The 64,080-nt window shown below is 42.3% G+C and overlaps 4 protein-coding genes across 4 annotated transcripts in view; 3 read left to right on the top strand and 1 right to left on the bottom strand.

Moving 5' to 3' along the window:
- Positions 1-6,561, top strand: part of whrna (whirlin a) — a 23,958-nt gene extending 17,397 nt beyond the window's left edge. Inside the window, exons 8-12 of the mRNA XM_063211434.1 lie at positions 1-42; positions 1,476-2,136; positions 3,643-3,809; positions 4,562-4,684; positions 6,349-6,561. The exon at positions 1-42 is cut by the window's left edge and continues 39 nt beyond it. Of these exons, the coding sequence (XP_063067504.1) occupies positions 1-42; positions 1,476-2,136; positions 3,643-3,809; positions 4,562-4,684; positions 6,349-6,531 (1,176 nt within the window). The 3' untranslated portion in view covers positions 6,532-6,561. The remainder of the gene's footprint in view (positions 43-1,475; positions 2,137-3,642; positions 3,810-4,561; positions 4,685-6,348) is intronic.
- A 7,264-nt stretch (positions 6,562-13,825) lies between these two features.
- LOC134457804 (fucosyltransferase 7 (alpha (1,3) fucosyltransferase)) lies at positions 13,826-14,833 on the top strand. Its single transcript, XM_063209773.1, has one exon. It carries the CDS (start codon positions 13,826-13,828, stop codon positions 14,831-14,833), a length of 1,008 nt encoding a protein of 335 aa, XP_063065843.1.
- A 1,789-nt stretch (positions 14,834-16,622) lies between these two features.
- pou5f3 (POU domain, class 5, transcription factor 3) lies at positions 16,623-20,519 on the bottom strand. The gene is made up of 5 exons (XM_063211026.1): positions 19,536-20,519; positions 19,338-19,449; positions 19,092-19,222; positions 18,686-18,850; positions 16,623-17,704 (listed from the first exon to the last, which is right to left on the bottom strand). The coding sequence occupies exons 1-5, from the start codon at positions 20,283-20,285 to the stop codon at positions 17,444-17,446; spliced, it is 1,419 nt and encodes a 472-aa protein (XP_063067096.1). The 5' UTR covers positions 20,286-20,519; the 3' UTR covers positions 16,623-17,443.
- Positions 20,520-38,322: 17,803 nt separating this feature from the next.
- Positions 38,323-63,876, top strand: LOC134459107 (syntaxin-binding protein 1-like). Its single transcript, XM_063211433.1, has 19 exons — positions 38,323-38,449; positions 45,521-45,570; positions 46,085-46,166; positions 46,465-46,541; positions 47,082-47,160; positions 48,753-48,856; positions 50,600-50,748; positions 51,608-51,692; positions 54,156-54,286; positions 54,998-55,105; positions 56,347-56,407; positions 56,737-56,802; positions 57,184-57,264; positions 58,082-58,220; positions 58,710-58,819; positions 59,452-59,553; positions 60,091-60,176; positions 61,033-61,190; positions 63,718-63,876. The coding sequence occupies exons 1-19, from the start codon at positions 38,413-38,415 to the stop codon at positions 63,828-63,830; spliced, it is 1,818 nt and encodes a 605-aa protein (XP_063067503.1). The 5' UTR covers positions 38,323-38,412; the 3' UTR covers positions 63,831-63,876.
- The last annotated feature ends 204 nt before the right edge of the window (positions 63,877-64,080 follow it).

The raw sequence follows: 64,080 nt of genomic DNA, 5'->3' as shown, positions 1-64,080 counted from the left end.
CCCCCGGAGAGCATCAACGCATTGCTGCCTGACATATCTCTGGTGAGCAGAAGACCGGCTTATTGGCTGACTCACAGGAGTCACGACACACAGTGAAAGAGAGAAGAGAGGGGAAGAGAGGCTGACACACAGTGAAAGAGAGAAGAGAGGGGAAGAGAGGCCGACACACAGTGAAAGAGAGAAGAGAGGGGAAGAGAGGCAGTGAGATTGAGATTGGGGAGGTGTGACATCAGCAATGGAGGTTGGAAGAATCCGAGAATTACATGGTTTCCGGAGAATTACTGTCTCAGAGAGTCTATTTCAGTGGAGCCAAAATCAACTTAAGGGTCAGGTGGAAAGAGTTTATCAATGACAGAGATTAGGGTTTCTCAACAGGGGCTCTACGGGGGCGTTAGGGAGTTTTAGGGAGCGTTGAGAAGGATACAGCTGACATGGGGGGCGGTGCTTAGTTGTCGTTTGAGGGCATTAGTCCATTTCATTTTTTTAATGCTAAGGGGTGTGATCACAGGCTTATGATGAGGTCCAGGGGACGTTTATTCAAGAAAGGTTGAGAACCACTGTTGTAGATGAGGCAAAAGGCAGACTGCTCAGGGGGATTAATTCCCCAGTCTTTCTGCGGGATGCATATAAAGATGAAGTGTTAGTAGAAGGGCTCCAAAAAGTACACACACAGACCAAACAGTGCGTTCAAGTTTGTGCTAGCATTTTCCTTTTTTTAACACCGTGATGTTTTTTTCCCCATCTTTTGGTCTTCCAATTAAATTTTCTATTGTCCCTTATTTCTATTAATGCTTGGAACGGGTGGGTGTGGGTATGGGTGTGTGCGTGCGAGTACATGTGTGTGCGTGAATGTATGCAGTGCACACACGCTTGTACAAGTGTGTGCCTGCGTAGCATGTGTGCTTGTGGGCGTGCCTGTGTTGCGTGTGTGTTCAATATTCTATTTTATTCAATTAAATTTGAACTGTTAAGGGTCAGGCCAAGGGGTTTTCAATTCAGCACTGTAGATGAGAAATGAACAATAATGTTAATACCTTCCTACAACAAATTCTATCACTTGAAACATCTGTTTTTGGTAAATGTCTCAGGCCCTAAATATATTGTTAATATGCTTGAGCAATATCATCCTAATAGATGTCTTAGGTCTTCTGAATCTCCTCTACTGGTTGTGCCAAGGGTCAAATCTAGACAGGGTGAAATAGCATCTACATTATGCAGCAAAATGCTTCCTGTCCAAATTAGAACTGCCCTAACAGTATCTTGTTTTGAAAATAATGAAAAACAGCTTTATTCTCATCTGCCTTTGGTGATAGGGTAGTTAATTATCTACTATCTTTAACACAATATAGTTGTTTTCTTATCTTTTCTCTTTCTCTAATCTTTAGCACTTTCAATGACAATTATGTATTATAATGTGCCATATAAGCAATTTTAATTGATTGATTGACTGATTGCCTCTCTCCCTTCACTCCAAGGACGAGGTGCAATCTGGGACAGACTCGCCCCCTCCTTTCAAACCTCCACCTCCGCCAGGCGTCCAGAGGAAACAGAGCCGACGGGAGCCAGCCACCAAAAAGCCTTCCTCCGAGTCCTCCCACTCTGGCTTGTATTTCACCGCGCCCTCCACTACCTCCTCCACCCAGTCCTCCCAACACTCAGTCACAAAAGAGCCCAAGCGGTCGCCCACGGCCAAGGCGTCCTCCTCCTCCACACCTCGCCAACCCAATCAGGGTGGTGCCCCTGCGACACGGCTGTCCATGGTCAACCAGCACAACATCGGCCCGTTCCCACGTGTTCAATCCCCCACGCGCAACAAGGCGGGAACTGCCCCACACCACCACCACCACCAGCAACAAGACCCTCAGCATACACCTCCTCCTCCTCCCCCTCATCCTCCATCGCTGCCGGCCTCTATGCTGTTGCCCTCCCCTGGTGCCTCTCCTTCTTCCATAACGCCACCGTCGCCCCTGTCTCGACACACGCCCCCAACAACACCGCCCTCTGCCTCGCCTGACAAAGCCTCACCCTCCTCCTCCTCCTCCCCGGCAGGCAGTCAGCAATTTGTGACGGTGGAGGTACACCGACCTAATGCAGAACCCGACGTCAACGAGGTCCGACCACTCCCACAGGCACGAGGTGAGGCCTGCTGTGAGGTTTTATGACTGTTAGGAAAAGATCTTTAAAAAAAATATACACTACTGGTCAAAAGCTGTTCTCTGGACAGCATCTCACCCAGGGGGTAAATAAGTGTAGGAACGCAACTGGTGTCCACACTTTGATTAGTCAAAAGTTAAGAATATATTTTGATTTACTTTAACAAGCAGCGTCCACACAGTGTTGCAAGCAGCATAACATTGTCCGTAGCATCAGACTCCTTCTCCTGCTTGGTGAAGAAAACAGCATGGAAAACAGTGTACCAATGGTGATTATTCCAATCTTAGTTTTCTGGTATACGGCTAAAGCAGAGGCCCCACATGTGGACGTTGGGGCCCTCATAGCCTCCACATGAAGTCGTATCCAGACCATTTGAGCAGACACATCAGTGGCCTGCAAAGCTCATTTTGCAGGACTCTGGCAGTGGTCTTCCTGTGCCACCTGCCACAACAATGGAGGTAGCAATCCCTGATAGAAATGCATATGTGACCAAAAAGTCAGCCAGAAAGGATGAAAAAAGAGAAATGGTCTGTAGACACCACCTGCAGAATAGCTATTTTTGTAGCCAGAGTATATTTTGGTTATGACCTCTCATTTCTACCCATTGCTTTTTAAATTTGCACAACTGTATGCAAAAAGGACTCACAATCAGTGTCGCTTCCTTACTGGACATGCTGATATCACAGATGTATGATTGACTTGGACTTGCATTGCGTTGTTTTGGTGTTACATTTATTTTGTGAGCAGTGTGTATTGAAAACATTGGCTTATGCCTGTGTCCTATGTAACAATTGCAATGGGAATTTTGGCAGTAATACTGAGAAACATTAGCCTGGTAAACCACCGCCACCCGCTGGACGCCAAAGTTTTTCAGCTAGCGAGTGGGTCTGTCCTCCAATCTGAGAACATCTTGAACGCTGTGCCCTGAGTCAGGCAAAACTAATCACAATGCAGCGATTTGTTTTGAATCAAAGCGGTCGGGGTTTTGAGGGAGTGACGACGAACCTCGCAACACCGTTGGGAAAGCACATCAACGGCAAAGATCACTGATTGGTCAAAGTGCCGGCACGGTTTGAAAAAACAACAGGTTGTTCTCATCAACAATCTTCGGAGGTATCGTTCATCGGGGCCAGACTAAATAACTCCAGTCTCACATTTAGGCTGGTTTATCAGGCTAGAGAAACATACTAAATATGTTTGATGATATTCTTAGACAGTTAATGGGTCAAAAATTAAAATAAACAGAAAACAAATAATGTGACAATAGCATGTAATTTTGACAAAATCTGTGAACTTGTGATCTGTGAAACTAAACTGATTACTACTAAAAATATTACTGAGTGTACCTTTCATGGGAGCGTGGGACCCCATGTAACCTTGTGTGCTTTATTCCAAATGTCCTTCTGCTGTACTGTGGTTTAGCAAAGAGAATGTTGTAACAGTATGCTGCCAAAAGCATGTGCTGAGTCATTGTTTATATTTCAACAGGTGCTGGTCTCTCCCAACTATCAGACAGTGGTCAAACTTTGAGTGAGGACAGTGGGGTGGACATTGTTGAGTCAGGACACCTCAGCAAAGAGAGTAGTCCCCGTCCTGCCCGGCCGCGAGCCCCCAGGGAGGACCCTGGAGGGCCTGGGGAGCCCTTCCCAAAAACGGTACGAAACCAAGGGGAAAAAATGATCTTAGCAACAAAGTGAAGAATAATTCTGGTGTGTGTGCGTGTGTGTGCGTGCGTGCATGCCTGCTTGCGTTTGTGCGTGTGTGCGTGCATAGCCCTCACCGTTTATTTCATGTTTGCTGCAGTTTCTGTTATTTGACTTATTTGGACTTGATCTCAACCAGCTTTAGAATGGCCGTCTATGGGCACCTGCAACTCTCTTCTTAAAATCACCTTTAACATTTGTTTTCAAGAATATGCAACTCACCAAGTGTTCAGCAGTATCCACTGGTGTTCCTTAACAATTTTTGTAGCGAAATGTGGCATCTGTCGTGTTTTATGTGTGTTTTATGTAGCAATTTGTAAATTAAGTTTCACTTTCACTTTCACTTTCTTTCACAAAATGGCAAATAAAAAATGACAGAAGCCATATTTCACCTTGAAACTTGTTAGGGACTGCGAGTGAACACCCCTAACCACTTTGTGAGCAGTAGACTTTCGAAAACAAATGTTTAAGGTGATTTTAACAACAGAGTTCAGGTGCCCATAGACGGCCATTCTAAAGCTGGTTGAGATAAAATCCAAATCAGCCAAATAACAGAGACTGCAGCAAACATGAAATAAACGGTGAGGGGGACTCAAACATTGCAGACCACTCAGAAAATGGCCTTAATGTTACAAAAAGTGGAGTTCCCCTTTAAGCTCTGAATCTGCCTTTCTCTCATTCTACGAATTTGACCCCCAAAACAGCCGGGTCTCCTGGAGCCTACGTCCACTCTGGTGAGGGTCCTCAAGTCAGCCGGCACCCTGGGCATCGCCATAGAGGGAGGTGCCAACACACGCCAGCCTCTACCACGCATCGTCACCATTCAGGTGAGTTTGTCTGACGAGTGTGATTCAATCCATGTATCAGGGATTTACTGGAAATCTGTTGATCAAAACTATTCCTCTGTTCAGAGGAAAGGTTGTCAGAAAGGACAGGAAATCAGAAAGTAGTCTAGCTTTAAACAATTGAGAGACAAAAAACTTTGATGAAAGTTACACCATCCGGTCTGTGAAATATAGTGATGGATTACTGGTGTTATGGGGATGTATGAGCTACAAATACACCATAGTTTTGGTCCACGTTAATGGAAAGATGAATACATGATCCTCTTAAGAAATACTGGAGGAGACTTTGCACTCATCAGCCTTGACGCTGCACATGGGACATTGCTTGGACAGTCCAACATGACAATAATCAAAAATCATAAGGCCATGTTGACCTGGCATTACCTACAGAAAAATGAAATGTTGTCTCTTGAGTAGCCATCTCACTCTCCTGACCTCCATAAATTGGAGTGTGAAGGTTCAATTAACAGGGTTAGAGCAACATTTTACTTAAAATATTGCAATGCACACAATTATCGCACATTATGGGTGACACATCAGAGTTCAAAAAAGGAGAAATAATGGTGTGCATGTTGCTGGTGCATCTTTGACCAAGACAGTAAGTTTTTGTGATGTATCAAGAGACACGGTATGCAAGGTAATGTCTGCATACCAACAATAACCAACCACAACCAACAGGATTAACTGTGGATGCAAAAGGAAGCTGTCTGAAAGGGATGTTTGGGGGCTAACCCGGACTGTATCCAAAAAACATAAACACAGCTGTCCAAATCACAGTAGTTTAATTCCAGAATTCATGGTGCCCATTCACAAATGTTACAATTTTCATGAATACTTACCACAACCTTCAAATTACAAGTATTGATTATGAGTGGGAAAATGGCACTTTTCATACATGACAAACTTCGAACTGTACTTCGGTCATAATAATAAATAATGTATTACTTTGTAAATATTCATGAAAAGATCAAATCTGGCAATAGGCAGCACAGTTTGATTGAGTAGCATAGTTGCAATACCTACTCTGGCCACAATCTTACACAGTGAGGCTTTAAATATGCACCTCAACTCTCCATTTTCCACCAGCACGCTCCATCGGGAGCTCCACAGGGTCAATATACACGGCCTCCAGAGTGGTCCAATTTATCCATGAAACTTCCCACACTAAAATGACAGGTGTTTCCGTTTCATTGACCAACCCCTGTATGTGACTAGACCATAATGGTCATAATGGTTCGCCTTGTCAAAATAAGTCTCCTCAGCACTGAAGGGAGAGTTAGTGCCATCATGTTTAAGGCTTGTCTTTGTCTGCGCTGTGTTGATTTGATCTGTATTACCTCTCTCTCTCTCTCTCTCTCTCTCTCTCTCTCTCTCTCTCTCTCTCTCTCTCTCTGTCTCTCTCTCTCACACACACACACACACACACACACACACACACACACACACACACACACACACACACACACACATACATACTCTCTCTCTCTCTCTCTCTCTCTCTCTCTCTCTCTCTCTCTCTCTCTCTCTCTCTCTCTCTCTCTCTCTCTCTCTCTCTCACACACACACACACACACACACACACACACACACACACACACACACACACACACACACACACACACACACACACACACACACATGGCCAGAGGGGAGGGTCGGCCCACAACTGCGGTCAGCTGAAGGTGGGGCAGGTCATCCTGGAGGTGAACGGCGTGCCGCTACGAGGCCGGGAGCATCGAGAGGCCGCACAGATCATCGCCGACGCCTTCAAAACCAAAGACAGAGACCACATAGACTTCCTAGTCACAGAGTTCAACGTGACACTTTAGGAGGTAACGAAGCTTGTGGTGCAGCCCTCATCCACACACACACACACACACACACACACACACACACACACACACACACACACACACACACACACACACACACACACACACACACACACACACACACACACACACTACTGTATGAGAGACCCTAAGATAGCAAAAGGTGAGGCTTTATGGGCCTGTCATGCACATTTCTACTTAAAAAGTGGTGTTTAGTTCTTTTCCACATGCAAAATGATGCACTCTAGCTGTTTTCCTTACTGCTTCAGGAACTTGGACGAGGATGCCGACCAATCACACACACACACACACACACACACACACACACACACACACACACACACACACACACACACACACACACACACACACACACACACACACACACACACACACACCTACTGGTATGCATACTAGATGAGTGTGGTGTGTTTGATCCCCATTCATGATGGCACAGCACTATGCATACAAAAAAGATGCTTATCCCCATCACATGGATGGAAGAACTTTGGTCATTCATTTGTTTCCTCCAATCTGTCTGTGTCTTGAACTGAAACAGGAACTCTCATGCTACAGGTCTGACTACTTAACAGCTAGTCCATGACTGACAATGATAATGACATGTTGTGTTATTGATTGTGTTTTCTGCACCATTCGAGAAAACTACAACAAAAAATGTGAGATTATGTAGGAGGCTGTCACATAGAGCAAACTTTTTTTCCTCTTTGTTTTTTGTGAGGCAGATATGCCACCCATTAGCAATGAGTTAGCCGGCTAGTTCGGTCAGTAGCACTAGCAGGAATGGAGGTTTACTAGCTGCCCATGCTGGCGTGAGTTACATAAGTTTAGCTTAGATCTTCTCTTTTATCAAAGACAACTGTTTCAGTCAAGTAGATATGTAAAGTTTGTGAAACCAAATTTGGGTTAATTGGAAAATTTACTTCTTTGAACTTTGATACTTAATATGATATTTATATACTTTATTTTTCATGTAAAGTGTGTTGGTTACACCGCTTAGGGTTTCTAATATACTTATTATACTGCAAGTCACCAAAGTTTAGCGTTACTGAAGTGTCTTAAACATGTACCTGCATTTTCCCACTCAGGACTTCCCAGACAGGATCTGTTGTAATTCCTTTTTATAATAGCATTCCTTCATATTTGTTAATTTTACAGCCAACTGACATGGCCCCTGTTAAGTATCTTCTATCTTCAATCACCCCACAAGTTAGGAGCTGAATTGCCTCTTTTTGAGAACGACAAAGAAATGGCCCACTCCTCAAAGCTTGGTAGCTCCTAGCATGGTTATAGTTCATATCGTATGGCCAGGTGAATTCAGAAGTGCCTTTCATCCAGATAAAAGTTTTTTTCTACCACTTACACTATTTTGGAAACGTTATTTGCTTGTTTCAAGTGTTACTTTAATTAGTGTTACTTTTCCATGCCGCTGTGCCAGGGCCACTGAGAGCTTTGGCAGTGCTCAGGAGAAAAGTAATCTGAAAGGGACCCCCACCCAATACATGCAATGTAATCAGGACCAAAATCTGGGCACAGGACAACTTACACCACCACACCACTACCACTACCCGACCCCTGAACTTTGTGTACAAGGCTTGTTAAGGACAGTGTTCATGTTTTTAAAAAATCTTTTACCCACAATGTATAGGCCCTGGTCAGGTAGAGCAATACTTTCTTTTTTCCTCACCAGCCTTCCCCTCCCCCACCTCCTTGTCCTTGCCTGCTTCTTGTACAGTTTAAGAAGTTTGTAGAGGTTTGTACATTGTACATTGATGTTATTTATACTAAAGTGTGTTTAGTTTTACAATAAAGAATTATGACATAACATTGTGTGTGTTGTTTTCGAGCATACAGTTCTGCTACAAAGATCACATTGGATGTTTGGACTTTTCTTTAGTGCAGCGAATACCTCAAACAATCTTTCACTTGGTGATACAAGCATCAAATTTGGTTCAGAGGTGCTTCAGACCCTACTCTTTTAGAAAAGGTCGCTATCCAGGTGAAAAAACAAAATGGCGGCCATTTTCCAAGATGGCCACCATGCAGATATGAATTAGCAACTGAAACAACTGTTCAAATGGTGATACAAGCACTGGAATTGTCATAGATACTCCTTAGACACACTTCTTTTGAAAAGGCATGCAGGCCACTTGAAATCCAAGATGGCCGTCCATTTTCCTAGATGGCCACAATACATATTATTGGAATCGGTTATGGGACAAAAAGAGCACTACTGTTACGGAGCTGACAAAAGCGTGAAACTTTGCACGATGCTTCCTTAGGACCCCCTCAATGATTTAAGCCGAGGAGCCCTAGTGAAATGCTCAATTTTCATATCAATCAAGTGAATAATACATGTACATATCATGTGTCAGCTTGGATTATCTACCTCTATAAGGTCATTACAAAATAAAATATATATTGATTTGTGTTCAGATATGTATATCTCAAGTCCTAAGTGTACTGTGGAGTGATAGGGGCCTTTATGCTTGGGAAATTATGAATAATCAATGTGCAATACACCATACAGTATTGACAAATACTTTATGTATTGTATGTATTAGCAAAATGGTTTTCTGGTCTACTTTGTGCTTAAACTTAGATGACATGTTGGTTACCTAACCACTTAATTTATTGATTGCTTGTTATTTTTTATTTGTGCGTGTGGTCCTTTGTTTAAAACATATCTGCTTGCCTTCCCTCTCTCACACACTCAAGTCTTTCAAAAACTTTAAACAACAACATGTGGAAATGCCATTGGCTTTGGAGGGATACAGCTGTCAAAGTAGCCTACAAGTCATCAAGACTATACTGTACTGTACTGTGGCGTAGTGTACTCTGCTATACTGTACTGTATTGTACTGTACTATACTGTACTGTACGGTACTGTACTGTACTGTGATGTGATATACCACACTGTACTGTACTGTACTGTACTGTACTGTACTGCACCGTATGCTACTGTACTTTTACTTTACTATACTGCACCGTACTGTTGTATGCTACTGTACTGTACTGTACTGCACCGTACTGTATGCTACTGTACTGTGCTGTACTGTAGTGTACTGTACTGTACTGTACTATACTCTACTGTACTGTAATGTACTTTACTGCTCCGTACTGTATGCTACTGTACTGTACTGCAATGCACTGTACTACACTCTACTGTACTGTATGCTACTGTACTTTACTGTACTGCACCATACTGTCTGTTACTGTGCTGTACTGTACCATACTGTATGCTATTTAACTTTACTGTACTGCACCGTACTGTATGCTACTGTACTGTACCGTACTGTATGCCACTGTACTGTGCTGTAGTGTACTATACTCTACTGTACTGTACTGTACTTTATGGCACCATACTGTATGCTACTGTACTTTACTGTACTGTACTGTACTGTACTGTACTGTACTGTACTGCACAGTACAACTACACAGAACTGAAACATTTAGAGCATTCTGAGGTCATGTACAATATGATGCAAAAAGATTTAGTGGGAATGAGTTATGTTACTGTTGCCACTCAAAATCTTGAAGGTTAAAAAAGTCATATGGCATTTTGTGTATGTATATATATATATATATATATATACCATATGAGAATTGTTTTTTAACATAGATATAGGTGGCAAAGACCTACGGTAGGTAACATGTTGTCCATCAGCTGTCATTTTTGAAGTAGCAATTGAAATACTCAATGATTACTGAGTTTATTGTAATGCAACTTGTGACACAAGTACTAGGTGAGGACTTGTTTGCAAATTCAGGAGGAAAAAAAAACAATTCTCACACCTCTGCCTACTTACTCAACACCTACTTAGAAATCATTCCCATTTGATTTGAACTGAAGATATAGCCTACATGTATATTGAGTGATCTGTAATGCCATTCTTAAAGACTGAAATGCAGTCACTATAGACATAATGCTACTTCTGAAAATTTAGAATTAGGTGATCTTATGGGTTCTTCATACACATGGAGAGATATTGTCATTTACCCTCTCTCATACACATAAACAAATATCTGTTATGGAAATTAGAGGATGGAGAACCTGACCTTGGACATCATCTTGCAATGACACTTCCCAATTCAGATGCAGCTGAGCGAGCATTAGCAACAGTCTATTCTCACCATAGTTTTAGTGTGGGAAATGCTCATTTTAATTCAGACCAAGAATCTTCTCAACATTTTCACAATGTTACATTTGCTGTCAAACATGTAAGCACAGACTCACCCATACTTTCACACTATGAACATTTTTGTAGTCGCAGCAATCTGGTCAAGCAGGCTACCCCTGCCCTTGCTTCATTTCTGCTGAGTTCGGGACTATATTAACATCGTCAGCTAAGTAAAATGTCATGTAATAACAAGGTAATGCATGACATATTGTATATGACATGGTAGAATGTTTTTTCTTTTTCTGAGGGCTCCGAGGCTAGAATTACAGCATATACCCTAAAGAAACACCATGCAAAGTTTGGTGCTTTTGTCACTTCCGTAACGGTATCTGTATTATATCTGTATTGCGGCCATCTTGAAAAATGGCTGCCATCTTGTTTTTCCACCTGGATAGCGACCTTTTCTGGGAAAGTAGCTCCTGAAGCACCTGTGAACCAGATTTGGTGCTTGTATCACCAAGTGAAAGATTCTTATGGAATATTGACTTAACATCCTTCACTAGAGAATATTAGTGGTACTCGTGGTTAGTGGTTGTCTGAAGCCATTCAATTTGTTGTCAATGCCCACAGAGCCTTTACAAGAAAGACTATTTAAATCCAAGGTGAGAATCAAGTACATATGCTACTTGTATTCATTTGAATACATTACAATGTGCAGGTCAACAATGTCACTTATGCCATAGATTCAGCCTATTAGGTCTTGATATAGAATGGTGCTATGGTTTTAAATGTTTCGACAGATTACTTTCAAGCCCCGCAGCCAAGCCATTTCATTGGACACCGCCTAGCAACCAGTCAGAAAGCAGCAGAATATTCCAGAATGCCATAATAGAGCTCGAAAGTGACATCATATCCTCCGCATTCATGGGACCTCGGGAAGTTTTTAGCAGAATCTCTATATAATTTTTCATGCAGACGACCTCTGTACAAAATATTGATATTGTTGCACGAATCATCTAAATTTAGTTCCTAAAACAGTATATGTAACCCAGCGCATATAATGACTGGAATCAGAAGATATGTAGTTGCTACTGTGCTGTTAGATAGTCGGGTAAGATCCCGTGAACGTAGAACTATGTCACGTCCGCTTCCGAGCACCATACACTTCATAGCAAATCCAGTCTGGATCCTTTTCCAACCCTAACCCACATTGAACATTCATTAATTAAGGAGTAGAGGCACATTATTTGTCAAGCATCCCACTCCAACACACAACAACATTTTTTTATTGTCAGAGAAGTGGTCCTACTATTCAAACATTTCACTGTTCTGACATGAACAATATTAATATGACAAGATGGGGGAAATAATACCAGACTTCAAGAAATATCATCCTCTTCTAAAGGGACAGAAGTGATGAGGACCGACAGCCATAAATTGTTTAGATTGCAAATTCCATCAAATTGTAGGTGGACTTTGAAACCTAGTACATTTTCAATTATGTACTCTTTAGGGCTGTAACTATATTTTATCGAACCTAGAAATCGTGATTCGCAGAGTCACTATACTCTATTGGGGTGCAAAAAAAATAGAAAATGTTGATGAAATCCATTGGACATAAGTCATACCATACTACTCAGCATAAGAGGGTCAAAGACATCCAACATGAAATTGTCCTTCAGTGCAATGGATACTTTTGCTTACTGTTACTGCGAAAAAAAAAATTTGGCTTGGCTGTCATGCATTCACTTGAAAAATTGAATTCACTGGGAATTCAATTGAAAATTGAAAATCATGTTTTTTACAGTTATAGTAAGCAAAAGTATCCGTTGAGCCTTTGACACACAGATTGACATTGACATTTGACATGGTTCCAAAATAGTTCCAGGAAGTGACCATCGAACACAAAAAGTGGAGTAAAAGAATTTATGTTATGGTAAATGAATGAAGTTTAATTCATTTTTTACTTCATCATTTCTTGTTATAGTGGTTCTGTTTTAGTCTCTAGCGAGAAGAGAGCCGCTGCATGTCACCAACCGACTTCCTGTACCCCGGTTGTCACAACTCTGAATTCCATGGCTCTGTGCAGTCCTCTCTCTGGCACACCCTTAGCAGCACTCTTATCAAAGGAAGTGGGCCTCTTAACCACAGAGCGGGTGGGGTGGGGTGGGGCACATTCATTTAATTTTAAACAGCTACACACAGCAATTGTGCATTTTTTTATTTTTTTTATTTGACCTTTATTTAACCAGGAAGGTCCCATTGAGGTAGAAACCTCTTCTTCCAGGGAGTCCTGGCCAAGACGGCATTAAGACAGTGGAGGCACATGCATATGCATATGCATATGCATCAGCTGTTACTTGTGATTGAGCTCAATACTTCACTGTTGCTTCGTTTCGGTTCAGTCAGTTGAGTGAGTAAATCATTCTAACTTCTGCTTTTGCTTCTGATCACTAACCATGTTATCATATTTAGGCCTATATTTTTAATATGCCGGTTTTCTGAAGGCAATATGATGACATTCTTTAACTTATGTGGTTATTTCATTGACATATTTTGAATGCTAGTTGTGTAACCTAATAACTGGCTAGCATTGCATCTTTGTGCAGCAAGGGGGCTGTAGGGTTACGGCTGCACTCTGACTGTCACACATATGAGCATGGCACCAATGAGCCTGGCTCTTTAGTGTAGTGGTCAGAGCCCAGTGTGGTGCCTCAGAAGCACTGGGCTTAAGTCCTGCTGGGGTAACTCTACTCCCCTTCGCTACAAATAGCTCTCTTCCTCTTTTTCCCAGATACTGAGAAAGCGGGTGAGGGGGTCTCCCTAATGTTATATTCATTACATGCTCACAAAGTTTCATATATCCGATTGTTTCATTTTCCTGCCAGTTGTTGACAGAAAGTCTGAGATAAATTCAGTTACTGACCAATCTGACTTTTAGTTAATGGGCGATTTTTCCTCCAATGCTGTGGTGGTCTTATTATTGGTTTAATGGTTGGAGAAAGGACATGCTTTACATGTGTTAAATCTATGGACTAAAGAGATGTGGTATAATGTATTCATATATTGCAGAAAAAGTGGCCCATTTTAGCCCACCTCTTAATGTTGTTTATTGCTTCTCTTATAGTGGATAACGGACTGGACATTAAATCATGGACAAGAAGCACTTATTGTTTCGGATATTCACCACTTCTGTCACTCTCTCAATAATTATTTACCTCAAGAGACCATTAGCACAGGATTTTCACAAGACCTTTGTACGACATAGGTCTAACTCTACAATTCTACTTTGGCATTGGCCTTATGGAAAGCCATACCACCTGAATGGAGATCTCTGTCTGAAACACTATGGCATCCACGGATGTCTCTTGACAGACAACCGTGCCTTCTTTCCTCAGGCAGACTTGGTGGTCTTCCATCACCACGAGCTGCAGTCCGGTCAGCAGATGTTGCCGTTACACCTCGCCCGACCACGTTGTCAGAAGTGGGTCTGGCTCTCCTTGGAGAACCCAGACAACAGTGGAATCCAAGGAAGGCCAGGCAGACACCACTTCAACTTTGTCATGACTTACCGTCAAGATGCAGACATTACCATTCCCTATGGAAAATTGGTACCCAGAAAAACAAAGAATTCCAGCACAACTGACAATTTCGTACCAAAAAACAAAACGTCCCTGGCTTGTTGGGTTGTAAGCAATTATCAAAAGCAACACAAGAGGACAGTTGTGTATGAGAAGCTTAAAAATATAATTCACGTGGATGTGCATGGAGCTGCAGCCAATAAACTTTTAGATAGAGACCGTCTGTTACCCGCGATATCTCGCTGTTACTTTTATCTGTCCTTTGAAAACTCCATATCCACAGACTACATCACAGAGAAGTTTTGGTACAATGGTCTCATGGGAGGGTCCGTGCCGGTAGTTTTAGGTCCACCCCGAGACCAGTACGAGAATGTGGCGCCGGGAGATTCCTTCATCCACGTGGACGACTTCAGATCTGTAGAGGAGCTCGGGGAGTTCCTGAAGAAGCTTGCTGACAATAAGGAAGAATATTCAAAATACTTTGCCTGGAAAAAGCAATACAGTGTCAAACTGTACAGGGACTGGCGGGAGAGACTCTGTGCAATTTGCCCCAAGCTCAACTCTTTACACAGTAAATGACACAAATATACTGTGACCAATGTGTAGTGTATACGTTTTTCTTTCATTGAATTCCCTTTGCTCCTGAGACAGTCTGTGTCCTCAGGAGGAGGACAACACAGTATTGCCTTTTAGCACCTTGATAGTCATTTCTTTTTTACCTTTGACCTGTTAGGACACTAGCCCAAATTCACTGGGGGAAAAGGTGGCCTAATGATAAGACTTAATGTCCAAATTTTATGAATGGAATCAATGCTTTCGTGTACAAGTACAAGTCTCTATCTTCGGAACAAGTATCTCTCTTATCTTGAGGCATTTAGTGGTTCATGGCAGGCTTGGAGATGAATAAATGGCATGTCCTCATTTGACATGACATTGCCATGTTTTACTTATACTTCTTTCATGTTTACTTCCAACTGAAATATGGCTGGATAGGCCTCTATAGAAAGTAATCGAAAATCTAGCCTATACGTCATGTTGGCTGTTGGACTAATAGATTTTTATTCTGAGGTTTTTTTCTCCGTATTATATTACAGGGAAACTTTCATTGAATATTTCCCACATTATCATCATATCATAGACCTAATGCTACCTTATGAAAGTGAAAGCCCCATTGGGACACTCCAACTCCCATTGTCATTGTGACACAGCACTCCACAGCACACAAGTGAACCCTGCATCCTACGAAATTGCATTTATGCTCAGGGTACCTCAGTCATGTAGAGGGTGGGGGAGAGCACTGGTTAACTACTTCCCCCACCAACCTGGCGGGTCGGGAGTCGAACCGACAACCTTTGGGCTACAAGTCTGACGCCCTAACCGCTTACCCATGACTGCCCTTATGATTTATCCACTGTCCTCTGCCCACTATTCTCATAAGATAGACTGTCTTCAAACGAGGACATTTTTTGGAAAACAAAACAACAAAAAATACTTAATTTATGAAAACCAATTGGGGTATTTTATTTATTAGGTCCTACTTGGCCCAAATAGCAAAGGGGGGAAATGCATACCAGACAAAACCTTGGGTCTCAGGAAGTTTAAGTCCTAATTTTAAGTTTAAGCCCTGAAAGTATCCTGGAGGTACTTTTTTCTAATTCAAAGCTCAGATGTTTTCAAGTGACTACATTGTGCAACTAAAAGGCAGCATTACAGTTTTTATTTATGTTTGGCATATTTCTCACATCAGAATCAAAATTCTGTTAATTAAGCACTATCTAATCTATAGTAGATTTGTTAGATATTTGTCTGTACAATACATATGACATGAATTGGTAAATTGCACTCCGGTTAATCTTGTCTTTTTCTAATGAAAGTCAGTAAAAGGAAATAATATTTCATAGATGAAACTGTCAATATTCCAAAAGGCACTAGTAATGTGCATTAGTGTCCCTCACAAGTTACTGTATGCCTTAGGTACCCTGGATAATTATGCTCCACACAAAGGTACAATATCCCACTGAAATTTTACAATAGAGTAAGTGGTAGATGGGAAGAAACTTTTGTCTAGAAGGCGTGTTTTGAGAACAGGTCAGGAGTTGGCAGGTTTTTTTTCTATGTTGCAATAATATCTGTCAATAAATGAGTCATACTCTGTCTATCCCAGTGTTTTCTTCTCTCACACATACAGCATTATGATCAAGTAGTAGATAAACGTTGACACTGAATTTCATCTGTTAAATTGCATATGTTGCATTGTCACTGTGTGTCTGATGCGTTCCAGTGTTTTAAAGTTGAAATTGGTCTTTTTGTGTCCATATTCATTGGCATGCTATTTGTCACAATCTGAAAATGAATAATAAAGCAACAGTTATGTGGATTGGAGCACCAGATTCTTTAATAGCCATCCTGACCAAGAAGAATGACTTAACAGTTCTGGCCTTAATCAAAATAAATAATTCAAGCCTTAGTAAAGTACAGGGCATACAATCAAGCATCTTGAAAAGTAACTTGTATAAAATGCAGGTATTAACACGACACAAGCTACTTTTTCCACTGTGTCATTCAGGAATGCTACCTCTGGTCATGAAGTTATCAGCTTTCGGCTGTTACAAATCTGCAAATGTTCCTTCTGAGCCAGATGAAAGTGAAGAGCACTATCTGATGCCCTCAACTCCAACAAAACCTTCCCTCCCTTCAAGGAAAAAAAACATTAAAACCATCTTCAATCACAAATAAATTCATATGGCTTCATAACATTACAAGTCATCAATATCTAAAATGTTAAATGGTTTGGAATTACCTTACGTTGTAAAACAAAAAGGGGGGCACTTTTCCTGGTCAGAATAAAAGTCTTGCTGGTACATAATGATGCAATGAAACATTCAGGTCCTCAACAACATACAGCAATATTAGCAACAAAAAAAGCTCTTTCCCCAAAGTCAGTCAATTACAAGAAGCAAACTCAATGTTTTGACAAAAACCTCAAACGGACAGGCTTGAGACCTGCAAAACAATGTAAAACCATAACGGTTTGTATGCCATGTACACTTTGCATGTGTTGAGCACCACAACAGTTTGTCAAAAGTGGATCAGCATCTGATAACCCCATCAGCCACACCAACTCACGTGGGTTGATGGGGAAAATTATACACACAAAATTGGCCAAGGGCTGCGCCAAGACTCCTCCAGTTAGCTGGGAAGCTGACTGACTAATCCGGGATGTAAGGTCTGTTTGAAGACGTCAGGTCGATGGAGAGGGGCCATGTAGAGGCTCGGAGTAGCGTTGGGGTGAGTGGCCATGGCATACCCCTGTCCTGGAAGGGGGTTATGGCCAAGGTGAGATGGTGGTGGCGGCGGGCTCTGCTCGTAGTACTCGGCACACTCGTCATCAAAAGGCAATGCCAGCCGCTTCCCTTTCTGCCTTCGGTTGCAGAACCACACGCGCACAACCTGCAGAGAAATAAACAAGTGATGGCACAATAAGTTTTAAGTTAAAAAAAAGACGACAGGTGTCTGATATTATCCCAGTGAGGTCATTCAAGTGTAAAAAAAATCCTGCACTGTCCCATTCCCCCAGCAAACTTTACGATACAATATTTCAGTCATCTGACCTTCTTCAGAAGTTTCCTGATGGAATGGACTATGAGCTGGATTTTACTTTTTTCCAATGTAAAGCAAACCTTTTTCTATGTATGCGTTCCAATATGAGACCTTGCATCCTCCACTTGTGCTTGTGACCTTGTACCAGGAAGTAATACCTCATAATGACATCTGTCCACAGCATTATATTTCAGTATCTTGCAAGAGCTCAATTGTAAAGTAATTTTCTCATTTGCAAACTGGATGGTGACTGAACAATAGTCCCCCAAAAATGGAGGATGGGCCAGGAGGTGGAGCGAAGCCACAAGCACAAGTGGAGGACGCAAGGTCGCATATTGGAATGCACACTATGACTTGTCTGTCTGCCATTTTCAATGTACAGAAATACTTTTTTTAACTGTAAAAAAACGTCCAGTACTTTGGGCCTACAACTAAATTAGTCATGATCATTTAGTAAATATTCATAGTAAAGATTGTCAGATTTGGCAATAAGCAGCACAGTTTCAATGAACAATATCATTGCAATACCTACTCTGGCCACCATCCTATACAGTTCCCTTTAATTTAACTTCTGTTTGTATTAGTAATTAGAGATCTGTCAGGTGTGACCCTGCAATTGCCTTAAGGTATAAAATTGTGCATTTCCTAGTCAGTGTTGTCGACTCTGAAGATGTGACCACAGCGAAACGTTAGCCTATCCAACCATTTGTATCAAATAAGCGTTTTTCTCTTTTTAGTTAAGTAAGCTGTAGTGTGCTTTGGCTTGTCATTTCGATTAATACCATTTCACTGTGAGGCACCCTCCAGGTGGATGATGCAGGTTTTACTCACGTCTCTCTCCAAGCCAAGGTCATCGGAGATGTGGGTGATCTCCTGCGTGTTGGGCTTTGGGCATTTTACAAAGTAGGACTCAAGCGCTGTGCGCACTGTACCCTCCAGGCTGGTTCTCCGCTTCCGTTTTCTGGTGTCGACAAACACCCGCTCTATCTTGTACATCTGTCAGGAATGGATATTGAAAAGGGCATTACAGAACTTGTCTAAGAGGTCCTACAGATCACAGGAGCACTGTAGTTCTAGGCCTACAGATGACCAAAATGCTGCGGTAGTCTGTCAGAATAAACCACCTGCATCAGTGTGTGGAATGCACTGCAACTGGATGCGGATAATTATTAGGCAACACAATGTCCACACAACACATCAGGGGTATTTTCAGAGTTGCATTAAAGTGTTTACTCACGTCTTGGGGGTTATCTGACGTCTCCGCGTCATTGAGCCACCTTTGCAAGAGAGGTTTCAACTTGCACATGTTCTTGAAACTGAGCTGAAGGGCTTCAAAGCGGCAAATGGTCGTCTGGCTAAACATTTTACCTGGATGAGTAAAACTTTGATTAATACCCAAGGTGCCGAGAAACTAGTTCACTTATTGAGGTTAGTCATGGAGTTCAGGTTTCCCTGTAGGCCTATCTTAAATTTAGAAACTTACCATAGAGGTTGCCCAAAGCCAGTCCGACATCAGCTTGCGTGAACCCGAGAGTAATCCGTTTGTGTTTCAGTTCTTTAGCGAACTGTTCCAGTTCTTCTGTGGTCAGATTCTCCTGCGAAGAAAGTAGAGAAAACTCAATTAAAATATCATGTACACACATAGGCTTTTAAAATGCAACCAAAATTCTGCAATGATTACCTCCTCCTCCGAGTCACTGCAACCCCCACTGGATGAGCCGCTGCTCCGAGTAGCGCCTGTAGACTGCGCCTGGGTAGTTGGAACAGTTTGCGCCGAACCAGCACTGTAAAATCCCGATCCGTGGAACGCATGTCCCGGTGGCGATGGGGACAGGGAGGGAGATGATGCCGAGGACGAAACTGTTTGAGAGCCAGACGCGTTAACAGGAGCCGTGATGTGCGAGAGACTAGGCCAAAAGGATGGGTTCCAGGGAGCCGAATAATAGACGCCGTGCGCAACAGACGTTGCCTGGGGCGAAACCTGAAGCTTCATCTCGGTTGTGTAATCGTCATTGACTTCCTTCTCGGCCTTGATCTCTGGCATTTTGATTTGCTCCCTGGTCTCGGCCATTGGCGGACTGAGGTTTGCGGGTTGTGTTGCCGTGGTGGTGCCGGCTACCTGGCCAGTGTACTCCGGAGCAGGGAAAGGGTACCAGTGTTTGGGTTGCGAGAAGTCCCCGGTCTGTACATCGGATGTTCGGAAGTCACCGCTGACGGCAGGGAATGTAAAGAAAGCTTGTGGAGCTGGATGTGTGATGCCGTTGAAAGACGATTTGTTGAAAATCAGCCCATGGTCTTGCAGCATGTGGGGAAACTGTAGTGACGGGTTCCCCAATCCGTCCTGGTTCACGGCCTGCGTATACATGACTCTGTTGACATCAAATGGCCTTCCATTGGAGTCTGCGGGTGGACTTGGAGTTCTTTCAGACATCGCGAACTTTCAAATAACCTCGTTTACGCCTGTTGATTCCCTAAGAAATAGCCTAACTGTTTCGCTCTAAGCACATTTCTCCATCGTGAAATAAAAATGGCAGGGCTTACGTAAAAGCAACAAAATAACACCTTGCGTTTTACTTGAGACGACTGTCTACTCTATTAGCTTCCCTGGTTTAGTTCGTTCATGAATCCGCCACCACCAACTCCTCTTCGTGTGTGCAAATGTCCACAGCTGACTTCTACAGGTTTTCTTAATCAGTTACTGAAAGAGGACCCTATTGGCCACCCCAGACAATAGGCTCCAGCTGATGGCGATGTTGTGAATGAACTTGATGCCGCCGTTGTCTGTGGGCGTGGAGAGGACTGGGGCTGTCGTTTTCTCGAGACACATCAGATAGGGCATTGGCATGATTGGGCCATTGCGATTCATTCCACGACGCCATATTATTTAAGGCCATGGTTAACCACACTGTTTAATTAAGGGTAAAGTCTCTCTCAAGATAAAACTGAAAGTTCTTTGAAAGCTAAGGGAATTATTCTCAACGACCTAAACACGAATTGATGATGGCACTCGATCGGAAAGCACAATCTAGGCCTAGAGACTGTGAACTTGTCGGCCTAGTTAACGAATGCAAACCACGAAGGACCCAATGATATAGCCATGATTCGACTTCAACATCACATTGAAATATAGGGCCTATTTGAAACACGATGAACAAGAAGTTCGCCCAGGCTCATTTGGCCTACACTACAATTAGCTTAGGTTTAGGCTATTTGGTTAGGTTGTTTTAAAGTTACACTCATTGATACACGCAACGGTTCCATAGCCATATCCACTATGGTGACCTCGTTATTTTTAACCGGAAGGGATACGAAATTTTATATTTGATTTAAAAATCTGACGGGTCGACCCTTCGGAGTCGCCGGAAGCGTATTCAATTAAGATGATGGCGCGCGCTACTTTGCGCATAACAGCCTATGGGTTGCAGATAACGCGTCACCTTCAGAATGTTAGTAGGCCTATATGTTATGTCAGCACGTTATATTGATGTGTTTAGAATGCAACATTTCATTACACGTGCGAAAGAGAGCACAGCAAGCTGTAGGTCTATTTGCCACCGACCGCAATTGATTCGGTCGATCCAGATTGCGGCAGGAAGACGCACCACAGGAGAGTAGCGGGGGGTATGGCGAAATAAGGCCCGAGGGCACCCCGCAGCTACCAGACCCTCAGTTGCGATGGCCGGCCATTAGCCGCCTTTCAAACGGAACAATAAGTGGCAATCCTTTGATACTACAACCACCCCCTTCTGAAACCAAGACAGGGTTTCTGTCTCAGAGCAAATAGGCTACACTGTTACACTGTTGCCTAATATATATTTTTGTTCTTATTTATTTATTTTATTTAGTAGGCCTATTCTTATTTACTTTCTAAAAATATGTCTGGTTTCATTTTCTTTTCAAGGTAGACTTGCATACTGCAAGTTGTCTGTAGGTCAGGTCAACTGTTCTGCTGTAGGCCTATTCTCTCTCTCTCTCTCTCTCTCTCTCTCTCTCTCTCTCTCTCTCTCTCTCTCTCTCTCTCTCTCTCTCTCTCTCTCTCCCTCTCTCCCCCCCCCTCTCTCTCTCACACACACACACACACACTCTCCAAACCGACCCAACCCCAAATACAAAGCCATGTACAGGACCATAGAAGAGTGCCTGGGTTCGGTCAAAGGCTAGAGGACATCAAACTGCTTGCTGCAGGTATTGTAAAGGCCTGTGGACTTGCTGTGTATTGTTATGCAAAGCAAAGACAGTCAAGGAGAAAGTGGTCAACTTCAGAGAGAGAGAGAGGTAGAGATGGGGGTGGAGAGAGAGAGAAGCAATCCAGTGTGTTCTTTAATTACAAATAAAAAAAGCATCCAGGTTATGATTGTGGAATCATATTGATATTGATTTTCACCGCTTGAGCAGAGGCCATAAAATGAAACCAGTTAAAGGGACACACCGTAGGATTAAAAGGTTAATTCACTCTCTGTCCCGAGTAAACTGATATTGAAATAGTCCGTGAATGATGACTCTCCAAACGCTGTCAGAATTCCCCACAGTTAGGCCTAACTTTTGGCTGATGGAGCCGGACGTATATCATGGGGAAAAAAGTTCTCACAAGAAAAAACGTTCACATTGGCAGTTGGTACTTTGGAATGAAAAACATAGGCCCTCACACGGTGAGGGGACTTGAGCAACAGTTTTTAATGGCAATGTAGATTTTGAGACAGGCATGCCACGGGCACCACACATACTCACAGAGGTCAGCTTTAAGACCTCTTAAAGTGGTTTCCAAGGCTGCATTCAAAATGGGAAAGGTAGCTGTCCTTCCAGTGAGCTGACTGGACATCGAGTCATCAAGTGCGATTCCAAGCAAAACATTTCTTTATTTCCCCCTTTGGCAGTTGATGGAATTTGTAGGCGTAACAGGGATATTTGAGGGCAATAGCCCCATACGACTTTGTTGCTGTCGACCAACATTGACAAAGCACATGAGCTAGAACTTGTTGTCACGATGCGGGTGTTATTAAATACAGCGCATTTAAAGTCGGCCACAAATATGAACGAGACTATGAGCTCGCACCAGTTTGCTCTACTAACACACCACGTGTGAGGAGTGGGGGGACAGGCAGTGAGGAGGAGCTGAAGTGGGGGACCTGCGCAAACTTGTGTAGAGGTGTGAGACCAGACTCATATACACACGTGAGTGAGTTGTGGACCAACCAGTTCATGGGCGTGTGACCTCGGCGGCGGTCTGCAGACGAGCGTTGAAGGGGATAAGCAACTGCAGAGGTTGCAAGATCTGACTACAGTCGCATTCATCCCGCGATAGTTTGACACCATGTGACATGTCACCTCGTAGCCGCAACATCGACGAAATTTTGAAATTTGACAGGAAATCTAACCGTCATGCAGCATTTTCATCCAGGGTGCATTGCTGTCTAAATGTGCATGCATGCGTTCACGACAAGTCGATCGCACCTATTATCAGATGCTGACTTGATGCTGCCTGCTACCCAAAATGCTGTGCGCCACCTCCCTCTCAACAGGAACTGAAAAAAAACATGGCTGCCACCCAAGCTACTGCCTTAAAATGCTCTTTATTCAGATACTTATGTACTCAGATATTAAGAATTGAAAGGATAAATGAACATTGTAGTATCTAAATATGCGGTTGCTAGATCTATTTATAGCCTGTTTTACGATTCCGCCGTCTGGCGGCCTTTCAACGCTCAAATAGCCCATGTAAGCTAAGCGCTGACGTGATGAACGTAACTCCCGCCATAGAATCACCGTAAAATCAAATGTGCAGGGCAGTGCACTCGTTAGTGCCGTTCGTAACGCCCACCTCATCAGATCAGAGACCTGTTTATGTAGGAGGGGAGTTGGAATTGGGCCCTAGACACACTTTAATATATGACTCTGCACTGTAGCCTGATAAACCAGACTAAATGTGGATGTCTAATTTAGTCTGGCCTCGATGCATAATACATCCGAAGATTGTTGATGAGAACAACCTTCCCTCAAAACCCTGCCCGCTTTGATTCAAAACACATATTTGCGTTGTAATTGGTTTGCCAGATTCATGGCATTCTGGCTTCATTGAATCATTATGCGAGGCCAGACCCACCCGTAGACAAAACATTTTGCCATCCAGCGGGTGGCGCTGGTTCACCAGGCTATCTGCACTGTGTAATATTTGCAGTCGCTTATCTCCAGAATTCATTCTGCCCATTCACAAATGTTACCTTTTTCATGAATAATTACCACCACAATCAAATTCTAATTATTCATTATGACTGGGGAATTTGATGGGTCAGAGGTAGGCCCTGAACATTTGTGAAAATGTCAGTTGGGCCCCAAGTTGGAAAGGGTGTGGAACCCCAGTCCTAATTTTGAACAATATTATAAAAGGGACCTATCAACAATACGCATAGAGCAAGTGTAATTCAATATGTATTGAATTTACAACACAAAAGTAAAGTCAATAATATAACATATTACATTAGTAACTAGAAAAGCACTCAGAGGGCAGTCATCCACCAAGGAAACTGTTTTATAGTATATTTGGCTATGTTACACCCAATTTTTTCAAGTCTTGCTTGCCTTTTTGTGTGGAGTTAGAAACTGGAATGTCAAAATCTGCCCTATACCGCAATGGTGAGAAGGATTTTTTTAACCCTGGTTCCGGACCGTGATCCGAATCACAACCAAAATTTTGTCACCAGTTGTCTTTTCCAACACCTCCTCCTTAAATTTCCATCCAAATCAGTTCATAACTTTTTGAATTACCCTGCTGACAGACAAACAAACAGAAGACAAACCAACATGACCAAAAACATAACCTCCTTGGCGGAGGTAACTACATAGTGATGAGCCAGCATATGATGAATGGTTGCCATAAAGTAATCATGAGCTCATGAGTTCTCCGTAGGCGGTGTCCAATTATCTAGGGCTGTTGTTGAACCACGATTTGCAGACACTATCACATGAGCCTCAAATACAAATGGAAATGGGTGTGGACCATGTAGCCACACAAGTGATAAACACAAACCAAAAATGTCACACACACCCAAAAAGCCACACTTCCTGCTTTATGTATTTGTCTTATCCACACAACGTCTGGGCATCAAAGATGTGCCAATCAGACAGCTGCATACTATCAACCAGGAAATATATTTTATGACTTTTTGTTTTATTTTCATTAGTTTGTTTCAGGCGAACAGTCCACATACGTTCTTTTGATGTACTATTTATTTGCTTTTTTTATTTTCATTGTGTTGTATTTGCTTCTATCTTTATTTTCAATGTAAGCTCAGGGGTTGTCAAACTTAACAACGACATGGCCCCCTATATACCAGTAGATTCCAGTCAAGGCCAGTCCTGACATGGGTTGTTTTGTTTCCTGTGCAACCTCTTTCACAACAAGTTGGTGCATCCCAAACCAATCCAAGCACAACAGGAAACATAATAAGTACATTGTAAAGAAGAAAATATAATAAGTACATTGTAAAGAAGAAAATCATATTACAGTCACTTGATCTGGGATTTTTGCTTAGCTTTTTTTCTTTTTTCTTTTGCTTTACCTTAGTTAGTTATTTATTTCATTCAATTTTGTTTTTGCTATATTTTTCCTGCCAACCTGCCACGGCCCCCCTAATAGCTCCCCCTCATGGCCTCCAGGGGTCCCTGGCCCCCACTTTGAAAACCACTGTACTTGCTCACAATGAGCAAAGGCCCAAGAGAATGACAAGAGAGAATGGCTCTGGCTACCAAACAGAATTGCCCTGGAGAACCCACCACTCCAGTCGTGTCCATAGCCTCCACTGCAAAGCAGCCCCAATGGCTGTTTGATGGCTTTTGACACCCCCCGAAGACAATCACTGTCCTTCTGCCAACAACAAAATATCCATTGGGTGACCAATGGTTGCCTTCCTGATGCCATTCAGAACGACAATGGCCTTAGATGGCTCCCCCACGGCCAGCTCAATGGCCCTGCGTCATGTGACCCGCTAGTGCCTGTGCCTGTCTGGACTTGTGGTCACTGGATCTGAAGAGTAGGGCAAGAGGAGAGAGCCTTTTAAAAATATATATATATATTATTTTATTTATTTGAGAACCACTGACCTGTATGTGAGCGAGAACTAAAACAACAACAAAAAATTAAGTTCTACCTATGTCCCAAACATGCTGAGGGACTTGAACCCTAGTTTCTCTGTTATGTTATGTGAACTGTAGAATGTTAGACTAAAACTCTAGAAGTGCTGAGAATAATATGCACTCCCCCAAGTGTTCATAGCATTATGTTCTCGCTGCAACAACCCTTTTCTGTTTTTTCCTCCACATATACTGTTTTCAGGCCAACCAGAACGGTTTGGTGCCTGTTCCCGCACCAATTACATTATAAACTAAAGAACGTACCTGTGAACCACCCGCATTCATAGCGGGCACTGAACTTTTCCTTTGCGGCGTGAACATGCCGCCCAGTTCATGATAAGGTGTGGGAATGGGCTCCGGCACGGTTCTCTGTTGGCCTGAAAATACCTGCAGAGTTGAATCTAGCCAGAGTTAACCCTATCCAGACTGGGGGGGGGGGGGTAAAAGTGCCCGCACCAACTTTGATGTCGTATAATTCCTTAACGACTTAAGCTATGACTACGAAACTTGGTGACTTTTCCTACAATTTTGTTGGCTACAGTTTAGTACCAAAAGATTATGTTTATAATTTTTGCCGTTGCCATTGCAACGGTTTTCTGACAGGTATGTCTGACCGAAAATCACTGATCTTATCACTGATCACTCATTATTGTTTCTTTTTCATATTTTTTTCATTCCATTAGCATCACACAACTTTGTGAGCATTAAAGTGGTATGAACCATATAATCTTTAAAATTTAAGCGCATTACCTAAATTTGATGGAAAATACATTATGGCGAGATTTTGTCCATTATAATCAGATGATGTCATAATGACGTCATAATACCAGATAATGACACAAAAATGATGTCATTCATAGATGTCCATATGTAGATCATCTCCCCAAAGTTTGGTGGTCATACCGTATTCCGTTCATGAGTTATGAGGGGGGGGTCAAAAGAGCCCCCCCCCAGGCCCAGGAATGCCAAAAAAGCCCAGTCTGAATAGGGTTAAATGTTAAGATTACCCCTCCTCATGAGCTTACCATCCTGTCATGACTGTTCAGTGTTCATAATGTACATGGACATGTTAAAAAAAATGAAATGTTAAACCTGAATGCTATTAAAAGTTGTTTTTGAGGTAAAAAAAAAAAAAAAAAAGGAGGGACCACTTCAAATTTGATAAAGTCCTCCAAGGGCCGTACTATGAACACAAACCAGGATATCCCCCTGCAATTTAGGCCTGGACGCCTTCAACACAGACCTTATTGAAGGCAGCCACCTTTACAACAGACCCCACCTTCAATAGGTCTCCTGAAAATATAATGTAATTGTATTTCAAATATAATTTCTAAGATTGCTTTACAAAACATATCATATATAAGCGAAACTGCATAACTTTACAATTGGGGACTGGATGAGATGGTCTCAGGGGCCGTAAATGGCCCTCGGGCCATAGGTTCCCCACCCATGGAGTAGGGTAAACTTGGTCGTCCCACACCCCACCCCAACCCAGTGACATACACCAATGACCAATGAGAATGGCTACATCCACTATAACCGTCACATTTATGACAAGGATTATTTCCTGTTATTTCTTAGTTATTTTCAGTGCACGAGACTAACATTTCCACAGGTGTCTTCATCCAAGACTCCCCATGTACTAAAAATAAATGAGAAATAACTGAAAAAGGCATCCTTATGGAACCACATTTTCCCCCCTTGGACCGAGTTGTCACTTCAGAAGCACAGAGGATGTGTTTGCTTTGTTCTAATGATTATATCCTGCTTGATGGTGATCTGATAAAAGAGAACTATTTGGTTTTTGGAAAATCCCCAAAACACATGCCTAATTGCTACGAGGTAGTACCAACTATGCAGCAATAATGAATAGTGTTTATGTTTATCTGGTTCAGTCAATGAAAAGAAAGCTAAGTGTTATTACAGGAGGCCTATGTGACAGCAAGTGGTGAATGTGTGCTGTGTGTATACTGCCCTACAATATCAGAACGCAGTATCTTGAAAATGGTCGAAAATGGGTTTAGACCGGAAAGTGGCTTTAAAATACCTTCTTTTTTCTTGTGTTAAATTTTTTTGGCCCAACTTGGTCCCGTTTCGGAAAAAAACGCAAAAAACTGATTATACTGCGCTTTTTGGTTTTAGGAGGTTACGCCGTACTAGCCAAGAACGCAGTATAATGCGAATTATACTGCACTTCTCCATTGACACCGTGGTTTTGGTGTAGGCAGTAATACCACAACAGAGCGCAGTATAATGATTTTTCAGCTAAAAAGTAATGAGAATGTTGGTTTTTTTTGCTTTTTTCTTGTGTGCATAAATTTTCACCATAAAAAAGTATTATATGGAAGTGTCATCACCACTTTACCTCCAACACAGTCGCGTGGACGGAAAGGAAACTTTAAAGCCTTTTTTCTCAGTTTGCCATTTTGAATTATGCTGCTTTCTGAAATTGTAGGGCAGTATACATGTCAGTACTATGCTGGGATGTCGTTTCCCAAAAGCAGGCGTAGTTGCTTATTGTGTTGCTACCTTACTTGGTTTAGACTAGGATAGTAATTCCAAAAACCTGTGATAAACCTGGCTACAAGGACCTACAGGAAGCAGTATACCTGCTAATAAACAGCCTGCAGAAGTCATTTGATCAAGAAAATTAGGACGCCAGGCTCTTCTCTTAGATGATTTAGCACTACCTCAAGGTCAATGTCATGTAGTTTACTATTGAACAAGTTCTGGGAATACTATGTAGGTGTGACACAACATACAAAAAGCATACGTTCGTGTGGACCAACATGGTGTCAGCCAACAAGGTGCATACAAACATGGTACAAACATAGTTCCAACATGGTGCGACCAACACAGGTGTTTCCCAAAATGCAAACGTGCTGTAACTAATGTTGGTAAGGAATGGGGTAAACAACAGACTGCACCCCCAAGTGCTTACTTTCATCTAACCAACTTTGTCTGAAGGTGTGAAATGCAATCAACATGGATGGAATGTCTCTATCTTTGAATATCTCAGTTAGGCTATGACGGTGTATCACACAGATTTTTAAATTGATATCAAGAAATACTTTCCAGGGGGGAAGTAACTAATTACATATTGTAAATGACTGTAATTGAGTACACATGACTTTTTAGCTTTTGACTTGGGTACTTTTACTCAAGTACATTTTGACCCAAACATTTTACCTAACTGCATTTGATTGTACAATCAGATTGATAGAGAAAAAATAAAATGCGGGGGGGGGGGGGGGGATTGTCTGAAAATGAAGGGAAACATCGACCAGTTTACATACTGATCATTAATTATCCATCTTGGACCAATGTGTGGGATGATTAGCCAGAGTCCGCCAGGGTCCCATGCCATTAGTCCGACCGTACAACTGACTGAGAATAATGTTCATAAATTCGGAGCGTGCGTTGAATTCTCGTTTGGGAAACATTCAGATTACACACCAAGGACTCTAGCTGAGGGAGCAGGGCAGCCTGACATACATTTAACTGAATGCAGGTTTTAAGGAAATAGACAAAACATAAATTGATCATGACTATTATGATGATGACAATGCTATGTTGCCGTGATTTTCTTTTTTAATTTAATTTATTATCATTTTATTCTTCTTTTTTAAGCTGTTACAACTGCCTCTGTGTTTGAGCTCTTTTATTACTGTCTTTTTTAGACAGTAATATCTCTATTTTTATAAAATTTCTATTTTATATTACCCTTACATATTTTTTCAACTTTTTGATCCTGTGTCTGTATGTATGCCGTCTACTTTTGCACAAGTTGTATGTATGTTACTGCTGCAACATATGAATTTCCCCACTGTGGGATAATAAAGGGCATGCTTACTTACCTACTTAGGCCCTACATATTATTGACAAGACTTATTCATGAATTGAAGCTTATAACTGGCAGTCATACAAAACAAACCTATTAGACTACACTATTTCCTTTGCTAGACTACCTAGCCTGCAAAATGGAAGGTCCAAGACCCAAATGCAATAATATTCAGATTCCAGACCCCAACAGTCTGAGTTACATGTATTCCTAGAATCCTCACTGACAGCCAGACAGTGCTACATGCATTCCAGCAGAACACAGGACCTACCATAGCAACCTACCATAGCAACCACTACTTGAAAGTGTGTGTGTGTGTGGCCAGAGCAAGGAGCTCGGCAGGGGAGCTTGGGTGATCAACCCGCACAGACACACACAAGCACGCACACACACACACACACACACACACACACACACACACACACACACACACGCAGACCGCTGTTTTTTTTGTTACAACACAATTCATACTCACTTAGCACACAAGTCGTAGGCCTACGTATATGGTAGCATAAAGAAGTATGGCGGCTTTTGTATAATTCTGTGGCATGACCTCCTTCCTGACAGCCACATCGGGACCACTGTCCAACTACCATGGTACACACACACACACACACACACACACACACACACACACACACACACACACACACACACACACACACACACACACACACACACACACACACACACACACACACACACACACACGCACGCACGCGCCGCTGCAACATGATCTCCAAAAATTCCGTGCTCCTGGACACGGATGTTAAGAACACAAAATCCGTGTCCAGGAGCACGGATTTTGCCAAAATTCCGTGCTCCTGGACACGGAATTATTTTCCGTGATGGACACACAGAAGTGCTCTCTCTATACTCCCACAGCTCTGTTTCCACAGTCTTGTGTTTTCTCAGGATTTTTCTAATTTCAAATATTTTTTCTCAAAAAAACATTTCTTACTGACAGTTTAGGGTTAGGGATTGTTTTGGTCTGGGCACAGCTAGTTTTCTTTCATTCATTATATGAATTTGATAGCCTAGCAACCAACTGGAAAAGGTATTTCTCAAAAATATGTCTTTAATGACAGGTTAAGGTTATGGAATGTTTTGCTCAGGGCACAACTTAAATTGCTATAGCATTATTTTGTTTAGGATTAGCATTTGGTATGTATTTTCTAATGATAGAGTTAACACAGTGCTGTGGTAATAGCCTATAGAAAGCACTTCCGTGTGCCCATCACGGAAAACAATTCCGTGTCCAGGAGCACGGAAAACAATTCCGTGTCCAGGAGCACGGAATTTTGGCAAAATCCGTGCTCCTTGACACGGATTTTGTGTCCTTAACATCCGTGTCCAGGAGCACAGAATTTTTGGAGATCAGGCTGCACACACACACACACACACACACACACACCTCAGGAAGGGACCACTGTCCAACAATCACGGCTGCTTCCACTTGCCAATCATTAACCTAGCATAGAGCATATGTAATAACCTTACTGTCACCAAAATGGTAATGGCTGTGTCTCAATCTGGTATGTAAGGCTCTCTATACTGTCATAGCAATGTTATTATGATGTAGTTTCAGCAAATAGTAAGTAGGCCCGCCAGCGACCCCATCTGCAGTAAGAGGCTACCACTCATGAATGAGACTCTAGCAGACCACTCCGGTGGAAAGTGTAGTTTCAAAGTGTATTTGTTTTGTGCTACAGACAGAGACAGAGTGCTACTGTCCATCTGCTTGCCACAGCAGCGTATAAAGGCAGTCAACAGTGGTTTTAGGCTTTGTCAATAGCAATAGGCCAAACCCCCATCCTGACCGAACAGAAGTCCTCCAGTGAGGTTCTATTGGCTCCCACAGCAGGAGGTCGGGTGGTGGGGGTGGGGTGCAAGGGCAGGGGTTGGGGAGTCGTGAGGCTCCTTTTAGAGAATTCCTCTTGATGTTTCGGAGATAGTGAAGTGAAAGCCAAAGTGAAAGACCAACTGGGAAACTCCAACTACAATTGTCATTGTGACACGGCACTCCACAGCACACAAGTGCACACTGCACACAGCGAAATTGCATTTATGCTTCACCCGTGCAAGTGGGCAACCCCCAATGGCACCCCAAAGATGAGCAGTGCAGCGGGACGGTACCATGCTAAGGGTACCTCAGTCATGGAGGAGGCTGGAGGAGAGCACTGGTTATTTACTCCCACCACCAACCAGGTGAGTCGGGAGTCGAACCGGCAACCTTAGGACTACACGTCTGATGCCGTAACCGCTTACCCATGACTGAGGAGGACTAAATAAAATGTCTCCATCATAAATGCAAAATGGGGAATTTGTAGCCCAAAATTGTGATGGATGAACTGTTGGTCTGTTTGGGTAGGATGATTAGTATTGATAAACAGCAACCAGAGTTTTGAAATCCTTCACTGCCCTCAGCTGGTTGGTTGCTATACCAATTTGCATAGTAGGTTGTGAATTCACAAAATAATTATGGCACCATTACATAACTACCCTATCATACAATACAGCCATACATCATGTTTGTTTATGTAAAGACAATGTTATACAACGAACACACTCCCAGCACAGGAAAGTAATTTGGTTGCTACAGCCACTAACAACTGTACACTATACTGTGTACTCTAGTTAGTAGTCAGTCAGTGGTGAAAGTAAGCCGGTGCGGTCCGGAACATGGCACTAGTGTAAAATTTACATCCGGTGCTCAGTACCAGTAAGAGAATTCTGCTACAGCCACTAACTGTGTACTTGAATAGTAGAACGAAATCTGGACATGCATTCATATTCACCAAGGCATTCATATTCATTACTGCTATTGTTAGAGGTGGTGTAGGTAAAGATACTGGTGGGTGCAACTCTGGCACATTTGACTATTTTATTTTTAAGTAAACAAGACATGCATGTGGAAATCTCATTGACACCCAAGAACATTTTCCCCCAACCACATCTACGAATAAAACATCTCCCTGAGAAAGATGTCCTCTTTATATTCTTGGCTGTTTCAGTGTTGCATGGCACAAATAATAGGCAACAAGATCAGAGCCTGACATTTTCCCCTTTTCCCCTTCCAAGAAACCTCAACATTTGCCCTTCGTTCTTACTCTTTTTAATTACTTTCGTTTATTGACTTTTATTTTAAATGTTTTTATTATCTTCATTTAGCTGTGAAGCACTTGGAGTCAACTGTTATTGTGTTTAATGTGCTATAAACAAATAAAAGGCCTTGATTTGACTTCCAGCACACCTAACCAGCAGCATGCATGTTGCTCTATCCCAATTGGCATGCACCACCTAGTGTATCAGCAAAGAATTGCAATTGCACCAAAACAAATAACACCCTCATGGGTGGTGTTTAAAACAACAAACTAAAGGCAGGTGACCAAAGTGCTAACAGGTAGGCCTTAATAAAAAGGACTTCAGGACACCATAAACCATCACAGACAATATGATTAATATGAGATACAGTATAAATAAACTTACAAACTAAATGTCAGTACATAGGATGGATAAAAGAGGTGGGTTAAAAACAAGTAGATGAGATGACACCCGGATGAAATTAAAATAAACAAAATTTAAGATCAAACAGAATTTAAAGTCTGGGCAGAGATCTTATGGACAGAGATACGTCATTCTAGTTCTTTTCCGGTATCCACTTTATGTCGGGTGAACGCCCCTTTAGGAGACCTTCGGTTAGGAGACCTTTGGAGTCCTGAGGTTGAGAATAAATGGAGTGCCCTTAGCGCTGTAGATGGCGGTAGCGCACTTCTTGTGCAAACACCTCAAAAATAGAAGAAGGAGTGGACAACGCCCCCTTAGGAGACCCAACTTGAGCACACTCTTTTGCATTGGGTGAGCGTGTTTTGAATCCTCTTTATTAATCCAACCTCTTTGGGCTGGGCATATAAATGGGTTTTAAGATAGTCTAATCAGATTAGATTCTTTATTTTCCCATAGGGGTATTTGTTTCGCATCAGACAGTCAGTTCAATCAGGTTTGACATAAAGATAGAATTTGATAAGGGTCGTAAGCACTCATAAAAAGGCAACATTATGGGAACAGACTTTGCCTGCGTTCTATAGCACCACTGATTTCCAGGGGACCTTAGTGAAGGTGGGGTAATTGTAAAGGTGGCCTTCAGGAAATCCTAGTTTGTGTTCACAATACGGCCCTTGGAGGACTTTATACCATTTCAAAGGGCCCCTCGAATAAAAAAGGTTCAACATCCCTTATATAGGGCGTTGCAGTAATCCTGCAATAATAAGGCGGTTTGCACTGCATGAACTGCATTCATCTGGTAAGAGTCAGTTTGAGTGGGAATTGGACTTGACCCAGTTGAATAGGCAGCCATTCATACAGGTACAGGAACTGGGCTGTGCCCTGGGCCACTACAACCACCATGTGGAAGCAGAGACACTGGAAAAGCCAGAGACAAATCAATCCCAGACTTTTACAGGATCCAAATGATGTCAGGTGAACGCCCTAGAGTAAATGGATTTCCCTTGGCGCTATAACGGTAGTGTAAGCCTCCACCAAATGCTGCTACAGAAAGAGTAGAAGAAGGAAGGGACAATGCCCCTTTAGGAGACTGAACTTGAGCTCACTCCTTTGCATTGCGTGGGGTTTGATTTCTCTTTTCTACTAGAAAATCTATGGTGAAAGTACTGAGGTGAAATGGCTGGAGCAGGGGTGGTAATCTTACCTACACCGACACACAACATCCTCCATGGACTGACAGCAGAGGGCAGCAGTGGACTTTGGTGCCACACACTTTTTAAGTGTTATTTTAAGAATAGAAATGAGTCCATTTGCTAGCTAGCCTAGTCCAATTGTGAACCCGGACGTGTTGAGTACACCACATTTTTAGGATAGAAATGTACAGTATGGCTCCCCAGTATGTAGAAACTTCCAGATGCTCACTTGTACAGCCGTGGCACATATTGAGAGACCACTTCGAAATGTTCAGTTTTTCTGATTTTCCTATGGATAGGTATGTGTTTGAGTAAAACAAACATTGTTATTTCATTCTATAAACTACCAACAACATTTCGAAAGAAAATATTGTCATTTAGATCATTTATTTGCAGAAAATCTCAAAATGGTCAAAATAACACATGAGATGCAATGTTTTCAAATCTCAAAAAAGGGAAAGAAAACATGATAATATTAACTTGAAAACAACATAATAGTAATGTATTAACTTGGGAAGAGTTAAGAAATCAATATTTGGTGCAATAAGCCTGATTTGTAGTCACAGCTTTCATGCATTTTGGTATGCGTTCCATTACTCATTCACATTGTTCTTGGATGACTTTATTCCAGGCCTGGTGCAAGAATTCAAGTCACTGAGCTTGGGTTGATGGCTTGTGACCATACAGTTTCCTCTTGATCACATTCCAGAGGTGTTCAAGGGGGTTTGGGCCTGGAGTATGGGCTGACCATGACAGGGTATTGCTCTGGTGGTCCTCCATCCACAGCTTGATTGGCAAGCTGAGTGGCTGGAGCTTTGTCCTTTAGCAGAACAAAACCTAACCAAGTGTTTTTTGTAGCTTGGAGACTGGTAGTAGTGACGGCATCACTATATTTTTTAACAATTTAGTTTCATTGGATTTACTTCTTTTTTGAGAAGCTTAGTTTTTTTCTCTCTCTACATGTCTTGGGCCGAATTGAACCATCAGACGGACTGCATCCGCCCCCCGGACCTAATGTTTTACATCCCTGATTTAAAGGGTATGCATAAAGATTTGATAATACCTTTCAGATAAGTAGAACTACAGTCTTCCTGCGCCAGAAGGCTATGTCTTGATGTTATGAAATTAGGCTACACTCCCCTCCAGAATACATGATACAGTAAGACCAATTTTCTTGTTTTTGTTGTCCACCAAAGACATTTAGGTTTGAACCAAAAACATGAATATGAAATAATAGTTCAGAATGTCAGCTTTTATTTCCTGGTGTTTGAATCTTGATATGTTAAATATGTGTTCTTCATTTGTGATGCACAGAAGGTCTCGTAAGTCTTACATTGTGTTCCAGAGCTTTTGTGGATCATCTCTGAACATTTCTATCTGGTCATCAGATTCGTACTGATGACTGTTTAACATGTGTGGTAATACCTCTCTATCACTATTCTCGGATTCTTCTTTAAAAAGTTTATTGCTATACATTGCCTCCTGCACTGTGGAGGTTGTTAGTGATATGCCTTTCTGATGTTTTCTGTGGAGCTCTGACAGTATTTCTGGCATCAACTATTGTTCTTCTTCTTTGACCAACCTCTTCAATATCTGTTTCTCAGTACACCAGTCATTTCTTTCTTTTCCAGGACATTCCAAATTGTTGTACTTACTATAGCCAATGCTTGTCCAACAGATAGGATGAGGGTAGGATGTAATGTAGGCTTTTAGGTGTAAACCCAGGTTCAAAAAAAAATTGTGAGAAATCATGCTACGACCTTTTAGTTGTTTATTTCCAGAATTCATTCTACCCATTCACTAATGTTAACTTTTTCATGAATACTTAGCCTACCACCACCATCAAATTCTAAGTATTCATTATGACTGGGAAAATTGCACTTTTCATACATTAAAAGGGGGATCTTCTCCATGGTCCGCCATTCCAGAAATTAACATTTTAACTGAAACATATGACTGTTCTTGGGCCATACTAGAAAATATTAGTTTATTACTTAGTAAACGTTCATGAAAAGATCAAATTTGGCAATAGGCAACCCAGTTTCAATGAGCAGCATACTTGCAGTACCTTTTTTGACCATTTCCTGCACAGTGTACCTTTAAATTCAACAGCTGGTCAAGAAGAAACACCTACCAGTCACATGTTCCAATATTTTTGCTCACTGAAAAAATGCTGTGGTGTAATACAAATGGCCATGAATCCAGAATTATTCAACATATCCAGATTTAAATACCGCTAAATAAAAGCTGACATTCTGATTTTTTTTTGTCATGCACATCGTTGCGTCTCAAACCCAACTGTTGTCGGTGGGCAACAAAAACAAGAAAATTTGGTTTGCTGTGTGTGTGTGTGTGTGTGTGTGTGTGTGTGTGTGTGTGTGTGTGTGAGTGTGAGTGTGAGTGTGAGTGTGAGTGTGAGTGTGTGTGTGTGTGTGTGTGTGTGTGTGTGTGTGTGTGTGTGTGTGTGTGTGTGTGTGTGTGTGTGTGTGTTCTCACGTGAGCCCTGGCCAATTGGTGCCGTACAGCATCCTCCAGAGTTGGTGTGGGAATGTGCAGCATATGTGTGTGTAATTCGATAATAATTGTGATACTGTGCTATATAAATTCATCTTGTATTGTAATGTATTGTATTGTATGTATTGTATTGTTTTGTATTGTGGGACACTGTGTAGAATAACAAAATGTAATGGATAGCAGGCACATCCAAAAGAAAATTATCAGCAGGTGCCATATCAAAAAGGAAGCCTACTTGAAGAGAAAAGATTTGCTTTCAAAAGACTGAATTTATTGCAGATAGCAATGTTTCCATCACAGATCTTCTTCAGGCATCTTTAAAGACCTAAAAGTGCCAGACTGTCAAAGGTTGTCGGTAGTAATTAACCAGTGCTCTCCCCCATCCTCCTCCATGACTGAGGTAGCCTGACTGTGGTACCGTCCTGCCGCACTGCTCCCTTGGGGCTCCAATTTTGTTGTGTGCAGTAAGCACTGTGTGCTGTGGAGTGCTGTGTCACAATGACAATGGGAGTTTCCCAGGTGGTCTTTCAAAAGACACTGTCAGACTAAGTAAAGGAGGCCTACACACAGCATAGTAAGCCAATTAACTAAAATGTGTTTTGATTAGTATGTTCTTCATAGAAAGAGTCTCTTTATGGAATTTTGAGACTATAGTCCTAGTGTCATCATGTCTGAAATACACATAAAAGTGTGTAAACAATCAATGAAAACTTAAATAAATTAATAAATAAATGAATAAATAAATAGATCAATAACTAGAAATAAACAAACAAATAAACACATAAATACACTGAAACCATCTCTCCAGGATGGGACAGCATGTGTAGCCTATCACTCTAACGTGCTGCATCCCTATTGGTAGCTACTGACTTTCCCTGATCTCCCACACTCTTTTCGTTTCCATTACGAAACCATGTAAAAAAAAAAACACTGAATTCCCCAAATACACCCTACTTATGCATTGCTTATCGTACAATTAAAACGTAACAAGCAAATAATTAAATTGAAAACATAGCCCACGCTGAAGGCACAGTATGCCCGCGCGGTCTCAAGGATGGGTCTACCGGTGTAACCATGGTCCATGGATAACTGGGATGAGTGCAGTCGCTCAGATGGTGCACTTGTGCACTTCGGCCATTATGTTTTAGTGCGTAATTAATACGCCATGCGCACTGAAGTACACAAGTGCACCATTCGAGATCCAGCAGAAGACTACTGCGCTCTGGTGATGGGGAGGGGCGGCGACGCACTGACGTTGCCTCTCTGGTCGAATCTCTGCAGTCAGACGCGCTGTGAGGTGCGGGGACCTAGAGGGTGTACTACCACAGCGAAGGCGAGGAGAAAAGGAGAGTGAATACGGTCAGCCAAATAGGAGCATCATGGCACCAATTGGATTGAAGGCGGTGGTTGGCGAAAGTAAGGGCACCATATATTGTTATATTCATGTTGAACTATTATGATACCATTGCATGTGCCATTTGATTGATTATTTAGCATGTTTGTGGCTAATTAGGCTACCACTGATCCAGTGAGGCGCGTCCTCCGTGGATGCGGTATAAGATCTGCCATTGTGGTGAAGGCTTCTGTATTGATTTGTGCGCTATTCGTGAAATTTAATTCGAGGGTGTAAGCCTAGCTATTTGGTCTTCAATGTTCGTCTATGAAATGTATTTTTTCAAGTAGTTATTTATCCAGTGCTATAATACACTAGTGCCCTGACATTATTTCCTCACGTCTCAAATGCATGGAGCGTAGGGCCTTCAGAAACGCCCATATTTCAGAGGGAAGGAAGATGGTCTGTGTAGTCGCCTATACTGATTTAAAGCGTTCTGCCTGATTCGCGTTACTTCATCGAAATCACACAGATTTCCGCCTTTTGTGCCATTCTGGTAATTAGCCTACTTATTACTGAAGTTTATTTAGGATGTCATTGGGAGTTGTGCGAGGTGAATTAGGTTATTGTTGAAGTATTGCTGTGAAACACGGTCTTTCCCCCCAGTAAGGATAGAGGAAGGCTCTCCCGGTGATAAATCACAGGGTCCACGCATTGCGTAAAACAAAAATGTTACCAATTGCTCAGTCTTAATTGAAGGATTACATGGGCCTGTGCGTTTTTGATATGGTTAGGGGCGTTAATGGCGGAACAATTATTTCTGTGTTGCGGGGTAACCTAAACGAAGATGTGAACTAGACATCCCGTCTATTCCGTGGGGTACTGTCATTGATACCAGGGGGTGAACAGCAGACCAAACACCTTCAACGCAGAATCCTTGGTTAAGGTAGCCTACAATGTGAGGATGGGATTGCAGATGCTTGTTCAATCGCTAGTGAGTGGCTCAGACACAAGGATGGATCTGCGTAGGCTAGGCTATGTCTCAGGCGAAAATGACTGCTGCATCCAAAGGTTGTCAGGTGGACTGGATGGATTATTCAAACCAGGTTAAATTTCCCATTTCACTGACACCATCGGTTGACTAGTGTAGGGGGGACAGTGTAGGCCTATGTCTGGATTATATCACCAAATATAAGGACCATTGCCAGCTGCTGATGGAAACCCGTGCAATGCTGAATGGGTGCCAAATGACGGTGTAGGCCCACATCATGTTTCAAATAAGAACCCAAGCATTACATAAGTTATGTCTTGCACACAAATTACGCTTAACATTTTCGCGTTTACTTTCTATTCGGAAATAGATTACAATAGTAATTAGGCCTACAATAGCCAAATGGGCAGTCTACATGTTCCTTTACGAAGTGGACGGTTTATTGTGCGTATTATATAAGAGTCCATTGGCTAAGTGCACAACGAATAGACTAAATCACAAATAGCCTAATAAGCCGAATCATACATCCACATATTTAAAATCACTGGGGTATGCAGCCTTTGCCTTGGTATCCTCCTGACAGTTAATCATGCCGGAAATTGGTCGACTTTGAAATAACACGATAGCCTCATGTGGCAAGTTGATGGCAAAAGATGAATGAATTTAACGCAATGAAAAATAAATGGCAGCATGAAGTCTAGCATGTCGAGACCTAGACAAGATGTTTCACTACAAGAACATAGCTACCATACAACACACAGCATTCGGAGTAGCCTACAAACTGGGATTGGGGGATGGGTCTCTCTGCCCTTCTCTCTCTCTCTCTCTCTCTCTCTCTCTCTCTCTCTCTCTCTCTCTCTCTCTCTCTCTCTCTCTCTGAGCATCAGCCGTGAGGTCAGGTTGAATTAAGCGTGCAGGAGGTCATGATAAGACTGTTTTATGGCCTGGGTGGAGGGGCAGATATTTACATACCCTACATTGCTTTTAGTTTAAAACCCCCACATGAAATAGAGGCCATTTTCCATATACCAAAAAAGACAGTAGAAATGGATTTGTTGCACACAAGGACCAAGCAAATTTGTAATTGATTTGTTTGGTATGTGCTAAAATATAAGCATCAAATACCTGTATATTTGGAGTTTGCCCTTGACCATTCAATATGCTGCTTTTTTAATGGACATTAAAACGACTCAAAAAAACATATTGCAATATAACCATAACAAAAACAGGGATTCAATGTCTTACAAATGAACAAATGAACTAGGCCTATGTACGAAGACTAGATTTAAACTATGTCTACAACCTGGAACCTTGGAAGAGTTAGGTTTATCCAAAAAAAACAACCAATGGGGCAGTGATGGGCAAGTGTTTTTAAGATGCCGAGCTTAAATGTAACATGAAATCTAGACATGAGGTCATGGGCAGGGGCGTAGCAGCAAATTGTGGATGTACAATCATTGTGTATGCAGTTCAGTATCCCGCATATGATCAGGATAGAATTTGGGTTGGAGCATATTAACACCTTTCCCCAAATTCAGTATCTAGGATAATCCCTTATTCAGGATTTTGAGAAATCGATGTGTGCTAGGTGGAGTAGGCCTACTCTGAAAGAAAGCGGGATATTGATGCATGGAAACACCTTATGCTGAAAATTGAAGAGTCCCGTAGAACATTGCTGATGTCTAGGTTACATACATTTGAAGAGAATTTGTTAACGGCCAAGAATGTAGACCGGATATAACACTCCATATTCATATACACACCTTATCCCAAATTTGATCATAACCAGGATAAGCCTCATATTTGGGACACTGAACTGCATATAAACACAACTCTTTAGAGGAGTGAGAAGAGAGAGGTGCAATGGGACGAAAGGAGAGAGCGCAGGCAGCAGAGAACAGCATCAGATCACGCTCTGTCGAAAGTGCCAGGCACAATGTTCACCTGCAGCGACTACACATTTACTAATATGTATCATAGTAGCCCTATCTGTTTCCACTGGCCTACTTCATACATGTTTTCCTACTTACTACCAATTATTAGGGCTGGGAATCCGATTTCGATCCAGGTCATGATCCGATTCGTTCCATGTTTCTATTCGATTATCATTAGACATCGATCTGCTGTACTGTTGGATTGTCAATTTAACCCATTAATGCCTAGAATTCTAAGAACAGTCAACCTGAACTGTCACCTGCTAAAATCCTAAATATTTGAACCTCAGAAGCCCATACAAACATGACACGATAGAGGTGGGAACTGGTATGAGACAGAAAGGTGGTCATACAGTCACACATTTACTGAACGGTTATAAGACAAAACAGTGTGCTGCCCTCTCTTTATCCCTCTCACTTTTTTCAGAGCAACACCTCTCCCTCCCTCCTTCTGGGAGGGGATTAGATGATTTAGTGCATGTGGCACATGCCACTAGTGCAGTCACATGACACTTTTCTTGGTTGTGGTAGGCAGTACGGCTACTACAGTCATGTTTGTAAATTTGTCGAACTGTGCCTATATCAAATCTCATTCCTAAACCCAAACCGGTCAATGAGCAATGTGTTTCCACCAACCTAAAACATAGCCTTCCTTTCGCATACCACTTCCGCATGCCACATACCACTAAATCATCTATCCCCTACTGCTCCCTCTTCCTCTACAACACCCTCTGCTTCCTGATCTCCTCCATCACATCCTCTCTATCTACCAGGATAGTGCCCAGATATATGCACATGTATTACCAATTCCTAAGGTAGCAAAAGAGATGTAGTCAAACACTGAGTGCAGAAAGTCTTCAAATTCCATATTGCTTATGATAACTAGTATGTGTTTTTTTCCTTATGCGTGTGCATTATAATACCAACTCTGATATTCTATTTTGCAAAAGGAGGTGTATTACTGCACGGGCCTACCGGACCCAGGCCCAATTTGGCTCCTCTACCATTTGAGCCACCACTGCAGTGTAGAGTAGTAGTAGAGCTTTGGCTTATGCTTGGGCATAACAGTCTGGGTCACATACTCTCAACAATATTGCATAAACAGTACACAGTGCCTAGAACACATAGAACAGTTCCATGGCATGATTGCTATGTGTCATTGAGCATTTCGATCACAGCTGGGATGAAAACATTTTTGTTCCATGTCCCAAAATGAATCTTCCTCTCCTTTATCACTGGCTAAAGCCGGGCATACGCTGTGCGATAGTTTCAGTTGGCATTCAGCTCCTACTCACACTGTACAAGTGAATTGCAGGGTTTAAAAAATCACATCTCACAACTTCCGTCCTCACACTATAAAATTCGAGGATTGGATGCGACCAGTACTCACACTGTACGACATGACAGATTTTCCAGAACTGCAGATGACAAAAACTTGGAAGGGAAATGCGCATCTGAGGTGTAGGTGGATGTGCTCAGAGCGAAACGTGCTGCCCTGGAAATGTGTGCCCTTTTGTGCATGGGTAGTGTGAGATGTAGTGTCAAATCAGGTCGTAGCACTGCTTCACTCACGAGTGCTTAAGACCAACACAATCAAATCTACACAATTTGCCACTTAAATGGTGCCCATTTTACAACATGGCTGCCATAAAGACTTTAAAAATAAATTTGTTGCACAGAATTGACCAAGCAAATTATGGAACAAGCATGAAAGTTGTCATGTTTGTGCTTGAGACTGATATAATCAAATCCATTTTAATTTCTAAGATGCCCACCTAAAATACCCTAGAAATTGATTTGCTGCACAGAATGGAACAAATGTGGCCTAAACAAACGTTTATTATTCTTAAATGTTTGTTTACGCACATTGGGGACGTCATACAGAAATTATTTTTTAGTTTTTAGTTAATAGTGTTGTAACACATAGGTGCGCTAACTGTAATGGTTGTATCATAATTTGCTTGGTGAACTCTGAGCCACAAATCAATTCTGACTGTATTTATGGAAAATGGCTAGCATTGCAAATGGCAAATTGGGTAGATTTGATTCCAAATGTCATGCTTATATCATAATTCACTTCGTCAATTCTGTGCAACAAGTCCATTTTTAAGGTCTTTTATGGCAGCCATCTTTGAAATTGGCCACCATTTCAAGTGGCAAATAAGGCAGATTTGATTATATTCGTTGTACTCTACCTGCCAAATTTCATGCCTGTATCATAATTTGTGTGATTCTTGCCAAATTTGCCTTGTAGCTGCTCTACTACATGTCCAACTCGTTACACAGTGTTGTGATTACATTTCTAGGCAAAGCAAATATTGCAGAGCTCAGGCAATATGGGCACTGCCATTGAACGTAAAAAAAATGTCATGGCACCCACTAGCGATGAAGGACACAATGTAAGCAAAAGGTAATAGTGTAAATGAAAGTGTGCCGGAGGTCATCTTGCACCTGTTCACCCCCCTCGGGGATCGAACGTGCGACCTCGTCAACTACAACGGTCCGGCAATGGGAGACACAGTACGATACCGCTGGGCCAAGAGACTAGTCTCTCGGCCCAACGGCACCGAGACTGTATGAGGCTATCGGAGGGAGGTTTACCAACGTTCCACGCCAACTCTGCTAGTTAGCCTCCATTACAAAAGCATATAATTCTGCTCATTGAGTTAAATAGAAACTCTCAAAGAAGCTGTCTGAACATCAGAGTTAAATCTGAAACATCATTGTAAATCTCATTTTCAGAGCAACAAAAAAACTACATCACACCTGCCATGTCACCATTGCATGTTCATGCTCATGGCATAAAAGGGATAAGTCGTCATAGTGAAGAGAACAGAGTCAATATCATGGCTGGTGTCTCCACTCACGGTGACATCAGCTATTGTCACCTCTCCGCACCCTCACTCCACACCTGGCCAACCACTGACAGGCAAAGCATCACAGCACAGGTGTTGAGAAACACAGAAGGTCAAAAATTGCATGCATGCATTTTGCCCCCGGCTGGGGCTGCACTGACTGCTGCTCATTTGATCCAATAACCTCTTCTGTCAGTAATGAAAAAAACGCAAAATCATTGGAAAGCTGAATTTCACCTAAAAAACATGCATGTCAACATGTACTGCAACTACTGAAGCAGATTATGATAATCTCCATAAGATTTCACTCAAATCTCACAGACATCTATTTTAGGCAGGTGACGTCTCAAAACGTGAACGTTCAATGTAAGGCAAGGATGAAACGCACACCAATGACCTCCCTTTTTATCCCTATTAACTTCGTGATGTTTTGGGCCAACACGGCCCATTCTCAGACACTCTCTACTGGATTTTAACCTGAGGTGTACTCACTTTTGTGGGCACATGTTCAAACATTAATGGCTGTATTTTGATATTTTTTAAGTGAACAACAAGTTGAAGTGGTTATATATGTTATAAACAGTACTAATCATTGTGTCAAAGTGAAATTTCTTTAATGCTGTTCTATGAAAAGATACACTACAAATCTGTACATTTCTGTGACTGATACTGATACTGTAAGTTAGATTATAAGCGCTCAGAATTTGGTACGAAGCCGTCCACCTGTCTATTTTGCCCAGTGGCCAGGGCCCTCTCATGTTGATGGTGGGGGCCCTATTGTGACCTTGGCTGTATGGGGGGGCCCTATCAGTGTCTTGCCTTGAGGCCCTGTGTGCAATTGTTCCTCTACTGGTGAATATACAAGGATTTTAAGGCCACGCCCTGATCGGCATGTCGTTGACATGTTTTCAAACAGAATGTTGCACAGTGTGTATCCTTGGCAGTGGACTATGCTACAGCTACACACAGCCTGTTGGATCAGGTGACCATGAGGGAGGGGCGTGGTTGGGGTGGCACACAGTGTGTGTGTGTGTGCCCTCAAGCCAAATTGAGTGCTGTGATGTGATGATGGGTTTGGTATTCAGACAGAGTTGCGGGAGGAAAACATCTCTCTAACACAGTGGTCTGGTCTGGGTCTGGGACAACTCTGGGTTATTTGAGGCCGATTCGTTCTGCAATAATTCAAAGTCCATCAAAACAAAGTTGTAGGCCAGTGATTCTCAAACTCTGGGCGGCCCTCAATGTATTCTGAGTGGGCCTTGAAATCATTTTCTAAAAATAAAAATAATGTATTTTTGATGAGCTAACACTTTTTATCCATGTTATGGAAAAATACAGAAAAATAATGTGGTCATTTTGTGTTTTCTTTCACAGAGATAATGAATGATGTCATCAAGAAGGTAAAGAAGAAGGGCGAGTGGAAGGTGAGTCAGAAGTTTCCAAAATGTCTTTAAAGGTGCACTGTGTCATAGTTTCCGGAATTCATGCTGCCCATTCACAAATTTGTCACAAAAACTTCACACCACCATCAAATTCTAAGTATTCATTGTGACTGGGAAAATTTCATTTTTCGTACATGAAAAGGTGGAGAAACATGTTGCCTACTGATAATTGCGGAGGATAATTATTGGCAGCCGTGCCTTAGTGGTTAAGGACGTGGGCTTTAAATCATATGGTTGCTGGTTAGAATCCCATCCTCTCACTCCCTATCTCACTCCTTGACCGAGATGCCCTTGAGCAAGGCACCTAACCCCACCATGCTCCAGGGTCTGTAATCATTACCCTGTACTAAAAAATAATCGTAAGTCGCTTAAGATAAACACGTCAGCTAAGTGAGATGTAATGAGATAATAATAATAATTGTTATATGTTATAATAACCAGTTATACAGCTATGAAAACACCAGCTATGGCCTTATAATGTCCTTTTCCGCTGTAGGCCCTGATTGTGGATCAGCTCAGCATGAGGATGCTGTCATCCTGCTGCAAGATGACTGACATCATGTCCGAGGGCATCACTAGTAAGTCTACCATTTGGGTACTTTGTTCTGCATAGTGGATGCTCATTTTGTTTCTGTTTTGAAGATGCAGTGAATTGAAAAGAGATACATACTGTAGCATGCTTTCTGTCAAAATAAGAACGGCCCGGCATGTTTTAAAAAGAAATTAAAAGCAGCTTCATTTTACCTTTGATTAGGATTATCTACTTTGTGCTCTCATACGATAATATCTGTAATATTTTCTTTTTCTTTTTTTTCTTTCTCAAATACTATTGCTAATGCTATTGCTATTGCTTTACCGTCCCCTCTCTGTTTATAGTTGTTGAAGACATAAATAAAAGACGAGAGCCTCTTCCCTCACTTGAAGCTATTTATCTGATAACTCCTACTGAGAAGGTGACTTCACATTGCACGCACGCACACGCATGCATACACACACACACACACACACACCCATATGCCCACCCTCACCCACACACACATACACATACACACACACACACACACACAGACACACAGACACACACACACACACACACACACACACACACACACACACACACACACACACACACACACACACACACACACACACACACACACACACACACACAGCTTCACTCCAATCATTTTCAGTGCTTACACAGAGTACACATCTTCCATATGCCACAAAACAATGCAGACTGTCTGTGTGGACAAACATAGTGTACTGTTCAAACATCCAATGTCAGTGCTGTTATTGTTGCTGCACGCACGCACCCACGCACACCGACACACCCCCACACACCACACACACACACACACACACACACACACACACACACACACACACACACACACACACACACACACACACACACACACACACACACACACACACACACACACACACATACACAGACACAACTGTGACCCTTCTCCCCTTCTAATTTCCAGTCTGTTGCAACTCTGGTTGGTGACTTCAGAGATGCTCATTCATCCAAGTACAAAGCAGCCCACGTCTTCTTTACGGACTGTAAGTAGCAGAAAGCACTTCAATACATTACATGCTGTTTCATTGTCTCAATCAAATGTAAAACACTTCGCAGATCACCCAAAATGGCAGTTTAACCACAACACACTGTCACCCACAACAGTGCACATTGTACAGTAAATAAAAATAAATGCAAATCTGCAAAACTGCAAGCAAATCCCATAAAATGTAGTCCTAGTCCTAGGCAGAAAGCTCTTGTCCTGTGTTTGGCACATGGTACTGGTAGGCAATAACATACATGTAGTCGTTTGCAAAGTGAAAATGAGAAAGCATTTACGGATACTAGAAAACCTTTTGGTACATTTTCTGAATCCCCTCACTCAAATTTCATACCACAATGGAATCAGCAAATGTACACACTAGTCTTGACATAGTCGTCAGTCTATGTATTCACTTTTTGCAGCACATACAGTGCATCCCACTGCCAAACACACAAAAATGTGACACAAAGTAACTTGTTTCATAATGACACATGTATTGAAAAGCAGTGCCTCAGTCTCTGTTGTTGGTATGAGAAATTAATGGGTAAGACTATGATTGGCCGATAACACTTAAATAACGCCGGCGTCATACATGACATGACAGTGAAATAACAGTGTCGTGACGCAGTCATAAACATTATGTCAATGTCTTAAACATTTTATGACTGTTGTCATTAGGTGACATTCAGGTAATAATTAAGACAGCCAAAACAATGTCCACTTTTTTGACCATAAAATGTTTATGACATTGACATTACAGTATGTTTATGACTCATTCATGTCTGTGTTATGTTATCTTAGCAGCTATCAGCTGGGTTATGACACCACCAGTACACTTGAATGCAAATAATGCATTTACACAAATATGTGCTGCTGTATGTGGTGTAAATGGGATCACAATAGTCACCTTTTAACACTTTTAATCCGATTAACCCCTTAGCGCAGCACTATGGCTCTCTGTAATGTCATAGCAATGTTGTTATGATGTAGTTAAGCATTTTCAGCAAGTGAATAGGGTCACTTCCCGGCGACCCCTGCTGCAGTAAGAGGTTAAATGTATAAACTGGTTACATATGCCTCATGTTAAGTCAAATAATCTCTTCATATAAAGTGTTTTAATTGTTAAACCGATTACATACATTACATTACCGTTCATATAAACTGATTAAATGAGGAAACTGCCAATGTAAACAGTGCATTCAAATTCATTTGAAACGATCATAGCTAATTGGTTTAACCCATTGATGCATAGCACAACAGTGATCAAGTTTCCTGAAGCTGCATAGATGCAGCATTAAGGTTCATGAGATTTTTTATTAAAAATGCTGGCATGTTAGAGCTGAATGAACACATTCTAATGCAAGATGATTGCCCTGGCTTTAACTGGCTGCCCTGGCTTTCATGCAACTTATTTCATGCTTTTATGTGCGGAGGCTGGGGCATTAAGTTTTTTATAGGCTGAGGGCACATTTGGGTAAGGCATTCAGCAAGCGTTTTTGAGGGTGATTTAGGTATCAATGGGTGAAAAGAAAAGTCCATAAAGAAAAGTGTCCATATCAACAGTTAATATTGTTCTGCATCTCCGTCCTCCAGCCTGTCCTGACCCCATCTTTAACGACCTAACCAAGAGCAGGGCCTCCAAGGCCATCAAGACGCTGACTGAGATCAACATTGCGTTCCTGCCTTATGAATCACAGGTATAATCGTTATTACATTACATCACATTACACTTAGCAGATACGTTAGGGATAACGGCCGATGAGGTGACCGGTTCCACAAAGTTAATGGTGAGGCGGTGGCTCAGAACTCTGATGACGTCCGCTGCACAGAGACGGAGATGCCTCCGCTAACCCATTCACTTCATGGAACCGGTAATCTGTCGTTAGGGTAGGGTACTTTTTAAAATCTATTACTTTCTGTAAAGTTGTAAGAACCATGCCAACTGCACCAGAATCTTGTGAGCAAGATAGAAGCCTTGCTACGCGGGCATGAAACTTAGCTGTGCCTAGAATCTTCGTTTGGAATGCTGATGCTGTGATTATTTAATTTTCCATAGATGATGTGCATGTTTCTAGAGCGGTATCCTTTAGATACCATCAGCATTCCAAACGAAGAATTTATGCGCGACTAACTTAGTCGCACGCTTGACGCCAGACCGGTTCCACGGAATTAATGGTCACCCCATCAGCCAATCAGAAAAGAGAATTCCATTGCGAAGGCAGATCATTTTATTTATCAAAGTGCAACCTTGACTGTGAAGAAGGTGTAGCAACAACAAATTGTTAGTCGGGTGTTTACAAAAAAAATAAATGATAAAAAACTAAGCTTCAGTGTTCTCCAGCCTCTACTTTCAAGTGATGTTGGTCCTGCTGTGATGCACCTGAAAGATGAAGGATGATGCGTGGAGTCCCAATAGAACTGTGACTCATCACTTCACCTTATTCTAAGACGTTAGTAATATGATCAAAACATTCTCTTACTTACTTACGCCTACCGCCCAACTTTGGGCATAGGCCACGAACAAGTGCTCTCCAGTCATCACAATCCTGGGCCATCTTTTCCAGTTGTCCCCATGTATACCCAGACCTCTTCACATCCACATCTAGGTCACGGCGCCAGCTGTTTCTTGGCCTGCCCCTCTTCCTTTTCCCTTGTGGATTCCAGAAGAGTGCCTGTCTTGTGGTGTTTGATGTGATGGTGGTTGTGGTGCATCAAACACCACAAAGCCTGCTCTGGGTATATTGTAAGTAAGAAAACGGTCAAAACGTTTTGAAAGGTCAAAAACGTGATGATCATACAGCAGCAAGCAGAGCAGCAAATACTCTCATTTATCTGCAGAGAAGTTATATTCAGTGTACCTCGGTGATCGTGTGTCCTCATTGTTCTTGTCTTTGGCAGTCTAGGCCATGTGCATAGGCTGGTGATCAGTGGACTCAACATCAGTGGACTAAGTAAAAGACAGGCCAGACAGCTAGCTAAATACTGCTCAATAGACCCCTTGCACCTCCCTTGACAACCGTCGTCAGGACGAACTCAGAGGACAATCGCGCTCCGAACGCAGTGCGCAGCCCGTTGGAATAGCCAGATTACTGCAGATCAGTGGTCGGCAATTTCGTTTGTATACGGACCAATTCAGCTGTTATAGGGAGCATGTTCATCTGGAAGAGAAGATGTTTCCTGTATCCTTAATGATGCATTTCCATAACAAGATGTGTCTTTTGGTCAAAATAGTTGTTGGATTATTCATCATATTTGGTTCCTATTGATTTTAACTTGTAATGTGGAATCAAATAAAGTACATAAAATGTGTGTGTGTGTGTGTGTGTGTGTGTGTGTGTGTGTGTGTGTGTGTGTGTGTGTGTGTGTGTGTGTGTGTGTGTGTGTGTGTGTGTGTGTGTGTGTGTGTGTGTGTGTGTGTGTGTGTGTGTGTGCCTGTACAGGTGTACTCCCTAGACAATTCTGACGCCTTCCAGAGTTTCTACAGCCCTCATAAGACTCAACTGAAGAACCCAGTGATGGAGCGCTTGGCGGAGCAGATCGCCACTCTGTGTGCCACACTGAAGGAGTACCCTGCTGTGCGATACCGAGGGTAAGAGACAGTGTTGGTGATAATGAATCTATGATGGTCAAACTTGTGGCAGGCAACTGATGGATGTTGATGAATGAATGGCTCAGGGTCTGTGTGTCCCTCAATCAATAAAATGCTCATCAGCCATTCTGACACACAGAGCCATTTTTAGGCCCTCGATACAATTGCAGCAAGCAAGAAGATTTCGCACAGCAGGCACGTGTATGTATGCAGTATCTAATGAGCACAAAATTGACTTGAAATACGCATGTTAACACGCTTATGCACGAAACATGCCCGCACACACGTATCCTGCAGCAAGCGCATCGAGGGCTTCACCAAGAGAGGAGTAATTGGGTGCATATATTATAAGTTTTGAATGTTGCACCTTGTTAATGGATATGATGATGGGTTGATGAAGTAATGCCTTACAGTCAGTGGGTATACATGCACCTAGAAATATAATAGTTTGACAAATCGGACTATGTTTGTCAGATAATGTGATTCTTAGTCAGAATGCAGCTGTACAGCTTAATAGAACTATTGGCTAGCCAGTCCCCCTTCTGGACCTTCTCTCCCCTCTGCAAGTTACCAAATTACCTAAGACGGGAGGCTTTTCATTATCCAAACATCCTTAATGGTTAAGAAAGGGACATATAATTTTGTTTCTTACGGCATGTGTATACTTGAATTTCTTGAAAACTCTTTTCCGATCTTCACCTGATTACTTTAAAATATTTTGACAGAACTGTGCATGTTGAACCTACTAACTGATATCTTTCCACACATATTGAACCTTTTTAGCATTTGGTGAAAGATTTTTATGAGGACTGACTGTTTTACTTATTTTCTGCCCACCTGTGCCATACGACTTTCCCAGAGACTTCAAAGACAACTCCACTCTGGCCCAGCTGGTGCAAGACAAACTGGATGCTTACAAGGCTGACGACCCCACCATGGGAGAGGTGAGATGCCAAAAAGAAAACAGCACTGTAGTAGTGATGACACAAACAAATGTGTGATTAAAGGTGTACTGTGTAATATTTGGGCTCTTAATTTCCAGAATTCATGCTTTCCATTCACAAATCTCACCTCTGTCATGAATACTTACCACCATCGTCAAATTCTAAGTATTCGTTATGACTGGGGAAATTGCACTTTTCATTCATGAAAAAGTGAACCTTCTCCATGTCCGCCATTTTGAATTTACAGGCAGACAGACTAATGACAAGATCAAATTCGGCAAGAGGCAGCGCAGTTTCAATGAGTAGCATAGTTACAATACCTACCTACTCCAATTATTATTATTATGCCATAACATTTTGGCATATCGCCTATATTTTTGATCAGTTTGGCAATACAAGCAGATTCACATGCTGTATTCTCTTTCAGTGTTTGAACACAGCAGACATTCATTATGTCCCTGCAATGAAAGGAAAATGATTAACTGGACAAATATTTTCTATTCTGTGGTCCAATCAATCCAGTGGTTCAATGGGAATAGAGTAGAGTAGTTCCTTTAGTGGTCCAATGGAAATCAGAACAAATGCAAATCAAGCAGCAAGTTATGAAGGTTGCAGTCACAGTGTTTGGGAAGAAATGCTGCCACCTGAGAGCATTACATTAGCCACGTTAGCGATGCTATATGTTTGATGAGGGCATATCACAAAACGCTTTAAAACATTTTAAAACTCATATACAATTTCAAACTTCACCACACTTACCTCGCATGATGCGGAGGGTCCCTAAACATAAACTGAAGTCTCCCGAGCTCTTCATGTCTCCAGAAAAGTTTGGCAGAATGTGATTTGCTAACCTGGCTAACACGATGTGATCAAACTTTCTCAAAATATATCCAATTGACATGATTATTCTTTCAGGTGGTTGCATTTTTCCCTGAAATGCAAAAAAACAGCCCAATATGCTTCAACTCCGCAACTTCGTAACAATAATAGGGGGCGCTGTATGATAGAGGTGCTGCATGAAAGGGGGTTCTGGCCATATCTCAGGAGTTGTTGATCCAAATGAAGATGCCAATGGCTTTGTGCTCTCAAAAATTCCCTCAAATTTCCCGCTGTTGGTATTTTATATGATGATGATGATGATGTTTATTATTATACAACATGTTGGTCCGATACTGTCTATCAGACCTAATGTACGTATATGAAACCGACCACTTGTATAGGAAGGGTGCAATAAGCTGAAATTCTTTACCAATGGTAGATTTTTGTACTATACTGTAGCCTAATATGTAGTGTATAGTGTACTCAACAAACATTGTAAAACTAGAATGGGCACTCGGTAGAGCGCAAACCTTCGCCTACGCCACTTATTTTTTTCTGGCCATCTTCAGAGTGTGGGGCGTAACATTCTCCAAATGTTGGTGTTAGTTTCATTTAAATTGGACCGGAATATCGTAATATTACATATTTGGCCCAGTCTTGACCTCTTATTCAATTCCGCATGCACACGTTGTTCTGGCATATAGTGCTTGGCAAAGAAAAACGTTTTTGACCTTTTATTGACCTTGACTTTGACCTTTGACCCAATCACTCCCAAAAAGTAATCGATTGTTCCTTGGGTCATGACCAATCATCCCAGTCAATTTCATAAAAAGCGGCTGAATTTACGTTTTTGACCTTTTCGTGACCTTTGACCTTTGACTCAATCACTCCCAAAAAGTAATCGATTGTTCCTTGGGTCATGACCAATCATCCCAGTAAATGTCATATAAATCGGCTCAATGTACGTTTTTGACCTTTTCGTGACCTTAACCTTGACCTTTGACCTTTGACCCAATCACTCCCAAAAACTAATCGATTGTTCCTTGGGTCATGACCAATCATCCCACTAAATTTCATAAAAATCGGCTCAATTTACGTTTTTGACCTTGACCTTGACCTTTGACCTTTGACCCAATCACTCCAAAAAACTAATCGATTGTTCCTTGGGTCATGACCAATCATCCCACTAAATTTCATAAAAATCGGCTCAGTTCTGTCTGAGTTATACGAAGTACAAAAAAACATTTTGACCTTGACCTTTGACCTTTGACCCAATCACTCCCAAAAACTAATCGATTGTTCCTTGGGTCATGACCAATCATCCCACCAAATTTCATAAAAATCGGCTCAGTTCTGTCTGAGTTATACGAAGTACAAACAAACAAACAAACAAACAAACATATTAACAAATAAATAAATAAATAAATAAATAAATAAATAAATAAATAAATACACAGCGGTCAAAACATAACCTTCGCCGACTTTGTCTTGGCGAAGGTAAAAAGACAAAAACTCATCCTCTTGTCATAAGTCTGTTTCTTGATTGTCCTTGATTGTTCTTGCAGGGTCCAAGACGTGGCTCTCGAATAATGATATAATAATTATATTACAATAATTACTAATAAAAATTAATTCTTCTTGCAGGGTCCAGACAAGGCTCGCTCTCAGCTAATCATCCTGGACAGGGCTTTTGATCCAGTCTCCCCTGTCCTGCACGAGCTCACTTTCCAGGCCATGGGTTATGACCTGCTTCCCATCGAGAATGATGTTTACAAGTAAGGATTCATGAAGTCCTGTAGTTTTGGTCTGTATTTCACCCCGGTCAGAGAATGCAAGTCCAAGACAGTAGAGTAGAGTTGAATATCATTGTCATGCAGTCGTGTGTGGGTGAGTATACGGGTATTGTAGCTGGGGATATAGGCCTATTTTGTAATATAATTTTAGAGAGAATGAGGAGAGCAACACAGATACAGCAGAAAAAAGCCTCTAGGTGACTCAGGATAAGGAGAGGGGAGCCGTGGTCAAGTGCTGCTAGGGTTCAAGCCGAGGCCTGATCAACCTCGGCTGAGTCGCCTGAGCAAGGTTGTATGATGTCTGAAATACCTGTTCCTCAGGTAACACCACTGATGATGGGCCCTAGCTATGCATCAGATGCATCACTACAACAGTGCAGGAGGGAGAAGAGTGCTTAGTGCCATCGGAAAGCTCAGTTGGGGTGCCATGGCTCAATGGGCTAGGCTAGGGTGCTGTACCGTATATGCGACCTGGGGTCGAGCCCGACCAGAGGTCATTTCTCAACCTTTCTCCATCTCTCTCTTTTCAACTCATGTCCTCTCTCTCTCCCACTGCCCTATAAGAATACAGCTATCACATTGACAGTGTTTTTATTCATAATTGATATTGGAACTGTCCCCCAAAGTGGAACCAACAATGGAAATAATGATCATCTGATGTCAGTTATTCAGCCAGTTCTTCTTCCTGTGTAGGTATGAGACCAGTGGAATGGGAGACTCCCGTGAGAAGGAAGTGCTCTTGCACGAAGATGATGACCTCTGGGTGGGGTTGCGGCACAAACACATTGCTGAGGTGTCCCAGTAAGTAAGACATAATATCCTGTATCCATAAACACATTGCTGAGGTGTTCTTAAGTACTGTGAGCTCACAGAGATCAATGTGTCTTTGAAGGAGGACAGAGTAGCATTTGGTGTTGCGAACAAATCAACCTCACAAACCATCCTGTCTCCCTCACAGTTTACTCTAAAATAAGCACCAAGAATCTATCACGATAACCCCTGTTAGTTGGGTCATTTATAGAAGCTCCGTGACCGTGGAGAGGAAAGGTTCGTTTGATTTCCATTTTTTAACCATTTAAAAAAACAATTATAAACCATATGTATCATATGTATATATACTGTATGTGAAATAATCTGTATGTGTGTGTGCTACTTGACACATTAACACATATAATTCGGAATATAATAAATATTACTCTATCATACTCTTCTCTAATGTACCTCCTATCTTTTTAAATGAGAAATGCACATTTTGTTAAAAACGAAAGTTCGAGAACAGCGTAATGAAATTTGACAGGTCTACATTAACACCTGCACTCTATTCCCTGCTCGTCTGTCATTCGTTTATTTTTGGTGCGCAAAGACATTCGCGCCTAACTATCCACCTCTCATTTTCCGCTCAGCCACCATTCGACAGAATTGCAAGTACAATGATATCTGGCACGCCCTTCAATTATCTACACCGCATTTATTCCTTGCTCACCTGCTCCTAGGCAGAAACTCACTTTCTCGCTCGCACCCACCCTCCGCACCGATCACCCCCTCTCTACGTCATCTCGAACGTTTCGTCCGCGTTCTGACCTCACTCCTCCTTGGTTCTGCTCGCTCTCCTAATAATCGGCCAGGGGGTGTCCATTCAGAGCTCGCACATATCTGTGGGCGCGGGTATTGGCCGAGATCTCAGTTGGAGCCCCGTACTCCCGAACCCGAGAATCGTTTTAACCATAGCCAACCACGGGCTCGGAGGTAATTCAGCACCATGGCCAGCGACCTTGCCCAATTATACGCTACTTTGCATTTAATCTATGCTCCTCGATTGTAGTTGGTCCTGCGACCCCGTGAAGCACTTTTATGATCAGTCCGCTGTGCAGACAGTCGTTCTCCTGCGAGAACCGCACGATCACAAGAAGCTATATAGGCTATTGAATTCTAATTTCAGATAGAATTAAATAGATTGCATTTGGACTCCTCCTCCTACCCTGTCTATAGTCCTCCCCTGTCATTGTGCTTGGCTATAATCTCACATCCTCTTCTTTCCACAGGGAAGTAACACGTTCTTTGAAGGATTTCTCTTCCAGCAAACGCATGAACACTGGTGAGAAGGTATGTAAGCATGCATTTAATATTAAACATTTCCAGGCATTGGAATGACATATTCTGTCTATAAATAAATATTTCACAGTGTAATGCTGTGTGCATTTGCGCTTTGAGACAACTTTAGTTGTGATATTGCGCTATATAAATCCAGGTTGTATTGTATTGTATTCTGTGCTTTAGTCAGTGATACTTTCTTAAACACAAATAGCAAACAGTTTTAAGCTAACTGATGTCATATTTGCAGTGTGACATTTATACTTATAGTTTGTGTGTACGTACTGCACATATGTACAGTATGTACACTTGACAATATCTAATATCGCGACTCTCCGCAGACTACCATGAGGGATCTGTCTCAGATGTTGAAGAAAATGCCCCAGTATCAGAAGGAGCTGAGCAAGGTTTGTGCAATTATATCAACTAATATGATTATTGATTAATATCGTTATTATGATTATATCTATTATATGATTATATAGTATATGAATATCATATAATGCTTGTTTAGCTATCCATTACAGTTCAGTTCTTAAACATTTTGTTTGTGTGTGTGTGTGTGTGTGTGTGTGTGTGTGTGTGTGTGTGTGTGTGTGTGTGTGTGTGTGTGTGTGTGTGTGTGTGTGTGTGTGTGTGTGTGTGTGTGTGTGTGTGTGTGTGCGCGCGCATGTGTGCGTGTACGTGTGCCTGTGCATGTGCGTGTGTTCATGTGTGTGTGTGTGTGCATGTGTGTCTATATCTGTGTCTGAGTGCATGTGCGTTTAACCTTCTGTTCCTCTTTGCAGTACTCCACTCACCTGCAGCTGGCAGAGGACTGCATGAAACACTACCAAGGAACTGTCGATAAGCTGTGCCGTGTAGAGCAGGTCAGTGTGTGCTCAGGTTTGCATGATGAGGTATTTACATACTGACACTGTTACACTCAGAGCCATGGAATTCAGAGTTCTGACAAACAGAAAGTCAGTTGGTGACATGATTCACGTAGATTCAAACAATTCTAGACAGTGGCTATCTTTTCACGAGAGACTAAGACAGAACCACTACATAACATAACAAGCAAAGATGAATTAAAAATGAATTACTGCACTGTCTGTGTTTGATGTCCACTTCCTGGAAATATTTCAGAACTATTTCAATGGTGATCTGTGTGTCAAAGGCTCCATGAGTGTTGTGTAAAAATGGAACGCAGAGGTCAATGGAAGTAGCCTAAGGCCCTCCGCACATCGGTTCCGACAGCACTGCGGAGCACTTTCGCTTCCGACACAATTCCGACCCCCGATCACAATTTCACCACAGCAGAGCATGGAGAGTCAATGGGCGGCTCCGACAAAATAGAACTCGTCCCTAATCGCCAGCCGATGTCCACGGACACGGACATCGGTGCCGGTGTGCAGGGTTCTATTGAAAACAATGCAATCAAACTTTTGCGGAGCAGTGCTCTGCACTTTGTCGGAGCCAGTGTGCGGAGGCCATTGAGAGTTGTATATACTGTTAATGGCGGAGGCCCTAACTGTTACTTCCATGGCTTTCGGTAGACTTTGTGAATGACAAAAACCAACAACGGTCAGCGTCTGCATTCTCAATGTCTCCAGTAAGCCTCATTATCTCGAGTTTCATTATTTCGGTAGACTTGCAAACACTGCGCTGTACTGTGTGCCTCACACTCTTCTGTCCTTTTGCCAGGACCTCGCTATGGGAACGGATGCTGAGGGTGAGAAGATCAAAGACCCTATGCGTGCCATTGTACCTATTCTTTTGGACGCCAACGTGACCACCTATGACAAGATCCGCATTATCCTGCTCTACATCTTCCTCAAAAATGGTAAGATATGAAGGTGTACAAAAAAAAAATAGAACTGCAATTTTACCACAATATGAGAACATAAATGTAGACCAATAATGAGTGTTTTTTTGTTTTTTGTTTTTTTTCATAACACTTGGGCTTGAGCTTCAGGGCCCCCTTGGCTCTTGGGCGGGCCCCTCTGCCTTGGCCAAGTAGGCCCATGCAGTAATCCATCCTTGCTGAGAACTGTAGAAGGACTGAGAGGTTTTGAAGTCTCTTGGTTGATCTGAGACAAATGGCTGTGCTGTTAGCTTAGTAAACTAAATCGTAGCAGTTTGAGCAACATAGGAGAAAGACCAGGCTCCCATTGTGCTCAGTAAGATTTGTAGATGGACCAGTGATCCTGCATTTGATGACAGTAAATAGCAAGGATGCAATACTAAGTGCGGTTGCTTTCCAGGCTGCTGAGCTGCTGCATTTTGGAGACATTTCGTGATGGCTCAGTCTGTGTGTTTTGTGCAAACTCAGGAATCACAGAGGAGAACCTTAACAAGCTGATCCAGCATGCGCAGATCCCACCTGAGGACAGCGAGATTATCAGCAACATGGCCCATCTGGGGGTCCCCATCATCACTGACGTAAGCAGCAAGACTCAAACATCATCTAGTAAATCAATCAAACCCTGCCTACCCAATGCACACGAGTTTTGCTCAAGTTCGTTCTCCTAAGGGGCCGTTGTCCCCCCCTTCTTCTCTTTATGTGGCGTTTTGTGGTGGCTTGCATAAAATGTGCGCTGCCGGCATCTACAGCACTGAACAAAGTTTTTCTCAACCTAAAGTCTGCTAAATGTGTCCTAAAGGGGCGTTCACCTGACTTAATTACATGGATCCCGGAAAAGAACGGGCTGGACTTATCTTACTGTACTAGAAGATGTTTGTTTGAATCCCACCCTAACCAGGGCGTAATGGCTGAAGCGCCCTTGAGCAAGGCACCTAACCTCACATTGCTTAAAGGACTGTAAACCAATACCCTGTGATAACTACTATAAGTCGCTTTGGATTGAAGCATCAGTGGTGTCTCCCACCACTGTCGTCCCTCTTACAGGAAAGCCTTTCAATGTTAAAAAAAATCTGAAAACATTAGTCATTCATATTTAATGTAACATTCTCTTACATTTTAGCTACATTAATTATTCTCTTCCACCTCTGCACCCTAGCTTGTGCACCTGTCCTTTTAACATATTGTCCTTGCCGTCTTTCTACCCGTGAAGTCTACTTTGCGCAGAGGGAAGAAGCTGGACCGCAAAGAGCGTGTGAGTGAGCAGACCTACCAGCTCTCTCGCTGGACTCCTGTGGTCAAGGATATCATGGAGGTAAGTACATCCTGTAGGTTTTTTGGACGTGTGCTTGCACTAGAGGATTACATTTGTCGGGAATTCATGTCCCATGACTAATTCATGGGAGCAGGCAGGAGCAGATCCTGGTATTGACCCTTGTAACAAAATTGAGACATGGTAATAAATTCAGTAGGCCTACAGTATACTTATTCCCTTGAATAAAGGCTCGAACTTTTTTAACTCCTCTCCAGCTGCAGGCATGTACTTAAGTCCTGATTCACATTTACAATGTGTGTTGGCCGAGGGATTTCCATTCCAACGCATGAGGAAGTTAACCTGTGAGCTAAAGTAACCATGTAGGTCTTTAGTCATTACATTGAGTTCCATATTTTCCCACTTTAGGCAAAGAATTTGGTGGAATATTTTTGTGATGAAGTAATTCACCGCCTGTCCCAAATAGCTGCCTGGTTTCAAATAAACGGCTGGTGATTGAGACAAGTAATGGCCCAGGCTATTATTTGATATTTTAAAGGTATTTTTTAAAATTCTTGTTCTTTACTTTGTATATTTTAGGATGCCGTTGATGACAAGCTGGACCAAAAACACTACCCATATATCTCTACGCGTCCTACAGGCCAATTCAGCAGCACTGCAGTCAGGTAAACACACACACACACACACACACACACACACACACACACACACACACACACACACACACACACACACACACACACTCTCTCTCTCTCTCTCTCTCTCTCTCTCTCTCTCTCTCTCTCTCTCTCTCTCTCTCTCTCTCTCTCTCTCTCTCTCTCTGTCTCTCTCTCTCCCCATGATGCCTTTTGACTGACTACACTCCCCCCTCCCCCCAAAAAAACGACAGCTATACATTAATAGTGACGGGTTTGCAGACAGAGTACTTTTCTACCAGGCAGTTACCAATATATACCAATATATGCTAATATGCCAATATATGCTAATGCCAATGTGCAGGGGTTGGACAGTAAGGGCAGAGTGTCAAAGTTCAATTAGCAGTGTAAGAGCACAATTTTGCGCAAAATATGGCAAAGCACACACCAATATATGGGTGAGATATCAGAGATCCAAAGTTGACAAATTGTTGGTGCATTTGTGACCAAGACAGCAAATCTTTATGATGTGTCAAGAGCCACAGTATCCAGGGTAATGTCTGCATAGTAGCAAGAAGGACCAACCAAATTCAACAGGATTAACTGTGGACGCAAGAGGAAGCTGTCTGAAAGGGACGTGCCGGTGTTAACCCGGACTGTATCCAAAAAAACATAAAACCACAGCTGCCCAAATCACGGCATAACTAAATGTTCACCTCAACTCTCCTGTTTCCACCAGAACTGTCTGTCGGAAGCTCCACAGGGTCAATATACACGGCCGGGTTGCTATAGCCAAACCTGTCTAAAACCAGGTGCTTCAATTTCATTGTCTAACCCCTGTATATTCTAATACCAATGTGCATGTATGTATGTTGCCCCTACGTAGTAGTGCCCGCTATGGCCACTGGCACAAGAATAAGACCCCTGGAGAGTACCGCACTGGACCCCGCCTCATCGTGTTCGTCATCGGAGGAGTGTCTTTCAGCGAGATGCGTTGTGCCTACGAAGTGACCCAGTCCAATGGGAAATGGGAGGTGCTCATTGGTGAGTCCCACTATGCCGACCACTCCTCTGTTTCTGTGTGTGTGTGTGTGTCTGTGTGTGTGTGTGTGTGTGTGTGTGTGTGTGTGTGTGTGTGTGTGTGTGTGTGTGTGTGTGTGTGTGTGTGTGTGTGTGTGTGTGTGTGTGTGTGTGTGTGTGTGTGTGTGTTTCGAAAGTGCAACTTAAACTGTGTCCATCCTCAGCTGTTTTGTTTTCTAAGAAAATTCACATCAACAAATGGTTCTCGAACTTTTTTCTGCTGGGAGGACTCCCTTTTGGGCCTATTTTTGTGACCTCAACCTGTTAGTCCCTTATTATTTGTACATTTTAAGTTGAAAGTATACATTCAAGGTGGTATGCAAACAGTCCCTTCTCCCTGCCACCCTCCTGCAGTACCTCTATGACACCCCGCAGGGTCGGTTAGGGAACCAATAACACACATAGACAATAGGCAATGAAACACATAGACAATAGCAACAGTCAGAGCTGTCAACCTGGCCCTCTGGCTATCGGTAGATGCATTTTATGTGTGTTTTGAGCAACCCTGCAGACAACCTACTGATATCGTGGGCAAACAAAATCATAGACTTGCAGACAAACAAGGGTGCATTTCCCAATAACAATGGAACTTAGGCTTAAAGGAGCACTCCTGCCAATTTAAATATGCTGTTGAATTGGTCACGCTACCCTTGACTTGTCAGTACCTGGTGATGCTGCATTTTTTTGGCTCAGCCCTTTCCAAGATATGAGCTATTCTAATGGGGGCAGCTTTTGTTTACATTTTAAAAATTCTTAACATAGGCCTACTCCAAATATTTTCCCAAAAGGTATCATTGTTTGCTAGTTGTCTGCTGATGTTGCATAACCTTTTGGATGTTTTTGGGAATAAATCAAGATGTTTTTTGGAAATGTAAACAAACACCTGCCCCCATTACAATGACCAGGATCTCGGAAAAGGCTGAAGAAAAAGAAAAAAAAAGTCCATGGTAGTGTGAGCATTACAACTGCATGTTGAAATTGGCTGAAGTTACCCTTTAAGTGCAATGTAAACAACTGATCCTACGAACGTTCTTAGATTTTCTACTCCTGTTTCCCAAACATCATCGTACATTAACACGCGTGCACAGCTCCTAAGAACGTTCTTATGTTGCTCTTAAGGGGTGTTGACTAAAATACAGTGCACAGTGACTACTCCACACATAGGGGTACGAGTGATCCTTCAATGATTCTCTAAGATGTTTTTTTTTTTTTTAATCTAAGGGAGTTGAGTGGGGAACCTTTCCAAAATGTGACGATTCCAGCTGCAATTACCCAATATGTATGTCTTTGCAACAATAAGGAGATGATAAGGAAAGACATGCTAGTTTCTGGTTCTAACAGCTTGCATGCTCTGCTTCAGTACATGTCAGTCTGTCTGTTTACCTGTCTGTCCCTCTCTCTCTGAATGTGTGTGTGTGTGTGTGTGTGTGCGTGTGCGTGTGCGTGTGCGTGCGTGTGCGTGTGTGTGTGTGTGTGTGTGTGTGTGTGTGTGTGTGTGTGTGTGTGTTTTTGTGTGTGCGTGTGCGTGTGCGTGCGTGTGTGTGTGTCTGTGTGTGTCTGTGTGTGTCTCTGTGTGTTTGCGTGTGTGTTTGCGTGTGTGTTTGTGTGTGTGTGTGTGTGTGTGTGTGTGTGTGTGTGTGTGTGTGTGTGTGTGTGTGTGTGTGTGTGATTGAAAACTGTGATTAAACTGTGCCCCTCATCCATTGTTTTTGGTCAGTGTATGTACTGTTTAATGAAAGTCTAACTTCTGTCTTGTCTTTCTGATGTTGCTGTTTTCTTTGGCTTTGTCCCGTGCTGCTGGTGTGCTGGCTTCATGTTTTATGTTTAATTTAACTTACTCTTGAATTGCAGATAAGCCATGTCTGTTTTCGTAAGTCTGGGGTTTTGTGGGTGTTTGTCATTGTGTTGTTTGTTGTTCGTTGTCTTATGTCTTTACCCCTGCCATCCCCCACCCCCACTCCCAAACAAAAAAGCAAACAATAGAAATCAATAGTAGAGAATGCAACAACTGCTGTACAGATACCAAAACAAAAAGCACTCAAAAAAAGATTTCAGAAAAAGAAAATACGAAGAGCCATGCGACTTCTATTATAATATAATGATATTTCAAAATTGTTTGAAATACCAAGGTATGATGCTTAAATATCATGCCCATTTCCTTAAATGTCCTATTGCCATCAGAACCCCAAACCAGTGGTCTACACAATGAGATTGTACACAGGCTTCTGTCCCTTTTCTCCTTTCAAATCCCATTTTGGTGTTGTCTACTTAAATGCAATTTCAATCTTGCCTGCTGGAAGAAAGCTTTAAAATAATTTTTACAACTTTTTCTAACATTTTTTGATTGGAGATTGTTGTTGAGCCTGTCTCTTGACGAAGATGGGTTTTGGCCAAGGGAGAGAACAACTGAGCAACAGAGGGAGGGGGAAGGCTATCAGGTTTATATATCTTCTTTCGTCGCCCCATCCCATCCCCCTTTCTTCTTCCGCAGGTTCCACCCACTTGCTCACCCCAACCAAATTCTTAACGGACCTGCAGCACCCGGACTTCCGAGAGTCCACTAGGGTGTCCTTTGAGGAGCGTGGCGAGGCGTCAGACGAGTGAGGCAGAAAAAAAGAAGGGAGGAAGGGAGGGCGAGACAAAGTCACACTGAACAAAGTAAAGGCCGCTGCACAAAGAAAGCCCTTTTCTGACGTCCTTGCAGCATAAGGGCTTTTTTCCCCCCTCTTTTGTTCTGCTACCTACCACACTTGTTTACCTTACCGTCCGCTGTTTTTTTTATCCTCCTTTCTATCTTTCGTTCCCTCCACTTCCTCCAGGGATGAGGGTCCACCCCTTCCCTGTGATGCGGCCA

The sequence above is a fragment of the Engraulis encrasicolus genome, chromosome 11 (assembly GCF_034702125.1).
Source record: "Engraulis encrasicolus isolate BLACKSEA-1 chromosome 11, IST_EnEncr_1.0, whole genome shotgun sequence".
In the NCBI taxonomy this organism is placed as follows: domain Eukaryota; kingdom Metazoa; phylum Chordata; class Actinopteri; order Clupeiformes; family Engraulidae; genus Engraulis; species Engraulis encrasicolus.
Note: the sequence above shows the minus strand (reverse complement) of the source record. Positions and strands in the feature narration are given on the sequence as shown.

Coding starts and splice junctions, on each gene's coding strand:
- pou5f3 (XM_063211026.1), bottom strand. CDS start 20,285: ATGTCTGAAAGAACTCCAAGTCCACCCGCAGACTCCAATGGAAGGCCA. Junction 18,851..19,091: donor CGTCAGATAACCCCCAAGAC/GTGAGTAAACAC, acceptor CATTCCTGACAG/ATGTACAAGATAGAGCGGGT. Junction 17,705..18,685: donor ACCTTGGCTTGGAGAGAGAC/GTGAGTAAAACC, acceptor ATTTCTCTGCAG/GTTGTGCGCGTGTGGTTCTG.
- LOC134457804 (XM_063209773.1), top strand. CDS start 13,826: ATGGACAAGAAGCACTTATTGTTTCGGATATTCACCACTTCTGTCACT.
- LOC134459107 (XM_063211433.1), top strand. CDS start 38,413: ATGGCACCAATTGGATTGAAGGCGGTGGTTGGCGAAA. Junction 38,450..45,520: donor GAAGGCGGTGGTTGGCGAAA/GTAAGGGCACCA, acceptor TTTCTTTCACAG/AGATAATGAATGATGTCATC. Junction 60,177..61,032: donor TTCAGCAGCACTGCAGTCAG/GTAAACACACAC, acceptor GCCCCTACGTAG/TAGTGCCCGCTATGGCCACT.